The 72089-nt window shown below is 35.7% G+C and overlaps 1 protein-coding gene across 1 annotated transcript; it reads left to right on the top strand.

Annotated features, from left to right (window-relative positions):
- Positions 1-44578: 44578 nt before the first annotated feature.
- LOC134657469 (protogenin-like) lies at positions 44579-59726 on the top strand. Its single transcript, XM_063513037.1, has 15 exons — positions 44579-44938; positions 50375-50567; positions 51339-51442; positions 51521-51674; positions 51840-52044; positions 52249-52432; positions 52745-53193; positions 53378-53669; positions 54326-54441; positions 56387-56598; positions 57557-57711; positions 58003-58134; positions 58303-58457; positions 58593-59021; positions 59403-59726. Exons 1-15 carry the CDS (start codon positions 44830-44832, stop codon positions 59421-59423), a joined length of 2910 nt encoding a protein of 969 aa, XP_063369107.1. The 5' UTR covers positions 44579-44829; the 3' UTR covers positions 59424-59726.
- Positions 59727-72089: the final 12363 nt, after the last annotated feature.

Genomic DNA, 72089 nt, shown 5'->3' with positions numbered 1-72089 from the left:
GCATCAGCTCTATCTTGGATACTGCTCTTCTAAGTGCTCATCAAGACGTGTCAGATAACCAAAACAGCGTGTGCCTACGTTGCACTAAACCTGAGTTCCACTGGGTACAGCCAGGGTTCAGCATCAGCTCTATATTGGGTACTAATCTCCTAAGTCCTCATCAAGACGATTCGGATGACCAAAACAGCGTATGCCTACGTTGCACCAAACCTGAGTTCCAATAAGCACAGCCAGGGTTCAGCATCAGCTTTATCTTGGGTACTACTCTTCTAAGTGCTCATCGAGACGAGTCGGATGACCAAAACTGCGTGTGCCTACGTTGCAATAAACCTAAGTTCCACTAGGTACAGCCAAGGTTCAGCATCAGCTCTATCTTGGGTACTACTTTCCTAAGTAATCATCAAGACGAGTTGTATGACCAAAACAGCGTGTGCTGTGGTATAAAACCCGAGCTCCACTAGGTACTGTCAGGATTCAGCATCAGCTATCTTGGGTACTTAACTGGTCTACCCAGTCACACCTCGGACACACTGGCGATCAAATGTATGAAACAAACGCGTTCCTACACACACAGCCTTAGCTCGTGTAGGTGAACGCGTACCATGCTTGTGTGAGTGAGATAAGATATTGTAGGGTAACTATGAGGTAACCGAGAGCGGGTGGGCGGCGGTTAATTACGACGCTGCCGCGCTTCAATTGAAGGCACATTTCTCTAAAGCTATAGATATTAGGGCATGTGATATATCATTTTCAGATAAATTGAGGGTGAGGAATCTATTTTTAGAACAACAACAATGCACTTTCTAACAAAAAAAAAATGAATAAAGTAGAAAAGACTACAAAAGGATTATTTGTTTTTTTTTTTTTATAATTACCATTTAATTTAAAGTATAACAGAAATCTCAAAACAAAAAATATAATCGTAAAGCTACACTTATCTAGTTTACAAAATTATATAGTTTATTATATAAATCTGTTGAAACATGGATGATAAAAAATAATATTCAGTGTAGGTTAGGGTGATCTCAATGCATGATCGTCCGTGAAGTAGGGCTTAAAGTAGGAAGTAGGTACTGTTTTAAACACACGAATGGTAAATATATTATTGTTTTAGATCTGTTAGCGCCACTTGCATCATCCCACTAACCCGGGATTAAGCGGTTAAACCTGGAGTTACCATGGTTACCAGTACAATTCGACATTGTGTTAATGGTTTACCCGCTTAACTCCGAGTCAGTAGGATCGTACAAGTAGCGCGTAGTATTTTAAATGAAACAACGTCTTACGTCTTAATACGCTCTCGCGAGTTTAAAAAAATTTCCCCATTACAAAAAGTGCACAGCGCCGCTAAAGAAGTTTTCACTTCAATAAGATATGTTCGACCCCCCTTCACCTCAAAATCGTCTTACGTAATATAATAAATGAATGGCGCCAAAACTATTTCTCGAACTGAAAATACCCGATTTAAGTTTGCTAAAACAACATGACTGATCAGTTCATCAGCGTCACAAAACATACGAGTGAATTGACCTCCGCAGTGAATACACAGCAAGATTGATTATTCTAGTAGGTATTCACAGAAACTTAATTGCTAAATTGGGAATCAAACCAAGCGAAGCGAGGTGGGTCTGATTCCAAAATGTTAACCCACTTTTGTATTCATCGTTGTTAATGGCGTAAGCGCCATCGACATTATTGAAATTGAAAACACCACATTTTGTATAAGAATGTCCAATATTTATTTATTTATTTACTACTAACGCCATCTCTTAGAGAAATAAATAATTAACATTAGCACGAATGTTAATTCATAATTTTGCCAACAGATGGCGCTAGTAGTAATACAAAGTGTTATTACATTATTTTATTTTTTTAGGTTTATAATATGATATTTTTATGTTTGATAACACATCTAGACATGAATTTAACTTACTATGTTAAATCTCAAACCTAACAGTGCAGTAGTTTTTCCGTAAAGTGTACCACAAGAATGCATAGTTTGTCGAATAGTGATAGGGCTCGCTTCGCTCGCCCTAATTACCTATCATTTCTTCAGGAACCAATACGTAAGTCTGTAAGCATAGTTTTTAAATACTTGTTACGGTCATCTCCCACCAAAACCAAAAATACCTAATATATTTAATTTTACTTTGGTTTTAACCTATTATATTGTAAAAATAACAAGTGTTGTCCGGTTTCTTTGCATGCAAGAAAGTAGGTGGGTCGTTCTCGCATTTCGTGCAAATCGGTGTTTTAGGAAATTTACCAAAAATGTGTTGGCTTTTTCGAATATCTGTTAATGCAAGGTTGTAACATAGGGCCTAAAGTATATGTCTCTCCAATGAACAATTCTAAAAAGGTAGGTATTTTCTTTATATGTACAATTAACACCCAATTTTTTCATTCATCTCTACATGTAACGCGTAAAGGTATAACTTTGACCTACATTTTAACCTTAAGATACTAAAAATAGGAAACTCGTTGTTTGTTTAATAAATGACTAATTTAGTTATGTTTTAAATCGTATAATATTAGAAGCTAAAAGTTAATAATAAAAACTATACAGCCTTATAAGTGATGGTTCAAGTAATTTCTTCATTACCGACGCGAGAAATAGATTAGCTATATTTTGGTATATAGCAAGGGTATATAGCGCTTACCGCCGATGCAACACATTGTTCGTCAATCAGTTAGCCGCGTGCTCTCGTAGCGGACGCCCGTATGTCGCTGTTAGCGAAAATATATACGATCTCTCGTGTCGGGAAGGAGTGTGGTTCTCGTCAGTCTTCATCGCCATCGCGTGATTTATACAGTAAGTACCAAGTGTACATTATTATAATTATACGTAATGAAGTGTTTTAGTGTTGCCTTTCAGATGGTTTATTCTGCAAAATTAAGATCTGATGCCAACTGATGTAGGCGACAAAAACTTCCAAAACTTCATTCATATCGGTTTCATTCACTTCTTTTCCTTACAATTTTACTGGGGAAGGTAATGAACGACTTAAGAAGGTAATGATAATAATATTCGAGGCAGTGCATTTTATGGAAAGAGGCTTATTTATAATAAATATTACGTTGTTATAAACATTTAAAACTGTATGTGATAATAGGGGAGCCCAACCGGGGAGTTTTTGGATTTACTCGAGCGCAGTAGATTGACATAAACTTGCCGCTCTGTTACCTCTACTTGGGTCATGTGTTGAGTACTTCTGTGATACATAAGTTTTGAATGTGTGGGGTTCGTCTGATAAATATTAATCTTAAGAAAAAGTATATTATAAAAAATCTGACAAGCCTACTTGTCAGATTGTTATAATATACTCTTTCTAAGTATGTGGTTAACCTTACCTTAATATGCAAGAGATGATAATTATGTAACAGTTTAAAATAACGAACTGATCAAAGACTGATTAATACTTTGTGTAGTTCCTAAATAAAAAAAAATGTTTGTTATTTAATCTTATAATGCAAAAAGTTGTATAGAACTATGTCACACAATGGTCGGTTACTTACAACAAAATAATTATGGTTCTTAAGAGGTTTAGAACATTAACATTAAAAAAAGGGCTTTTGCACAATTTTAGACATTTATTTAGATATGGTTAATATTCATCCCCTTAAAACTATTTTCTAAAATATTGATATTCAGAGAGGAAATTTTTTCGTGTTTCGTAATGTTGTAATTCGGTTTTTCATGCATCGTCCCCTATCCTCTATACAATAAACCCTTCTTTGAAGACGTTTTATGACAACTTTTCATGATTACATTTGTTACATAGTTTTGTAAAACTATTTTGTCTATATATTAACTCACATTTATAGATGGGTCTATCGTGAATTTATTTTATTACCAGCAAAATGTCAAAACAGAGATTTGTGCAACTACACGACGAAAAGTGTATGAAAAAGTTTAGGGAAGACATCAGATTTTCAAACACATAATGTTAATTATTGTATTGTTTGTTTACCCCAAACTTTTTCATACACTTTTCGTCGGGTAGTTGCACAAATCTCTGTTTTGACATTTTGCTGGGACATCAGTTAGCCGCGACCACGACCAGTGAAACTTGAGTCGAAACGTCGGTAAATAAAGTTAATAAAATAAATCGCGATAGACCCGTCTATAAATGTGAGTTAATGTTTTTTTCTATGCTAATTTTTGAAAATTTGAAAACTATGTCTTATGGGATGTGGTGCGCAGATGATCAAACCGATTTGACAAACACTTGGGGTTGACAATCCCGACTTATAATGATAAGTAAATGGTCAATGTACCATCTAGCTTGAAACGGGATTGTAAACCCCAAGTGTATGTCAAGTCGGTTTGATCATCTACGCAGTGCTTAAGACACATGTTTTTAATATTGTTGATTTTAATTGGTGTTAATTTTCTTGAAATAAAGCTTTTTATGTCCGATTTCATAAGTTTTTTTCATTACCGTCCACTGATAAAATTACCATCTCGGCCGATTTCATTACCAGCGCGTAGTTCATTACCAGTAGCCTTATAAAATGAAAAGTAATAAGGTTACAAAGGTGCCTTTAGCAGAAAAGTGTTAATAAATGAATCCACACATTGATGAAACCCAAAAGTTTACCATTTAAAAGAAAAATTACAAATCGAGAGAATATCACCGATTTGCACGAAATGAGAGAACGACCCAGGTAGATATACGCAGTATATATGTCGGCGGCAGATCGTAAAATCGGGCATATCGAGATATTCCTAGGCATATCATGAAACGCCGCCATTTCATGATCTGAGTAAGATTAACCCAGGCGTATCACGATCTGCCTTATAAAAGAGGCGGCAGATCGGTCAGACCAATGTATTCGTTGATATTCCTAGCTACATACCGGGCGCATCGTAAAATAATTGCTGAGATATTCCTAGGCATATCATGAAACGCCGCCATTTCATGATCTGACTAATATTAACTCAGGCATATCACGATCTGTCTTATAAAAGATTCGGCAAATCGATGGGAGCAATGTATTCGTCGAATTCCTAGCTTCATTCATACCGATCGCATAGTAAAATAATTGCATTTTTTGCCACTGGTGGCGCTGCATTCTATATGGCGCTGTGTCCAAGCCAGTGTTGCCAGATCGTACCTTTTAATACAAGTTTACGTTCCTTTTGAGCCTTGAGGTTTGCTCGATATGGCTGGTGGTCGCTAGGCAGATCATGAAACGCCGGCATTTCATGATCTGCCTAGGAATATCACCCATTGAGGTTTGCACGATATGGCTGATGGTCGCGCTAGTCAGATCATGAAATGCCGGCGTTTCATGATCTGCCTAGGAATATCACCCCTTGAGGTTTGCACGATATGGCTGGTGGTCGCTAGGCAGATCATGAAATGCCGGCGTTTCATGATCTGCCTAGGAATATCACCCCTTGAGGTTTGCACGATATGGCTGGTCGTCGTTAGGCAGATCATGAAATGCCGGCGTTTCATGATCTGCCTAGGAATATCATCCATTGAGGTTTGCACGATATGGCTGATGGTCGCGCTAGGCAGATCATGAAATGCCGGCGTTTCATGATCTCTCTAGGAATATCACCCCTTGAGGTTTGCACGATATGGCTGGTCGTCGCTAGGCAGATCATGAAATGCCGGCATTTGCTGTTCTGCGAAGCAAATGAGAAGTGAAATAAATTAAGTGTCCACGAGATAAGAAGAGATTTGCTTCGAGGCAATTAGTTGCTTTTCGCTTCTGTATCATCTCTGTCGCATTCATTCTCATGATGACCTTTAATTAATGTGCTTTCAACAAAATTATAAGTGACAAACATTTAACAACACGATACATGAAACTAAAAAAAAATAATGTGGATCTGGTTTGCAGTCAACAGCTGACGTCAGTAATAATTTCGTGGTTTATTGTAGAGTTGGGCTATTTGCATCTCTTTCCTCAATATGACAGGTAAAAGTGATGCGGCCACGCAAAGCAAAATGAAATTACAAAGTGAGTTGTCGTTAATTTTAGCGACATAGACTTGTGTGAATTATGCCGTTATTTTATAGGCCTACTAGCGTTACGCGATTATTAAAGGGAAGTTGTCAAATCAATTAATCTCGTTAAAATGTAACCTTCTTTACCTATTCTGTTGGTGACCATCCTATTTTGTTACTCGATCTCTTATTTTTACTTATAACTAAGCTTCATCATTTATTTTCAAGCTCCTAAAATGTGGAACGAAGCATTTACGGTATTACACCGCGAGTCGATACGGCTTACTAAATAATTCCCTTTAGGCAAGATTTAAGCGGCCTATTGTAAAGGCATTATGGCATTGTTACCCATTCGTATTACAGTATGGCGACACGCGATCTATCGGTATAATACCTAAAACACGACATTATCCACCGGCAACCTGCCGCTACACGCGAGCGACGAAAATTATATATTTAGTTGTGCTGGAAGCAAATACAATACGTTTTTACGTACTAAATAAGTTCTACTACCTACGTTGATGCTATTACCCACACGAGAATTTGGAAGCTTTTAGCGATATTAAACTTCTACGTGAATTTGGATGCAGTGCTGTATTAGGACACCGCGTTTCAAAATTGTTAGGAAAAGTAGTTTACATGCAAATAAATATTAGAAAGTTGCTTAACCGGATTTCATGGGCAGTTTTTCGACAAAGTGACTTAGATATAATATTATTAAAATGCAAAATATAATACTGATGATGTCAAGCTATTAACTGTGTAATGTCTCCAATATTTTATATTATTTTATTTTAAAGGAAAATAAGAGTTCTTAGTTTTCATAAGAATATATAGACTAACATTACTTACCTATATTAAATTTAACTGGCGAAACGTGCAACTAAATACCACAACCAGAAATAATAACTTTTGTAATGTGTGATAAAAAGGTTACCCATTACCTGACCGGGACACCTTGTTAACCATCACTAAAACTGGGTTACAACAACTATTAGAAACAGTTCCCGGGCCGGCCGCACCTCCGCTGACCTCGGGGGGTGCGCCTGTAAACAACTCAGTCATTGTTTTGTTTACATTTACACGTCAGCAATTATTACAGACGCAGATTTTTTTTATCACATCGTAATAAATATTATGTTTCAAGTCAAAAAAGATGTCAAAGTAGACAGTGAAATAATTTAACATTATACAAACACTTTCCTGAAAAATATTACAATTATAAATGTGACGCCGTGTTATTGTTGCTTATAAGTATATGTATATTCAATTGTGATCATAGTGCCTACAGCACAAGCTTGGTTGAACTTACTAATGTACGACTTAGATGAATTTTATTTGTGTAAGAATGTCTTATCGTATTTACCTGTTATATAAAGCTCCTAAATAAAAACGAATATGAGCGAGTGGACTCATGCGAGGCAATATACATAAGTACTTATATTCTTACATCTCACAAGCAAAACTTAAAGTACTCTTATATTCCTCGGTTCAATCTGTTATTTCATAGTGCGAGATCAAATCAACTCGCGAGTGAAGCGTGACTAGCACTCGTAAAGTGCTATTTCTCTCTGAACCTTTCTTACCACCGATCGGATCCTATAAGAAGTACGAAATATTACACGATCCTCTGTCGAAAGTGCCAATATGATATAGTGGACCCTTTTATCGCAGTTTCGAGTTCTGGAGCTTCGATGGATACGAGGGGTAGATAAGAGGCTCTACGTACTCATATTATTACAAAGGGTGCGTGAAATTTTGCAGATATGTGCACGCAATGGCCAGGGATGAGCCGATAATAATAAGGCTCCTATTGTTGTCCTGCGAACCCGGGATCCGTCGAGTCTGGAGTTTTTTAATAAATTCCGATTAGGCTGGGGATGAGATCGCAAACGCCCCACATATTGGAACTGCTTACGTCAGTACTGGGATTACGTTTATGAAAACTTACAGTACTTACCTAGGTACGAATTAAAATATCGTATAGAATAAAACTCGCAAATATGCAACGTATTCGGTTTGTAATTAATTCATCGAACCATATAATCGTATTAGTCTCCAATTAAACACAAATTAACATAACGAGCAAAAGGGATTCATTACCTCAAAAATAAAATCCCCGTTACTAACTGTGTTTGTATCATATTCCCTGGAGACTGCCTGGGGTTTCACAGTTGCCCCCGAAATGCACCAATTAGTGGTAAAGTAAAAATGTGCAGCAGCGGAACTGTTGCCCGGGGGTATTGGGTCCCACGTGGCCCCTAATGGTGTTTCTTTGCTTAGAGGGTCGTTGGTTTCACTTGCATATGGAACGCTTGTTAAATCAATAAGTGCATGGTATCAGATCAAGACAATTTTGGGGCACCTCTGTAGTCGGTCTCTTTCAGTTACGAATATAACGGGTTTAGCATATCAATGGTGTTTTGTCAATGATTGACTTGGTTGTCGAGTTAAGTAGAAAAATAGGAGCGTTGTCAATGGTGATTGACTTTTAAATATTTTGTTTATTCTATTATACTTTTGTCATTAGTTACCTATCTACTTAAATGTTATTCTATGAGGATTACTGTCTTATTTTCAATCAATTTATAGTAGTATTTATGAAAAGATAATTATTGTTTCATGATGCACTTGATACTGAGTAGTTGCCTGTTAACAACATTTAGTCAGGGTAATGTGTTTCGAAATTAATTTTGTATTTTACTTTTTAGTTACCTAGACGTTACGTACTTAATGTAAATAAGTTTCGTATCTATCATTAATCTTTTAAATTTATTGGCTAGAAGTTGGTAAAGAATTTTACCGGAGCGTGCGAGGGCGGCAGACATATTTATAGCTCCCAGTGATAAAAGAAATGTAATTGACTAGTTTTTTACATTTTTGGAAAGTTCTCTTAACTCAATGGGCTTTTTAACCTAGTTAGGTAAGTCAGAAAACTGTCGGCAGAAAATAACTGTAAGTCTGTCACTTGTTTCTTTTAATATCACTAGAGTTAGACCAAGACAAGTCTGCAACGATTTTGATAGCACACACAGTGCAAGTGTTACCTATTTTAAACGTCAAACTTCTATGAAATTATGACGTAAAAATAACACTTGCACTGCGTGTGCTATCAAAATCGTTGCAGACTTGTCTTGGTCTAACTCTAACTTAAAATCTCAATAAGCGCCAAATCATTTAAAAGAAGTCCGTATTTCAGATTAATTAAAATGCAAGCGGCCGCTGTCTCGGTCTGTAGCTATCGTACCTAGTGACTTTTCTTATTAGTCGTTTTCTTTTGCAGTAGATAACAAGGAGGGAAACTTCATAATACTTGACTGAACAAAAAGGGGAGCACTCCGCAGTAAAGTAAGAAAAATATTCGGCCAAAGTAATGAGAAAATTTCGAAATGGGTCCGTTATCTTAGCATCATTTTTACGGAGAAATAGAAAAAATACAGGAAATGTTATTAGAAATCGCGTTTCAACGTTTCCGTAAGCCACACGTGTTAATGTAGCTTGATCCCGAACGTAAACAGGGAAGGTTATTTGAGCGCTGGATTTGTGGCTATTTGACGTGAACTATTCCGACGACGCGAACGCGTGTCCGAGCATCAACGCTGAATGAAACTGTCGATCGTGTCGCCTCACGTCGTATGGGAGAGCTTTTTACTACACTCCTGGGAAATTCGCTGATTCTCACCATAAAGGCACGGATAGGACATTTTCACACAATGTACAAAATGATGCTGTCACGTTATTCTTCGTTTGGTTGTGATCAGCCTCTGATATAAACGGTACCGTGTCAACTTCGATGTCGTTAAGTGCACAACAAAATGACTTTATGTGCCGCATACAGATTGCCGACTTGTCGTTCAGCGGACAGCTGCTCTATTAATGCTCGAGTTTTATCGATCTTGTTTCTGATTCAATTTGAATTTTAATTCAAAGCGATTATTGTGGTCTCGAATGTTGTCGTTACATGCTGACGGAATGGCAGTAGGATACATTTTGACGTCGTTAATGATTGTAAGAATATCAAGTTGACTAGTTTCTTGGAGTACTGGATTTTAATTGCAAGCTTTAATTAGCAATGTAAGATCATGTTACAAACCAATCAAGGAATCCTGATGCTAAGCGTTTTAAAAATTTCATAATTGAGTAGGTAGTCATAATCCTAGATGTAATTGATTATTATCTAGACATGCGCAGTGTGCACGCTTATGTATCATTTATCATTTACGTAAAAGTTGTGTAAATTGTAACGATTGGTCATAATTAAATTAAATATGCAATGTCGAAAAAGTAGGTAAAATATCCATGTTGTTTATATATTTTTAACTTTCGTGTATCACGACGGGAACGACGTCATTTTATTCATTTCCTGGCCCCAATTCAATCTGACCAGTGCGCCGCATGTGGTACATTGGGTAACAGAATAAAATTATACCTCGCATGGATGTCCGGGAGCTTATACATTGGAGGGAGTTGACGCGGGTTCTGGAATATAAGGTTAGTTTTATTAAAATAAAATAATTATTTTTATTAACGCCAATAAAATCCTCCTAAATTAAAACAGATTTTTAGATCGTAACTTTATTAATCATTTAATCACATTTTGATGGCGACTTCAGCAGCGTTGGTGTTGCATTGTTACTGCTGTCTGTAGCATTGACGCGGTCGATATCATCATATCACTGCTGTCAGTATCTTTGATAAAACGAAACGACAAATTGAACGGTCGAATGGCGACAGTAGTACGGTAAATATTCAGACTACACCAGCATTACTGCTGCAGTATTGAAGCGAGGCATTTTACTGCCGACTGCATTGCTGCCGCAATTGTCAAGATTCCTTGTTTGCGATTAATGTTTTTCTGCGCTCTATTGAATTGTAATGCAATTTTTCAAGGAAATTCACAGTAACATCGCCTGCATCAACCCTGTAACCGTAACATTGCAACAAAAATACTCCTGGAGTCGTCATTCGAATGTTACCTTTAATAGTTTAAATAAGTAGGTACCTACCTCAATTTGGTGCAATGAAAATTCGTTTATTTTTCAATTGAAAAATAATTGCATTTATCTACCTAGTTATTAGTGGGAAAATTTACCTTTAGTGAAGTAACTATTTATTGTTCTTTTTTTTCGCAGAAAGTTTAGTGTCAATCCGTCGTCAACGAACAATTCATAGTAGTTGATCTTATTTCTACGACGAGGAATAAAAACGTTAGAAGCAAGGCTAACTTCTGTCGCCATACATGCCTAAAAAAATTGCAAAAAGTTTAACTATCTGTGACTTACATCGCTTTAACTGCGACCACACCTTAGGCCATCCCAACCCGAACGACCAAATTTATGTACAAATGTATTGTCCGCTTACGGTATTATGAAATACTATTGTCTGTTTTATTTATGAAATGTGTATTTTATTCGTTTGACTTTTGAGTTTTTTGAGATACCACCATGCAAGAATTCCCATTCAATTCTGTATTGTTAATTTTGAATGACAAATGTTATTTAGGAGTTTACTTTATCATGAAAAGATAAAATGTGTCACGCATGGTTTTATTTCAATATTTTAGTTAGTAAGTTTTTATATAAATAAGTACCTGTAATGTAATTTAACTCAAAACGTAACTTCAGTTTCATCGGACATAATCGGACCACGCCCATGCTTTAAAGTATATAAAAGTCAAACTAACCAATTTACCTTTTTTACGTAATCAAATCACATAGGTAGTAACCTAAGTAAATTGGTAAAATTTTACACGTTTTGAATGTTCTACTGAAATAAAATATACAAGTAGCTGCAACATTTAGATAGTCGGTTAAACAACTTTGTTAGGTAGTAGAAAAGGGCGCGAATTTCTAAATTTTCTATGGCGCAATAACCCTTGCGCACCTACATTTTTATAATTTGCTTTTTCTACTGACGGAAATGGCTTGACAAACTATAAAATTAAACAAAACAAATGAATCCGTAGTTTAATAATTAATTCGTCGGTGATGTGGCAGGGTCCCGCGCACCGTGGCGCCCCGCGGCGGCGACACGCGCAACTCCGTGTTCATTATAACTCACTTAAGAATAACTTAATCATCGTAATTTTATGTATACTTAAAATAATTAAATTGTAGTAAAATAAAATGTGATGGCCAGATGGTGAATATTAAAATATTAAATATGATTATGTTCAGTAAGAGGGTTTCTTAGTACCTACCTAATTGTCAAATTGTAATTAATTACCATTTGATGCCGGTTACTACGCGTCAGGGGGTATTTATCAAAAGATATTGAACTTTTTAGTAATATAGTAAATAAAATCCTATAAAGTAAATAACTGAGGTCCATAATTATTTTAACAAGAAACCCTTGATTGAAGTTCTACCCTGTAGATCAATAAAAAAAAATCACTGTCTATGGAAATTTCCAGCACGTAAGTCGCCCCATTTTCACTACTCCTCATGAAACATTCATTTTTGGCACGTATTTTCTGATACGATATAGAATTCGTGCTGGTGCAGTCAGAATTGTGCCTAAAGAGTCTCTTATAGGATCAATCACTAAAGAAAAACACATCCAAGTAGTTGCATTGTGTTGTTTTCTTCTCAAAAATTGTGTAGGTACCTAATCTTCGTTATTTTTCGAGAAACCCCGTTAACAAAACTTACGCTACACCAGCACATCCAAGTTAACCAAACTGGTAAATGGCTATAAACTGGAACTAGTTTCCTTCCTTGCCTCGTTACCGTCCGTGTGTAAGGCACACCTCACGGAACAAATACACCTCTATGACGGGGCACGGTGCACGGGCCACGGGCCAGGCATCTCATTCGAGTACATAAGTACATGTTAGGGTTGGTCTACAACATGTTTATGGGTATAAAAAAAAACTTATTATTTAAGATGTTCATACGGAGGTTAGGTTATCTTTTAGAAAAAGTCATGTGAGTAACACACGTTTCATAGAGAAATCGAATTATGGATAGGTAAGGTATTTTCAAATAAAGTAAGTAGGTACCTACACTTGTTTACAGAGACTTCCCGCATTCGGGAGGCAACTTACACGCCAAATTCACGCTAGCAAAATGCAACTGGGATGAAATAGCATTTTACTAGCGCGATAAACTCCACGAATTTGACTCCTAACACAGCCCTGCACTATCCATAGAAAATAGACGACCTACCTGAATAGACAAGTCGTCTATTTCCGCAGCCCAACGCTAAAATTTTCCAAAGCAAACTGCAAGGTTATTACGAAAGGTGCTCGACTCGGGTATGAATTCAACTAGGAAAGCAATTTCCGCTTTATGGCGTGCTATGAGCCCGGAGTGTGCCCACGATTTGAGTGATCCGGAAGTGACGGGGCTATTAAGTATCGATATCTCGATTGGCAGGGAGTTACGTATTGATAACCGATTTGGTATGCAGCGGATAAACGGGGATTCTATAGAGCTTCTGATATAACAGGAGTGAGAAGACTCGGTATAATTAAATGAAGTATATTTATTGGGTCATTAACTCGTTATTGAATTTGGTAATAATTTCTTCAATAAAACTAACATTAAAACTTTAATTTATTACTATAAACTGACTCTAGTCGTAATTTTATATAGGTACATAATACCTTGCAAAGAAAATGTGAACATACTTACTTGTAGCCTCTCAGCTTCTGCCTCTCTACCTAGAATACTTACCATATTATTTGTACGCCATGTACTATGGTAAATTAAGTATTGGAAACAATATCATGTAACATCAATATATGTATACACATTTTACACAAATAAACAATTAATTCCTTTAATAATTCACTGATTCGAAGTTTTAATCCATACGGCGTCCTTTGCAATATTGTTACCACTCAGTCTACAAACCAACAATAATATGAACACAATATTTGTTTTCATAAACTTAATTTTTTCACTAACTTCGTCTTTTATAAAAAATAATATACTTACTTATAAAGATAAATGTATAATTGTATCAATTGCACTGATAACATACTCCGTTTTAACATTGAAAGCAGAAACCCCTACTCAAAACAAAAAAATGCTAGCAGCAATCTTGAATAACCCACCGTTCATAATTTTTTATTACACAAATTCCTTAACGCAAATTCTCAATATCCCTCCTACTATGTTACCACGTCTTTCGCTCTTCTAATTTTATTTTCCGTTATTTTCGGTTACCTCACTCAGAACACCATTCAATTTCAATCTAATCCTGCAGCCGGTAACGGCCTGGTACTCACGTAGATGACGTAACTGTTCTGCTACATCCCTGTAGGGAGGAATGACGTAAGTCCTCCTCATTTTACTGCTCGCCTGTCGAACGTCATTTCGTAAATTTGCACCGAAATGTGGAGCTTAACGTGGAGCCTGCGATCAAATTTTGAAAGCAATTTATACAATGTCGTTTTAAATTGCAGGAAATTTAGGGAATCAGCAGTGTAATTGGATTAATTTTATAAAGATGTTCAGAAATTGCACCTGTTCCATTGATTTAAATATGTATAGGTATCATTTTTTTCATTTAAAAAATAGACGACCATTCTACATATTATGTAGTCACATAAAGCCATAAAGAGAGTTTTTGGCTGCAAAACAACATTCATGAATTAACTCTTTTGTAATTAGCTAACATTATTTTTGAAAATAGATAGCTTGGTGTAATAAAATATTGCTATTCCTCAATGTAATATGTGTTCAATTTTATAAAGCTGTTTAATTAATCGCCGCGCCGCAGTATCTCTTTACACTTCATAAAACCCATAACGGCTAGTCACGTTTGGTGACAAACATGACACCGACTTTATTCGTTTTCATATAACTTCCCCCTCTTAATATTTACCAGGTGTCGTTACACCCCCTTTATTACTTCAGTCTGCAATAATCCTCGTAGACGTCTCGCTGTACGCGGATTATACGGGTTGTTTAAACATGGCTTGTATGTACAGTACACAGTATCGCTCGTTTATAAAAAATATAGAATATCAAACTGGTTTGTTTACAAGAGACTTGAGTTGTGAGCATAACGAATAGAAAAATAAGAATGTTTCTACACAGCTCTCAGTTAATTAATAAGAATGGCCGACTTGGGTTAGTAAACATTTAAACTTGTCTGCTTTTGTGTAACATGAGGGAATTGCTCATATCATTTGAATAGAGTTTAAGTATATTAAAATAATTGTAATAATTGATAACCTTCGACCCTATATCTTTATTATCCTTCTATTAATAATATGGACCCTTGTGCTGCATAGTGGTTTGAATAAGTTTTTATGAATAAACATTCTTGTTACACCTAAGATATAAATTATACATTTTACTAGAATCATGTAAAGAAAGAAACCAAATTCTCAACGCTCAATATTACTATATACGAGTGATAGACCTACATTGCATTGGGCAAGAAAAAGAAATGCTCTCACTTAACCCACATATTTCCTTTGTCAGCAAAAAGTTGGGCAATATTCGCCTCAATGCGACCTTTCGAAGAAGGGGGGGCCACGCAAAGCTTTCATAAAACATATCACACAACAGCAGGTCAACTTTTATGGTCGCTGATGTCAAATCAATTAATAAAAGCAGCCAACGAGAAACTGTGTCAGTGACTACGACGATAGACATAACAACAAATGTTGTCAGCTAAGTAAATGTAGATAAAAAATATTAACCATGTACTATACTAGTTATCTACAGAGAAAAAAACGGGAATAAGTACGCAATTTTGTTACAGTGCCAACCACTTAAATAGCCTCACCTATATATTGTGAGTATTATAATTATACGTGATTATTTTTATCAATATATCTTAAATTTGAATTGTACGCCCTGACGTTTATCGAACGACACATTAACAAGTCCGAATTTGTCTGCGCGCGAAACGTTGTGGACGCAAGAGCTAATACGGGCCGTCCACATGAATAGCCTCAGTGTAACATAATCGTCCAAACCGTGCATTTAAGTTTCGCTTTCAAATTTATTTTATTATGATTAGATAATACAGATGGCATTCTATTAAGTACCTGCAGTAACGCGATAAACACAGTGTTTTTGTGACTATGGGACGTGGAAAAAACTTACAAGTTTAGAAATTGAAAAGGTTAATTTTTATTTAACTCTAAAATTATCCCATCGTGAGATAGCTCAAAAAATAGGTCGCAGCCCTAAAGTTATTAATAATTATGTTAAAAATAAGGAAAATTACGGCCACCAGTATAAAGGACGCACAAAATTTGCCACTACGGATCGTGAACGTCGACTTATTTTACGCACTGCTTCAAATTCCACCAAGACTGCCAGGCAAATAGCTAGTGAAATAAATACTAGAGCACCTCTCTCTACAGTTCGACGGATTATTAGAACATCATCCCACCTCAAACGAAAAAAACTCATGAGAAAACCTCCTTTGCGCGAACAACATGTGGCGGGTCGACTGTCTTTGGCTAAAAAGTACATGTGCTGGAAAACCGAGTGGCGAAATGTGATTTTTAGTGATGAGAAAAAGTTTAATCTAGATGGTCCAGATGGATTTAAATATTATTTTCATGACCTAAGGAAAGAACCGAAAGTACTATCACGTCATCATTCAACTCTCGGATCGGTGATGGTTTGGGGAGCAATTTCTTACTATGGTACTGTTGATTTAATTGTGGTAGACGGAAGACTAAATTCTGAAAAGTATTTAAATTTATTAAAAGAAACAAAAAGTAAGATCAGAAAAGTAATAGGTAGAAAAAAAGTGTTTTTTTAGCATGATAATGCTCCCATACACAAGTCAGCCATAGTTACAAAGTGGTTTGAAGAAAACCAGATTGAAGTTCTAGATTGGCCATCCTTGTCCCCTGATCTGAACATCATGGAAAATGCCTGGGGTTGGCTTTCTCGGCAAGTATATTACAACGGAAGACAGTTTAGTAATAAAGAAGAACTCATTCAAGCTATTTACACTGTTTGGGATTCTGTGGACGTTAATTACATACATTCTTTATATGAATCACTACCTAAACGTATTTTCGAATTAATAAGGTCTAATGGAAGGTATACGAAATATTAAACGAGAGTTTTAATAACTAAACAGTATCTTTTAGCATGTGAGGCTATTCAAGTGGAAGGGTCAATTTATTTGTTTGACGTTATTTCTTAAAACTTTGATTAGATAACAATAAATATTGTATTTACTATTACAAGGCTTCTTGTTTTATTTCATATTTAATGTTTAATATATATCTCCTTTTTATATTACTATGAGAAATATTAATTTTGTTGAGTGAGGCTATTCAAGTGGCTGGCACTGTACACTTTTCAATTGATAAACTTTTCATTTTTTCTTAAGGGGCCCACTGATTAACAGTCCGCCGGACGATATCGGCCTGTCAGTTCTTCGGAGCTGTCAAATTTTTGTTCTAACTGACAGGCCGATGTCGTCCGGCGGACTGTTAATCAGTGGGCCCCTTTAGTTAACTAATAGTAACTCTTGAGTCTTTCTCTCTCTAATATTTAAATTGCAAGTTCATAAAACAAAAGTCATGAAATATTACATCCAGCAAAGGACCAATAAAATTTGAAAGGTGATCTGTACAACAGGCAAGAATGAAATAAATATCCTACTGTAGATGCGTGTTTGCGGTGCTTCGGCCCTCCGTTTGACAAATAGTGGAGATTACTTTCATTATTCGCGGCGCGCGTATTACCTGATATTGCTACGTCTAACAATGAGCTGGAGGAAAATAAAATATAACTCCGTTGCGGGAATCCAACTGATCCCAGGAACGCGATAGGTGAAAGCCTTTGCAAATTAATGGAAAGGTCAGATTTATAAATAGTAGGTCGTTTATTGTTTTCTCAAATATAAATGTTTGATTTTAGAACATATATTTTGAAGTATTTTATAAATTAAACATTTTAAGGGACAAAGAAATTTTGACGGTAGAGAGAAAAAAAATTATGTTGTTAATTAACCTTAATTTAAAGGTTCTGTTTGGATTCAGAATGCAACAGCAGTAACACTGGTGCAAGTGGTGCAGACAGAATCCGAACGGCACCTTTATAAAATGTCATTCAATAGAACTAGCTAACTATGTAAACAAACCGCCATACTAAAATTGACACTAAATGTCAATTTGCTAGTAACTTTTGTTTACATTGTTAGCAAGTTCTATTGAATTACACTTTAGTTATAAAATTTTCTTCTATACAGAAGATATTCAATAAATAATCAAGGCATTCCTTGATCCCTTATAATGATTATGCGCAATTAGCACATTCGCAACTACTGCGCATAATTTCCACTATTTATGTTTTTTTTTGTATTTTCATTACTGTTGTGGTTTGGGCATAATTATTGGGCTACTTCTCACCAAACCAATGTCGTATTTTACAAAACTTCCGCGTACTAGATAGGGTATTTACGAGGAAAACAATAAAATAACAACGGTTGAAGATATAAAATTAGCAATAAATAGAGCCATACGTCTGGCCCCACACCTGTGCGCCGGTCAGGGGTGACCAGCCATAACTCACTCGAATAGGGCCCCCGGGCTAATGTTGGCCAGACAAACACTAATACGGCTGGAAATAAAATTCTTGTTTGCTATTTCATTTATAGCAGTAGCCGAGACGATGCGTTTATCAGCAGACGTCATTTAAGAGACAGACAATGAAAAATCGGCTCTGGTTGTATTTCCAAGAGTTATATCAGGTTGGGAGTGATATGTGTCACTAACCTTGGTTTTCATTTTATTATGTTTTGCTTTGTTGGCCAAAATATCTCTTTGTTTTTATTCTTTTATTTTTTATTTTTCAAGCTGACAAATTTAGGTAAGTACACGTACAAAATATTTATGCGCATTTTTATCTTAAGCTTTATATTTGTAAGTACGAGTAGGATCGCCGGAACTATCGTCATTCATTCATCTTCCTCGCGTTGTCCCGGCATTTTGCCACGGCTCATGGGAGCCTGGGGTCCGCTTGGCAACTAATCCCAGTAATTGGCGTGGGCACTAGTTTTTACGAAAGCGACTGCCATCTGACCTTCCAACCCAGAGGGTAAACTAGACCCGTATTGGGATTAGTCCGGTTTCCTCACGATGTTTTCCTTCACCGAAAAGCGACTGGTAAATATCAAATGATATTTCGTACATAAGTTCCGAAAAACTCATTGGTACGAGCCAGGGTTCGAACCCGCGACCTCCGGATTGCAAGTCGCACGCTCTTACCGTTAGGCCACCGCATCGCCGGAACTATCGTATTGCAACTTTATTATAAAACATTGCTCAGCCCCATAAAATAAGTATCTCCACATCATGTGCATATCTCGTTTAGCAAAACAGCGTTCCCTAACAAGGGATTTTCGCAAAACCAATTTTGAAAGGGTTGGGCGTAAATCCGTGGGTAAGTTTCAGGGCGAAAGTGTGGCGGGTAATGAGAAATGATAAGCTCTCTACACTAGTTCGCTATTAACGGGGAGTTGACGTCCCTACTAAGGGAAAAACTGCATTGTTATAAGACTAGGTATAAAAGTCAGATATTGTTTCGATATAAAAACTTAAATCAGCACTAATAATTTTATAATATGTAAATATATTTATGTCAGAAAACTACTAAGAGTGCAATATATTGATTGTACCTACCGAAACACACGCTAAATGTACGTTAGGTTATTATATTTAAGTAGTATACTCTAAACATGATTCTAAAATCTACTAAACATACAGTGCCAACCACTTAAATAGCCTCACCTATATATTGTGAGTATTATAATTATACGTGATTATTTTTATCAATATATCTTAAATTTGAATTGTACGCCCTGACGTTTATCGAACGACACATTAACAAGTCCGAATTTGTCTGCGCGCGAAACGTTGTGGACGCAAGAGCTAATACGGGCCGTCCACATGAATAGCCTCAGTGTAACATAATCGTCCAAACCGTGCATTTAAGTTTCGCTTTCAAATTTATTTTATTATGATTAGATAATACAGATGGCATTCTATTAAGTACCTGCAGTAACGCGATAAACACAGTGTTTTTGTGACTATGGGACGTGGAAAAAACTTACAAGTTTAGAAATTGAAAAGGTTAATTTTTATTTAACTCTAAAATTATCCCATCGTGAGATAGCTCAAAAAATAGGTCGCAGCCCTAAAGTTATTAATAATTATGTTAAAAATAAGGAAAATTACGGCCACCAGTATAAAGGACGCACAAAATTTGCCACTACGGATCGTGAACGTCGACTTATTTTACGCACTGCTTCAAATTCCACCAAGACTGCCAGGCAAATAGCTAGTGAAATAAATACTAGAGCACCTCTCTCTACAGTTCGACGGATTATTAGAACATCATCCCACCTCAAACGAAAAAAACCCATGAGAAAACCTCCTTTGCGCGAACAACATGTGGCGGGTCGACTGTCTTTGGCTAAAAAGTACATGTGCTGGAAAACCGAGTGGCGAAATGTGATTTTTAGTGATGAGAAAAAGTTTAATCTAGATGGTCCAGATGGATTTAAATATTATTTTCATGACCTAAGGAAAGAACCGAAAGTACTATCACGTCATCATTCAACTCTCGGATCGGTGATGGTTTGGGGAGCAATTTCTTACTATGGTACTGTTGATTTAATTGTGGTAGACGGAAGACTAAATTCTGAAAAGTATTTAAATTTATTAAAAGAAACAAAAAGTAAGATCAGAAAAGTAATAGGTAGAAAAAAAGTGTTTTTTTAGCATGATAATGCTCCCATACACAAGTCAGCCATAGTTACAAAGTGGTTTGAAGAAAACCAGATTGAAGTTCTAGATTGGCCATCCTTGTCCCCTGATCTGAACATCATGGAAAATGCCTGGGGTTGGCTTTCTCGGCAAGTATATTACAACGGAAGACAGTTTAGTAATAAAGAAGAACTCATTCAAGCTATTTACACTGTTTGGGATTCTGTGGACGTTAATTACATACATTCTTTATATGAATCACTACCTAAACGTATTTTCGAATTAATAAGGTCTAATGGAAGGTATACGAAATATTAAACGAGAGTTTTAATAACTAAACAGTATCTTTTAGCATGTGAGGCTATTCAAGTGGAAGGGTCAATTTATTTGTTTGACGTTATTTCTTAAAACTTTGATTAGATAACAATAAATATTGTATTTACTATTACAAGGCTTCTTGTTTTATTTCATATTTAATGTTTAATATATATCTCCTTTTTATATTACCATGAGAAATATTAATTTTGTTGAGTGAGGCTATTCAAGTGGCTGGCACTGTATAAATCCATCCACGGTATGATTTTATGTTGTTCTATTTTACAGTAAGAAAAATTACCATATAACTTAGACATGAATACTATACTAGAGCCTCAATCAGTAGAGTAAGCGATTCGAACACATACCTACCCCAACAATAAAACCAACAGGCTATAAACCTCAATTTAATACTTACATTAAAATTATTATCCGAATGTAATAAAAGCGCCATTAAATCGCACTTTCAACACCTCAGGCTACCGGCACCGTAGGCGATAGCTGATATTTATGAGCTCAGATAAAGGACGAAAACTTGTTCATCGGTTCCCCATTATCCTTAATAAGTATGGATTAGTAGGGAGAGGCATCGCAGACCACGTCGTAAATTAGCTGAAAAAGGCCTTTGTCATGGTACTTTATTATCTAGCTTTATGAAACAAGCCTCGTGTTATCGAGTGTGTTTTACGACTAATATAAATATTACCTTATAGACTGGCTGATCAAAGGAACGAGAAAGCCTGTATGTACTTACTTGAAATCATCGTAAATTTCGTATTTTATCATGTCAGATAAATATAAGTAAACTTATTCAGCAGAGAGTAATTCTTCTAAGTAGAAAAACGTACATTTTAACACTTTTTATTCGACATTCATTATTTAAGCTAACTACCTACACATAATTATACAGAATACTTTTTATTACGTAATTAGGAAAATAACTTTAAATATTTCTCATGCCCTGCAAGTGGCTCATTGTTTATCTATGACTTCATCCCACCCAGCCACTCACCCACTTGGGTAGAAAGTGATACATTTTGTCAAGATTTGGGCACTCATGATTATAATTTAAGATTTACATAAAAAATCTCATGATTAAATCATCCCTGAATAATTATAATTTCCATTCTGACATTTAACTGTAATCACATAAATATCGTGCTTTTTGCCTCATTTATTCAGTGAAAATTACCTCAAAATACTATAAGTTTATACTTTGTCATGTTTTATAAATTACACATGTACCTACCCATTTTAGTTTCTTCGTCTTTGAAATGAAAAGTAGAGTGTTGTTGTTGTTGAAACTTGACTTAAGTGAATTAATTCATTTTATCCCTTGGTTAACAATCTACTACATAATTTCCATTAATGTAAAGATTCCGACTGAATTACTCAACAAAATGTACCTACATCGGAAACTATATTTGTATTATATGGTACAATTCAATCAAGATACAATTTTCTCCGCACAACGTGTGCGAGGACGCGGAAAATATCTAAGAACTTGGTAATTTGATCGAGGCATAATCTAATTATTTCCGCGCCGGGTCACGGGACATCGTTGAAGAGATCTCTTCAATATTTAGTCCCTTCAGTGACATATTCATTTGATTTATTTCATATTGATTTTCATACTCGCAGAACGTAAAGCAGAATCTATTGTTTACAAAACTTCAGATTCATGTATTTAGAATTTCATAAATTAGGCTATGTATAAGACGTACTTATTCTTTTTGTAGGCATGTGAACACTAATAGGTAATCAGGTAAGCTCATTTAAATATATCGAAGCAAATTTCCCAAGCTGAGCATTAATATTTCACTAAATGCTGACTACCAATTAAATAACGATCGAGCAAGTAACTAAAAGCAAGACAAATTGTAGGGATTTACGTAGTTGTCCATGATTTATTGGACCCGCATGTTTCGGAAACCGCTACCAAAGCAATACGTCAGACGCATCCTCCAGGGAAACCGCGTATCTACCCGTCACCTGCAGGTATTTGTCAAAACTCTCTAAACACATTTACAATACACCCACAGATAAATAAATTTTCCTAAAACCGACCTTACCGTTTTCTACATAAGATAGAGTATTATATCATTGAATGTGTGTTTTGATAGCTTTACCAATATTGTATCGACTCCGCACGCCTGTCATATGTGGTCGCATACGGATGTCGGAAGCTGTGTGATGTACTGTGTAAGTTTTTGCACGAATATTTATTGCAGAACTTACGTTTTCTTGTTAACTTCAAAACCAATATAGGCTATATAGGTAATTACTACGAAGTATGTTTTGTAACGGACAAACCTCACAAATGTGTCTATGTAGAATGAGCGTCCTCCATTAAATTTCAAGCTAGGAGCATGACTATCTCTAAATCGAATGCACCTTAAATCGCAATTGGATCACGTAGTCAGTTCATTTCCGTGAATTCTTATGGCGTTTCGTAGTACTTCGGCGGGACTACCTGCGCGGGGTGTCTGCGTAATTTATGACCCCAGATAACAAGGGCTCACAGTGGCCTTATCGACTTCCCCTCTTTTTACTCGGCTCTCCAGTGCCTTTTTTACTAGCAAATCGACTATTACAACGGGAGCGTTATCAACCGTAGACGATCTAAACTGAGAGCTAAGTTTCAGCGCCATTTTGAAAGCACTTGAATTCAAATGAAGCCTTCTTTCAGTTACCGTAAAGCATTTGAATTGTATTTTAAAGTATACAAAAACTATAAATTATTCAGTACTTATGCTTCAAATAAACGATATTTCTATTTCTATTTCATTCAAGAATGTAAAACCTATTATGTAAGTATCGGAGATTTTAGTCTTTGATTTGAATTGTAAAAATATTGTTATCTTTATTCTGACTTAGGTAGGTATCAATTTAAGAGTTTTTAATGTTTCGGTTCTTGATAAAAAAAAGTAAGGGTTGCCATAAACTAGCTTTCACGTCGTATGAAATTTACGAGGGATATTACGATTCTCTCGATATTGACCTCGATTCGTCAAAGAGGAAGTCGCACATCTTTGGCTCATTCGTTGCACCTGACTGAAAATTTTATAGCATATTCTTTCATAGCCGCACGAGGTGACTAAGTAAGTAGTATGTGAAAGCCTTGATTTTTTTCCGGCTGTTTACATATACAATCTACCTAATACCTTTAAACGATTCTTATATATTTATTTATATATATATTTCGGGGATCTCGGAAACGGCTCTAACTATTTCGATGTTTGCAATATGGGGGTTTTCGGGGGCGAAAAATCGATCTAGCTAGGTCTTATCTCTGGGAAAAACGCGCATTTTCGACTTTTTATATGTTTTCCGAGTAAAGCTCGGTCACCCAGATATTTGTTATAATATGCGATAATGAAGCCTACTTTGTCAGGATCGTTAGTCGTTAAACTAAACATAAACATACCATATGTAATTGGAAAAAAAAAACAATGGGTACGTGTAAATATCTGTGAATCTATAACCAAGCAAGCCTGTAAAATTGGAGATGCATTTAGTGTGCATTTATTAATTATTATAATAAAAAAAGCACAAAAACAATTTACTTAAATACAACAGTAAGTATATTATTATGTCGTGTGTCTGTTTGTGTATTAGGTATCTGTTTTAACATCGCTCAGTTCTCAATTACAAAAAAAATACAATGTAAAAAAATTAATTCATAACATTGTTTTTATTTTCCCCGACAGATAAAGTGTGTGGAAACCCGAGGCGCCAATCAGAGCGCCTGAAGAATGGTCGCTATTTCCTGAAGCGGCTCTCGCTTCCTTTCTAGCGTTTTTATATTATAGCCCCATTGGTTCGCCTTTAACTGCTCTAGTTACTTTTTAATTCAAAAATTAGAGTGTGATTGTACATAATTAAGGAAATTTATGTCACTATAATAATCAGTTAAATACGTATATATCTTAGTTTTTATATTTTTATTGTCGTAAATAATGTTGACAATCGATAAAAAAACTACGAAACATTTTTAATTTGCGGAGATATAGGCCATTTTGTTTTGAATTCTTATAGATAGGTACTAATTTTTTGTGATTTTTATTTGTGTTTTGTTTTACCTAACAAAAAAAATGTATTAGATAATTATCGTGAATACACACCATATTATGCAAAAAATGTTATTTCATCAAAACTCATTTGAAAATATCAAGTTACATTTGAAATAAATCCTAGAACGCTTTATTTATTATTCGTGCCCTTAAGCTAACAATTAATCAAACGGTAGATTAAATACATCCATTATCAATACGACAACATCCATAACATTCAATTTCGCGAGACAGGTCTATCGTATATTTTACAATATATTAATTTAGAAGGATCGCGTTTAAAACCTGAGATGAGATTTGAGCCCTTAGGTTATAATTTAGATGCTACCATAAAACGGCAGCTGCTTGGCTTAGGGGAAGTCCGGGCATAGTGAACACCTTTACCTTTGACTTGACATAACAGAAAAATTTAACGAGGAAGAAATGAAAAAAGTATCAATAATAAGTCTTTATTTAATAATCTTTTAATTTAAAACAGCACTAGCCTCCAATGTTTAATAGTTGCTGCAATTTTGAACGAAACGTAAAAAAAGATATTTTATTCGCTTTGCCCAGGGTGCCGGGCAAAGTGAAACAGGCCCCCGGGCAAAGCAAATATTACTCATAAAATCTTAGTGAACTTAATAACTAAGTGAATATTAATCAACATAAGATCATTTCAATAATATTAATTAGAAAAAGCTGTCACAAGTAACTTTTGATATATTTTCACTGATTTCATAAGCATAAGTCTTCACGGCATTTCTGAAGACATTTTAACACAGCGAATCCACGTTCTGATAGCCATATATCTATACATTTCCATAACATCTGTTAGCCAGGAGTCATTATCGATCTTTTTTTGATATTTATATACCATCTGTAACAAAATATTATCATTAAAAAAAATTACCTAATAAATTCAAAGTGAACACGCTATCCGCTTTGCCCGATCCACTTTGCCCATTCAGTCAGTTAAAGAAATTAAGAATTAAAAAAAATAACCTTTGGATTGTTTTAAAAGAAATGCGTTGTAAAAGGAAGATACTTTAATAAGCAATAGAAGCATCTTGAATTAAAATTCGAGATAATTACTATGACAAAATAACATACAATGTACTTACCTTTCAAAATCGAATATTTTGCACTAAAAACACATTTTGACTCCTCACCGACGATGCTCACAGCGACCGCTCCCTGTGACGCTTGCCGCTCATAGAGCGAAGGATCTTGAACATTATATAGGCGCGTGGTGCGACAAAGTCGACTAGTTTAGGATTGGGAGCCCGAATTCGCTTTGCCTGGGGTGTTCGCTTTACCCGGACTTCCCCTATGTTAAGATCTGCAAAGTGATTACCGGGAAAAGATGTTTGATAAACTGGCCACTTATCAATTGGCCAGGGGCCTGATTGCCGGGGGGACGGGCAAAAACGAAACTTATATTGGCTGAATAAAATCGTCTGGATATAGCGACATTGTTCTTCCAAATTAGCATCGGTGTGTGAAGCAATAATGGAGTGGAATTTAACACCGTCTGCTGCTTATCACCGGTCTGGTTTAGGGAGGAGGTATTTAAAATATAAGTAATTTTATGTTCTGTTTCGATAGTATATACTCGTAGTTAATTAAAACATTTCACCGAACAAGATTATTTATTTTATTACTGAGCTCGTGTTTAGTAGTATTGGGACATTAGTGTACCTACAAAATATCTACCACTTATATGTTACATATTACATGGACTGCTAAAATAATAATCATTACTTTTTCTGCTAAAGTACTGGTTAAGTTCTTGTTAGGTACTTAAAAAAAGTGGAATTATGTTTTTAATTTACATTGTAATGTCATTAGGGATAGAGTACTATGCACTAGCTATAAAAAATAAAACCGTCCCAGAGCACATTTCCGTACATATATTCGCTATACACGACTCTCATACCTTACCTACTACGTAGCTCGTAGGATAATTAGTCAGGATTGCTGCCGTATTCGAACTTCAAGATATTCACAAGAGACGACACGTACTAGATCCATTCTAGATACGTTATAGTTTAGATTTTAACTAGTTCTCTTTTGCAGCGCAATTCGGGCAACCAATGTCACTTTTACGATAGATCGTGTTAGATATCTATTAGATGTGAATTAGATCTTTAAGTAATATCTTGTAGAAAACGTTCTCCGACGAAGTATCTCCAGAATCGCGGAAATGTCAAATTTGACAGGTTAGATCTTAAACATATCGTTATTGTATCTTGGCGATGTCTAATAGATACCTATTACAAAATCCGAATCGGGCCCATAGTGACTTTTTGATAACGCAGCTGAGGGCCTACCGCGAACCACGTTCGACGTATTGCCTCCCTGTCACACTTACGTGCAAATTTACAAGAGCGACAGAGAGGCAATACGTCGAACGTGGTTCGCGGTAGGCCCTCTGACTCTGAGACGTGTTGTTTTGTTCGCTTTCATTTCGGTATAATTCAATTATTTTTTTACTAAGCTTAGCGGTTGAGTCTGTTCGGAAAGAGAAGAGTCGTGGAATGTATTGGGCCCCAGACATTCCACGACTCTTCTCTTTCAGCACAGACTATAATAGATTTAATACAGTTACAGTTATTCCAAATAAACATGCCGAAATTAAATAATGTAAATCAGCATTCAATCTTCATTACAATGTTAATCTCACAATAATACATAATTGTGTTTACCGGAATCGTTATTCAAAAACCAATTTGGTTTGGAGGCTATTTCAGTGGGAAATAAATCGGATAACCGATTTATTACAGGGCATTTGCGATTTATGACCCACGCTTGTATTGAATTTCGGTTATGAGCGTTTCCCTGGATGATGTAGCGGCTCGGATATTCATTTTCTTCGAGGAAAAACAATACGGAAAACGTTGAACCGTCATTTATTATCATTATTTACTTTGAAAGGCCCTTAATGGGCTGGTTTATCTTAAAAAAATAAGTAGGTAATATATATCTTATCTAAAAAATACCTTTGATTGTTAAATATTTTGTAATAATTTTATACTAACGATTTATACTTTAATTTACTTTTTTGGTTTATGCAACAATTTTGTTTCTTTTGGTATATTATTTGTATTATGTTTTATTTCAGTGTAAGTTAATTAATATTATAATATTTAAAAATACAAGTCATTTAGAACGAATGAAAACAATGCGTGTTTTCAGTCAGATAAATAATCTCTTTGCTTGTATATTTAAACATTTTATAGATTTAAAGAAATTTTTACCAGTACTAACACCACTACATACATAACACAATACACACAAACACATAATACATAATGTTAATACATGTACAGAAACAAATAAAGACAATTGGATAGACGTAACAACAGGCGGTCTTATCGCTTAAGAGACTTCTTCCAGACGTCCTTTGGGTTCCGGAGACAGTAAAATTAGAACATGCACACATATAAAAGTCGAGCTGAATATTACTAAACAACACAAAACATTAATATGAATACACGTACATAAATAAGTATAGTATTCAACTACTTAGTGAGAAATAATTTAGATATCTACATAAACCACTTGGCTTATGTATCTCAATTATTTCTCCCTAGGTGCTTAAATAGATTACGAAAACTTTTTTCTTTAAAATACTAATCTCTGAGATCGACAAATTAAGGGCTTAATTATAATCTATATATATAAATGCAAGTGTCCTGACTGACTGACTGACTGACTGATTCATCAACGCAGAGCCGAAACTACAAAAGATAGAAAGTTGAAATTTGCACACTAGGTTGCATTTATAAAGTGTACAAGAGATAAGAAGCGATTTTGAAAAATTCAACCCCTAAGGGGGTTAAAAAGGGGATGAAAGGTTGTATGGGGAACAAGTTTTATTTTAAGCTAAGAATTTGAAACTTTGTAAAAATGTATTATATTAAAAAACAAGAAAACTAATTTCAGCGTTTTTGAAAATTCATCCCCCAAGGTGGTGAAAAAGGGGTTAAAATTTTGTATGGTGATCAAATATTTTTGTGAGTGTGGGACTTGAAACTTTGCATGTGGGGATATTATTATAAGACAGGAAAAGTAATTTCAGCGTTTTTGAAAATTCATCCCCTAACAGGGTTAAAAAGGGGTTGAAAGTTTGAATCCATTACAAATGCTTTGAAACTTCTTAGAAAGGCATAATAGCCGATTACAAAAAAAAAGTAATAGCAACGTTTTTGGAAATTCAACCCCTAAGGGGGTTAAAAATGGGATGAAAGTTCGTCTTGGGGTGCAAATTTTATTTTGATCTAGGAACTTGAAACTTTGCAGAAAGGTATTAAATTAAAATACAAGAAAACTAATTTCATCGTTTTTGAAAATTCATCCCCCAAGGTGGTGAAAAAGGGGTTGAAAGTTTGTATGGAGATCAAATATTTTTGTGAGTGTGGGGCTTGAAACTTTGTATATGGGGATATTATTATAAGACAGGAAAAGTAATTTCAGCGTTTTTGAAAATTCATCCCCTAACAGGGTTAAAAAGGGGTTGAAAGTTTGAATCCATTACAAATGCTTTGAAACTTCTTAGAAAGGCATAATAGCCGATTACAAAAAAAAGTAATTGCAACGTTTTTGGAAATTCAACCCCTAAGGGGGTTAAAAATGGGATGAAAGTTCGTCTTGGGGTGCAAATTTTATTTTGATCTAGGAACTTGAAACTTTGCAAAAGGGTGTTAAATTAAAATACAAGAAAACTAATTTCAGCGTTTTTGAAAATTCATCCCCTAAGGTGGTGAAAAAGGGGTTGAAAGTTTGTATGGATATCAAATATTTTTTCGAGCGCGGGACTTGAATCTTTGCATTTGGCGATATTATTAGAAGACAGGAAAAGTAATTTCAGCGTTTTGTAAAATTCATCCCCTAACAGGGTTAAAAAAGGGTTGAAAATTCGTATAGGGTTCAAATTTTATTTTAAGCTAAGAACTTGAAACTTCGTAAAAAGATATATTTTTAATATGCAAGAAAACTAATTTCAGCGTTTTTGAAAATTCATCTCCTAAGGTGGTGAAAAAGGGGTTGAAAGTTTGTATGGATATCAAATATTTTTTCGAGCGCGGGACTTGAATCTTTGCATTTGGGGATATTATTAGAAGACAAGAAAAGTAATTTCAGCGTTTTGTAAAATTCATCCCCTAATAGGGTTAAAAAGGGGTTGAAAGTTCGTATAGGGTTCAAATTTTATTTTAAGCTAGGAACTTGAAACTTTGTAAAAAGTTATTAAATTAAAATACAAGAAAATTAATTTCAGCGTTTTTGAAAATTCATCCCCCAAGGTGGTGAAAAAGGGGTTAAAATTTTGTATGGTGATCAAATATTTTTGTGAGTGTGGGACTTGAAACTTTGCATGTGGGGATATTATTATAAGACAGGAAAAGTAATTTCAGCGTTTTTGAAAATTCATCCCCTAACAGGGTTAAAAAGGGGTTGAAAGTTTGAATCCATTACAAATGCTTTGAAACTTCTTAGAAAGGCATAATAGCCGATTACAAAAAAAAAAGTAATAGCAACGTTTTTGGAAATTCAACCCCTAAGGGGGTTAAAAATGGGATGAAAGTTCGTCTTGGGGTGCAAATTTTATTTTGATCTAGGAACTTGAAACTTTGCAGAAAGGTATTAAATTAAAATACAAGAAAACTAATTTCATCGTTTTTGAAAATTCATCCCCCAAGGTGGTGAAAAAGGGGTTGAAAGTTTGTATGGATATCAAATATTTTTTCGAGCGCGGGACTTGAATCTTTGCATTTGGCGATATTATTAGAAGACAGGAAAAGTAATTTCAGCGTTTTGTAAAATTCATCCCCTAACAGGGTTAAAAAAGGGTTGAAAATTCGTATAGGGTTCAAATTTTATTTTAAGCTAAGAACTTGAAACTTCGTAAAAAGATATATTTTTAATATGCAAGAAAACTAATTTCAGCGTTTTTGAAAATTCATCTCCTAAGGTGGTGAAAAAGGGGTTGAAAGTTTGTATGGATATCAAATATTTTTTCGAGCGCGGGACTTGAATCTTTGCATTTGGGGATATTATTAGAAGACAAGAAAAGTAATTTCAGCGTTTTGTAAAATTCATCCCCTAATAGGGTTAAAAAGGGGTTGAAAGTTCGTATAGGGTTCAAATTTTATTTTAAGCTAGGAACTTGAAACTTTGTAAAAAGTTATTAAATTAAAATACAAGAAAATTAATTTCAGCGTTTTTGAAAATTCATCCCCTAAAGTGGTGCAAAAGGGGTTGAAAATTTGTATGGATATCAAATATTTTTTCGAGCGCGGGACTTGAGTCTTTGTATTTGGGGATATTATTAGAAGACAGGAAAAGTAAGTTCAGCGTTTTGTAAAATTCATCCCCTAACAGGGTTAAAAAGGGGTTGAAAGTTTGTACGGGTATCAAATTTTATTTTAAGCTAGGAACTTGAAACTTCGTAAAAAGGTATTAAATTAAAATACAAGAAAACTAATTTCAGCATTTTTGAAAATTCATCCTGTAAGGTGGTGAAAAAGGGGTTGAAAGTTTGTATTGATATCAAACATTTTTTCGAGCGCGGGACTTGAGTCTTTGTATTTGAGGATATTATTAGAAGACAGGAAAAATAATTTCAGCGTTTTGTAAAATTCATCCCCTAACAGGGTTAAAAAGGGGTTGAAAATTTATACGGGTATCAAATTTTATTTTAAGCTAGGAACTTGAAACTTCGTAAAAAGGTATTAAATTAAAATACAAGAAAACTAATTTCAGCGTTTTTGAAAATTCATCCTGTAAGGTGGTGAAAAAGGGGTTGAAAGTTTGTATTGATATCAAACATTTTGTCGAGCGCGGGACTTGAATCTTTGGATTTGGGGATATTATTAGAAGACAGGAAAAGTAGTTTTAGCGTTTTGTAAAATTCATCCCCTTACAGGGTTAAAAAGGGGTTGAAAATTTGTACGGGTTTCAAATCTTATTTTAAGCTATGAACTTGAAACTTCGTAAAAAGGTATTAAATTAAAACTGAAAAAAACTAATTTCAGCGTTTTTGAAAATTCATATCTGAAGGTGGTGAAAAAGTGGTTGAAAGTTTGTATGGAGATCAGATATTTTTGTGAATGCGGGGCTTGAATTTTTGTACAGAGGCATTTATTAGAATACAAGAAAAGTAATTTCAGCGTTTTTAAAAGTACATCCCTTAAAAGGGTTAAAAAGGGGTTGAAAGTTTTTATGGGGTTCACATTTTATTTTAAGCTAGGAACTCGAGACTTCTTAAAAAGGTATTTTATTAAAAGAGAAGAAAACTTATTTCAGCGTTTTTCAAAATTCATCTCTCAAAGTGGTGAAAAAGGGTAAAAAATTTGTATGGAGATCAAACATTTTTGTGAGTGCGGGGCTTGAATCTTTGTAAAATGGCATTTTATTAAAATACGAGAAAAGTAAATTCAGCGTTTTTAAAATTCATCTCTTAAAGGGTCGAAAGGGGGTTGAAAGTTTGTAAAGTTGCAAACAAACTTGAAACTTCGTAAACAGGTATTTCATCAAAAGAGAAGAAAACTAATTTCAGAGTTTTTGATAATTCATCCCCATGGTGGTGAAAAAGGGGTTGAAGATTTGTATGGAGGTCAAACATTCATTTGAGTGCGGGACTTGAATCGTTGTAAACTTTGTATATGGGCATATTATTAAAATACAAGAAAAGTAATTTCAGCGTTTTTAAAAATTCATCCCCTATAATGGTTAAAAAGGTGTTGAAAGTTTGTATAGGGTTCAAATTTTATTTAAAGCTAGGAACTTCAAACTTCGTAAATAGGTAGTTAAGTAGTAGGTTTTATTAAATAGAGGACATGAAAATCTTCTGGTTGAGAGGGATTATATCGAGAACAATTTTATTCAGTTAGGGGCTTGAAGCTTCGTAGGTTGTGAAAGACAAGTATCATGCGTTGTAATATTAATAATTAACAAATGATTAACCGTCCTACTGCGATCTTTTGTTGCATAATGTTCTAAGCTAATGTAGAATATATAACCACCAATATACAAATCCACGCGTACGAAGTCGCGGGCAACAGCTAGTATATGTATATATCTATGAAAAGTTCCGGGAATTAGCTGCGGGGCCTGCTGAAGTGTCAGACATTAATCATTCAGCGTTCTCGCGAAAAAGGCATTTCATAAAAATATATTAAAAGTTTCCTCCTCGTCATACTTACATTCGCTCGCCTTGTATGTTAATTCGTGACCATAAAAATTTGATATTTCTCGCTTTACGTCAGCGCGCCAATTTTGAGGATGTTTAATAATAAAACCTTTTTGTATTCTTATCTAACATGACTATACAGTATGTATCAAAACGAAAGGCTAAGAAAGAGACCTGTTAATGTTTAGGTCATACTGAGCAACTTTTACTATGGGACCAACCCCGAAAACGCGGAAAAAAAATTGGATGTTTTGTCATACATTTTGCTGGTCTGATGTTGAAATTTACTATGGGAGAGGCAATTTTTTTTCCGCGATTTCGGGGTTGGTCCCATAGTAAAAGTTGCTCAGTATGACCTAAACATTAATGGGTCTCTTTCTTTGCCTTTCGTTCTGATACATACTTTATAAAATACTAGTTCTTACCCCCGACTTCATTCGTGTAAAATTTAGATTGTCTGCGTATGGAATGTTAAGTAGTGGATACAAACCTACGGCGTTATTAATAAACGTCTGCTAAGTTAATCAGCTGTTGATCGTCGTTTGTCCCTCTCTATGGCATAACGACAGATAGGGACAAACGACGATCATCAACTGATTAAGTTAGCAGCTGTTTATGAATAACGCCACTGTAGATCTAGCTTTGACGGTTGTTTATAAGACGGGCATAACCACGGCATAACGATAAACAAATCTCAATCAATGATTTAGGTTCGTAACAGGGAATGGTCACAATTTGAACAGCGGGAAAATAAAAACAAATCCAATTGAATACGAATTTCACAATCCAGTAGATAAAAAGAATCTTTACACCATATTATGCCTACTACTCAAAGAGTCACATCACATATTCTCCCGCGTGCCTAATTATGAACCCGTTAACAATGTTGCAATTCAATTTTGTGTTGGCAAACTAGGCAACCTTAACTTCACCGTTGGTGCCCAACTTCGCCTAAGTAAAATAATAAGATGACAAGTTTACCAATAAATAGAGATGTGTACCTAAAAACATTTTAAATTAAAAATTACTACCCTAACTTCGCCATCCATCCCCAACTTCGCTTAGTATTTATTTAGGTTAGGTTTGTAAAAATTATACTGATCAATAAGTTATAAACTTTCAGTTCATATTCACCGTCACATCATAAAACAATGAAAGTGGAAATACATGTACTTCATTTACCATAAAATAAAGTACAGATTATGCACAACGCTTCGCATTAGAGCTGACCTCTTGGGATAACGTAGTACTCTCTGAAGCCCTTGGGAGTGTTGCGGTAACACTGCGCTGCTAGAACCAAAGGGTGTAATTTATTAATCCAGTCATGTCAGTTACGACCTTTAATGAAAATAGAGTACAATGGCCTCGAAGTATCCAGTTAGTAGTCCCGGGATAATACGACCTATTAGCAGAGCTCTTACTCCGCAGTCAATTCTTTAGCGGTCGTTCGGGAAAGTTCGCTAATGAGACTGTGTTTACTTTCGGACGAATGTGACAAACTGCATTAAACAGTAGGGATTATTGATGCTGAGACACAAATTGTTTAATACTTTTGAAGTAAAGTTGATTTGGCGAGCAATATACAGCAATATAGAGCAATAACAGCTGTTTCTTTTTTTTGACCCAGCTCCTATTCTTAATTAAAATATTTTGGTGTCTTTTAGATTCACTTCCCTCGCAACAGCTTAAAGAAAGTTATCTAAGACTTCTCTTTATATCAATCTGCTGATGCCAATAAGGGATTTATATTTGTAATTTCTTATTTACATCAATCTGCTGATGCCAATAATTTGTAATTTATTATTTAAACGAAAATGGTAAGATATCGAATTTGAACCGTTGTGAGACATACTAACATTGAATAATTTTACGGTTTAAAACAAGTGAGTCTAAACCGTAAAATTATTCAATGGTAAGATATCGTTAGTGATAAATAATACTGTATAATACATTTTTCTATCTTGACAATAAATATATTGACTTGTTTGCGTTCTGACTAATATTCTACGTGATACTTGCGGGAAAGATTTATCGCGTGGCATTAATCCCGCATACCTACATATGTTGGACATCAGGAACACTCAGGAAGAATCAACTCAGCTCACATATTTCCGCGATTTTTCCACGTCTCATTTGTTACTTGGCCCCAACTTTTGTACTACGTGACAAAAATACCGATGCACCGCTGTTCGATTGCAACATCGTGAATGATATTTTTATTGATAGTTAATAACAATAATAAGAGAATCATCAAAAAAGGAACAGAGACAGTAATTAATTTAATGTTTTGCTCTACGTTCTTAGCTAATGCCCGATTTGCATAGATGCTCGATTGACGATACTTAGATTTTACTGGTTCTTTATAAATGCTTCTGAAAATACGCGTTTTACTTACGAAGCAGCAAAAGAATTCTGTCATTTAAACGACCCCATTTGACCCCCCCGCCCCCCTAAAACCATCAAAAACTTATGCTTCGAATGACCCCGTTTCCTCCTACGTCATGCTACCATCATCCGATATCCAGAACCCCCCCCCCCCAATTTGAAATAACGTAATTTATGAATAGCCCCTTTGGTAATGCGAGCCATTCAGGTTTATTTTATTTTACTGCTATGGATATTTTTACTCGGTTACAATCACAGTCGCAGCACGTGACCGTTTTGTTCGGGATGTGGCCGTACGTTGCCGGCGAGTTACGATATGTCCCGGACCGTTCCATTGTCCCTAGTCGAATCATTACCTCTGCTATGTGATAAGAATCTATGATTCAGTAAAATGTTTCAATTTGAACCAAATACAATTGGTTTGGATTTGCATTGTTTTTATTATATTACAAAATATAAACAAACCTGCACTATTCGTTTACAAATATACTGTTATTTCATAAATCATTAAACAACAAAACGTAAATATGGACCATAAGTAGGTACGTAAAATTAAAAATAATATAGTATACATAAGAGAAACTACATGCAATAATGCATAATATTATTTGGGTTATGTAGCATAATTTCGAAAATCAAAAATCCTAAGTACGAAATACCTATAGACAGAACATCGATAATCAAATTGTCTAATGTACGAAATTACTAAAGATGCATGTCTTACGGTTAGTTAACCTATGTTTTAAATGTCTAAAGTACAATACTGCTAGTGCACGACAAATACTAACGACCTTTTTTCCTACGTCCAGTTGACCTAAGTTTAAAATGTATAAATTGCGGAATTTCTAACGACATGTGTCCTACGTTTAGTTGACCTCAGTTTAAAAAGTCTAACGTACGAAACTGATAATTTTATTTAATATCACGACTTTTGGTCCATGAAGTGTAAAAAGTGACGTCACTTTTGACTCTGACATATCCGATCCATATCGTTTCTATATCTAATATTTGACGTACCCTAAAGTTCGAATAAGGCTGTAAATGAATAGGTAGGTTAGGTTCGTTAGGTAGCTTCAGATGCCCGAAAGGCAAACCGCCCAGAAAAAAGAGCTAGCATAGCGCGCGTAGTAGTAGGTAAGTACCTAATGCCATTAGGCATACGCAGCTATTTTGAACACTAGACATATTGACTTTCGAAGTAGGTATTGTCATTAGGCATTTTGTACAAAGGAATTTTGATTTTCGGAAACGAGATCGTTCGGTTAAAAGTGTACCTATTTAATAAAAGTTATTTATCAAGAACTTTATCAGCTACTATAATTATAATTTTATAATACACCCGTGAACCCGCAATATTGGTACATGTTCACCAAAACGATATGTAAGATGTTTCACATATACAATGATCTACAAATAACATAAAACAAGCAACAACGATTGTACTCCGGGAGTGCCGATAGAAGTGAAAACTCACCTCACTATGTTACCGACGCCCGGTAACACGATACATAAGTTTAGCGGAGGTATTCTATTTATTTATTATATATTATCATTCTCAAATAAGATCACGCTTTGTTATTGACATGTTTATTTACATACTACCATGACAACGTCAAATTATTTGAACATAGGTAGAGTCTTGAAAAGGAGTCCGCAACATAAATGTCAAATAACATTGAGTTTTTCTTTATTGATTTAAATGCCATTTAAATTATGAGTGGCCACCTTACGGGGCTTACGGTCACGTGATCGCCTTACGCCCCTTACGGTCACGTGATCGCATTACGCTGCTCGAGTTTATAATTTTTTCCCCACCTCAAAAAGTGCCCAGCGCCGCTAAAGAAGTTTTCACTTAAAAAAACTTTGTATTTTACCCCTAGTGGCAACCAAAGCGCCAATCGCTACTATAAGCCAATTTAAATAGCAAATTGACAATGCCCATATTTTTTACACGTATTTCAAGAACAGAAAAATAAAATACAACAATTTAAGTGTAAGCATTTAGGTGAGCAACATATGGCACATGAAAATTCTCAAATGTAGTTGTCGTTATTGAAAATTAATACGACAAGCAACCTCATCTTATTCTTTTTTGCCCAGTGTTACAATATATAGTGTTATAATATATTACAAATTAAGTGTAAAAGAGTTAACGTTTTTTACCTCGGAGACCGTTGGCGGCGTGTGCAAGGAAAATTAAAATAAAGCTCTAAACTAGAGAACAAGTTTCACTGCGTCTGCGAACGCGGCTGTCGTAAAAAGCGCAGCCGACACGGCGACGTATTGCCAGACGGTTTTATTCCAACTGAATTTGAAAAAAGAACTACTAAAGAAAAAAATATCGCTTTTTTTTTCACCAAAACCAAGGCGGCCAGTTACAAAGTGAGGGTTACTTCCCATCAGTTTAAAGTTCTTTAACCATAAAGTTGTGAAGGTTGTAACAGCCTGCCTTACTCAGTGTAAAGTTTCTCTATAGTTTTGCAGTTAATAACATTGGCGTTTTTATTTATTTCGCTTACGTTTTATATACCTACCTACGTGGCTTTTAAGAGCTCATCAACGTGAACACTAGCACCATTGCTAAATAATCGTGATTATTTAAATGTAACGACAGGTATTTGAAAAAGGGGGCCCCTTAATTTTAGATGAAGGTGCTGAGCTTCTGGTGGAAATTTTATACGTGTGCCTACCTATATCATAATGAGTAGGTAATTCAGTTAATGTAAAATGAATACTGTGACCCTAGTGACAAAGGGACAGCTTAGGTGTAGAAGGGCATAAGTGTTACGTGGAACTTACACCCTTTTACACCTGCGCTGCCCGAGACTTGTATATCCCTTATTCACTAGGGCCACAGAATTTATTTTATAGCAGCATTCAATTGAATGAAGGAATTGAATAAGTATAGGTATTATAGACCATATTTAATAAAAAGTGTTGCGTTTATAACTTCTCAAGTACCTAATATTTACGTCATCGTGGCTTAAATATCGAAAATTAGTGTTCGCTCACAGTTGGTGCTCGAAAAGCCCGTATTAAAACTTTGGCGGACCCACGCAACTCGCCGCTCGGCTCGATGCGTTATTAAATGGCGGGCAAGCAAAAAGGCTGACATGAAATGTTTAACACCCATCATTAACGCCTTTAAATATACCGATGAGAATGTACAAGATTTAATAATGTATGGAATATTAATTTGAAGGTCTATTCTTGAGTCTGCAAAATAAGGTGTATAGAGATATTAAAAATATTGGTTAAATGGTTACCTATCGCTAATTATAGTTGGTCAAAACAATTTGTCAGTCAGTATGAACCAGGAAAACTATACTAATCCTTTTCTTTTGGATGCTAGTGCTAGTGTAAGCCAAAAATAATATGTTTCTCTATGTCTATGTTTGAAATGACACAGTCCTTTGACAAACTATAGTCAGCGCTACCGCATGATTGATGTTACGTTTCTTTGGATAAATTGATTGAATACATTTTAATGTGGCAAATGTAGATTCAAAATATTGAAGTGGTTGTCGATAATGCAGCTCCGAGCTATGCAAATAGACAGATGTCTAAGGTCAAGCCTAAGGGATAAGTATGCTGTCATTGCAGAATTTAATGGAGTCGAACCACAACAATGCGCAAGTTATTGCGCATTTATTATTTATGTTTTTATTTACAAAAGTCGTCTATTTAAGCAGTTTTTATAAGCTGTCTATTTTTTGAACCAACATATATCATTAAAGAATAAATGAAATTTTGTTCAAAATCAAGGTTTAAAATACCTAAAATTTGCCTTTATAATGAGATTACAATTACTCGTCCGTTAAGTTCATAAATCCGTATTTTTGCAATTGCATTATTACGTTAGCTATTAGCAAGTTGCAAATTATCTTCACGGCGCTAGGCCATGCGTGGGCGCAGGCGCCAGCCTCAGCGGCACAAACGACTAACCACACATCAAAAGTATGTTTGATTTATAAACCTTGGGTACCTATATTGCGCGCCAAGCGAGCAATTCGTAAAGTAATTATGACCTCAAACGGTATTGTAAAATGAAATTGATGCAATTACTGAGCGCCTACATCGCGAGGAACTTTAATTGGAAACCATTTCTTAGAACATTTGGTTGTTATTCTATACCTGCCTGCGGCTTTTATACAAGTTACTGCGGAGGCGTTCTTGTTGAAGCGTCAGATGTCACATATGTACGCAAATTTTAATAATAGTTCGTAGTATTTTACATTTCTATTTATTTGTATAATTATATTATACCAACAAATCATGCTTGCTTTATCTTTCTTAGGTATGTTTAAATTTTAAGGTTGTCGTACACATACAGTGTAAAAAAATAAAATCCTGAAATAAAATTTTAGAAAAAAAGTCGTTTAAGCATATTATGTTTTCAGTTACTAACATTGTCGGTAATTTAATCAACTAGCCTATTTTATACTGACCATAACAATTATCTGCAATGAAAAAATTAGGGAAAATGACAATAAACATAATATAAACAACCGGCCAAGTGCGTGTCGGAACACGCATAATGATTACAAATATCCATACAAGCTTATCAAGGGCATATCGTCGTGGCAGTTACGTTGTTTTAATAAAATAATAACTTTTTGAACAAAATCTCATTGATGGCTCTACCAATCATGTACGAAATATTTTTTGTGGTACAAGTTATATTATTCTCCGATCTTTTAAAATATATTTTGTACGCCTGATTCAAAAGTTAAGAGGGGGGTCAAAACAACCCCTTTAGGCCAAAGCCCTTCAGAGCAATTACATAATTCCAAAAGTAGGTATTCACTAAACCATAAATCGCACATGCGTGGCGTTTCGGTTACGGAACTCTAAAAAGACACAACATAATATGCCAGAAAGTGTTCGCCTTTTATGTCAGTAGAGCTTCTGAGTTGGCTTCACAATCGAGCTTAATACATCGCTGTCCACGTTTGAACTGAAGCGTACATCCATCGAGTCGATTCAGCAACAAAAATAGAGCCGCACAAAGCTAACTGGTTTCAGTTTCGGTTTTTACTAAGGCTATAAAGTGATAACCTTATAGGTATGTATTTTCCTATAACTATGTAAAAATACATTTGGGTTTTGCACTTTGATGTTGTTTAGGTACAAACCTACTGATATATATTACTCACACTTTGCATTATTTTTTACCTCCATAGACACATAATTAAATACCCACGCTTTTAAAATTAGCAGAAAGTTCCACAACGAACAATAGCCAAGAATTGCAAACGGCTAGAACACAAGCCAAATTCGGTATCGATGAAAAATTTTAGTATCTGTCGATCTCTACCGCGTAATAGGTGGTAGCGGGAGCCATTAATCACGACAGTCGGGTTAAGCGGAGGAAATGCCCGTAAATAGCTGAATGCAAAACACGGCAGTTGTCTGCTCATCAATCAATAGGCGACGCGAGGGCTTAGATACCGGTAGCGAGCGAGCGAGACGCTGGACCACAGAACATTATTAAAGAGGTTAGAATGGCTATCGCGCGCAGTTAGTATCGGAACCGGTGTCGCCGCTCGTTCCTCTCCACATTTACTAACACTCGCTCAACGGTAGTAAAATCTTGTGTGCCTGGTGAATGGATACGCCTCTAGACAGATTTGATGTCTGGCTTCTTAATCTGAAGGTTAAGTGGCGCAAAAAGGCATGTTTACTTCGTTTTCGGTCAGCGCGGGCGAGTAGCATGCGAGCGTTTGCTCAAAACCGGCGGCAACACGTACCCTGCTCGCATCGCCATTCTAACTTGTTCTGTGCGCTGGACCACGTTTTGAAAGAAACCGATTATAAAACTGATTATCAACAACTTTTAGAATCATCATTAAATTATGAACAAAGTTATTAATTTAAAGTGTTCCTAAGTGTTAAATATGTTGTTGTTGCAGTCAATTAACATTTGGCCACGTTTCCCGGTTGAGTTTTTATGCACCCATTATATATAGGTAGGGGTGTAAGAGTTTAAAAAAAATATTTGAAACTTTTATTGCCGACAGGATTTCCCCCCAATGTCTTGCCTTTTAGCTATCGTAGAGTTGATATAATTATTATGTTAAGTTAATATACAGGTATTTATCCTCGAAAAATATAAACGGAATTAAAGTTAATAAAGCTTATTAAAATATCCATTCAATAAGTGCATAATTAATTGAATTCTATTTTTACACATTTTATTTCTTGTCGAGCGACAGCTACGTTGTACAATGAATTTCAATTTGTTTTAGCGGTAAGGGAATACAACACTTGATGCGTTCCATGAAAACCATATTTGGAATTTCTACGTATATATATGAGTGTTCTATTAAAGTGGCGTGTTATAACAGATGACATACTGTCCACACTGCGGATAAACGCCGACTGACACGACCACCAATCAGTTCCCGGAAACACAATCCTGGGAAACAATACTGACGAAGCCATTTTCACAAATACAGAATGCAGCAAAAATATACAGTATTCCAATATCATAGGCTGGTCACGTTTAAATGAATGCGTTTCAAAAAGCTAAAATCGAACAAGGTTAGAAAACTGTTTCTGCTTACTCAGTTACTATTTACTTATGCAAAGTTTGGTTCATTTTATAGACCCAACAGCGTAGCACGGGTTATAAAATATTAAGCTGAACTAGTTTCACATGACCTCCCTCACCGCTCTTATTAGATACATGGATAGGATCTCAATAAGGTACTCTTTGTGTCTCGTAAGCTCCATGTATATTGGGCAAGTTTTCTCAATTGCTAGTATAGGCACGTAGCGCATAGACGACATCCGTGTGGCTACTACTTTTTCCACACTGATTACATATGCACAGAATTTCCTCAACACTACAATTCGAACAAAATGTAAGCTATTTGTGTAACGATTTGACATCTACATTGTCGCACAATCATTTTAGTCAGACACAGGATGAATTCTGCATCATTTCGGATGTCGTTTATTGCTTTAGACTGCAATGTTTACTGTTCTTTAAAGAATATTTTACTTCAATATTCCCATCATTTAACAATGTTGAAATCTTGAATATACCACTTCTTCGAAGTTATGATTGCCGACACTAATTCTATTATTTACATACTAATGTAGAATTAAGGCTACGTAATATTCATACTACGGGTTCTGATCGGTGACCAGTCTGGCAATTAACAGATACGGTTAATTAAAGAGAAACGCTGCAGCGAGGACCGCTCCATTAGCCTTGTCATTCCCTTTATTTCGATACGACTTGACGCCATTATCTTTTAATCTCGACGGGCTGACTTTGAGTCCTTTCAAAATGTAAATCGAATGTCCCAATATCTCCGTCACATTCGAAGATTTTATGTCTTAAAGTAATTTGCCTCACTACGGACCAATCAACGGATTTTGATAAGATTGTGTAAATTAAGCGGAGGAATGCTGTCGACCTGTTAGTTTTGAAGTTTCACCTTAATTCCGGAGGTTTGTTACATTAGCATATTTAGCATCATAATTTGAGGCTGAGTTATAGCGTGTGACACATTTACACCGTTTTAGAGCTTTTTGCATTTCAATTACATTTTATTGTGTGCACTTAAATCCTTTCATTATGATATTTACCTTGTACGATTCTTGTCTATTACATTGTATCATATGTTAATTTTGAAGATAAAAGCCCGATTTCATTTTGAGTATTAATTTATAGAAGCTTAAAGGTCAACCATTTTAACAGAGGTCTGTTTTATAATGATTTTTATTTACAATACAAAACTTTTTATTGTTGATTGTTTTTAACGGCTTTCAAAATGAAGTAGATCCGACTTTATTGACGAAGCGAACACTAAGCGGGAGCAAAGCGTCTCTGTTTTAGATTTTTCTTGTTAGTTATCGATTGTCGAATCAGCTTTAGGTTTTTTTTTTAATGGCGGAACCTAAAGATTTGGAGCTTAGTTTAAGGTATATAGCAAACCTGATTATACCGATTGTTCCGGATCGTTACTTTTATGCAGTTCATTATAACTATGATTAAGAAGGATAGTGGACGACCGCTTCTGCAAAGTTGCCCCAATAAAGCAAACAATGTATGTACAATTCTTAAAAAAAAAGAATACTTGTAAACACATTTGTAAACGAATAATGTTATATAGATACACAAGGTCTACAAATGATACGCTCATAAGATCACCTCGCAAATTTAGAACCAAATCATACGTCCTGTTATTCGTTTCCCCTCATGCGCTATTGTGCAAGCTGCGAATGACCTCTTCAGCATAAAGCATAACTGCTAGGGATGCGCGTGCGCCGGGAGGGGTGACCGGTTTGAAATTAGAACGTTTTTTATTCGTTATTCGGCCTTTGTCGGCGCCCGCCCGGTGCGCATGCGCTGACTCGACAAATGCGTCGAATAAGCCGTATATTATTTCATTTCCTTTTTCTGATTCTCTATTGAATTTAAGGGTAACTTTTTTGGTGCAGTTTTCTATTCACATTGAATAGACATTTTGACATAGCGTTTAGAATTAATTTGTGGTATACAAAACACTCCGCTCATTATCATATTCGATCTGATCCTCTTGTAAGATATGAATATAACTTTTTTTTATTTAGACTGAAACACACTGATGCTGAAATGAAAACCTATTACCTATTATTTCTTAAATAAATCAAGATTCCATAAATTTCATTACCCCCTAAAAAAATATTCATACTGACACAAATTTGAAAATGTCTACATATTTTTAATTTACCTACCTCCTCCAGTCAAGTTTATAAGTAAGGAAATTATAAAGAATTCTCATGATTTCCTATCTCATCTATCTATAAGGTCGTCCTTATCTCAGTAGCATCAGAGAGGTCAATATCGATTCTGTAAACCATCTCCCAAGCATTAATGAATTTAGTTTTCCTTCTGATGAGTGGAATTAGTTCATGAAAGCTGGCGCCTTTGTATCCCCCCATTTAGGAGAGAGTAAACAGAGATGGGATGGCCGAACTAGGGAGGGAGGCCGATAGTACGGCGCAAGACTTGTAACTGGCTGGTCGCGTCAACGACTGTTCGCCGCGTTCGAACGCGATGCCGCGTCTGTTTACCGAACTTTTTGAATTTGAAATTGGAATCCTATTGGAATAAAAAGTAACGATTAATATAGTACCTAGCGGATGATAATAGTGTTACCAGTGTAATAATAAACATGTAAATTTAATCGATGGTATGAAAATAAAGTGTAATTCAGTGGCAGTATGGTGGATGTTGGTGCTAATGAGTGCGATAACACTATAAATGGAAGAAACCAATTCGTGTTCTTTGTACTCGTGCATTTGCTTTTGATCGGACTAAACGGAACCAATGGTAAATAAAGTTTTATTTGAATTTTGATTTATTATTTCGGTGACGCTAAGAAATATGGGTTTACATTAAAAGTTTGCTTAGGTCGAGCTCGAGAAACAAGGAGTTGGTAGTTTATGGAGTAAAGTTTCAAGAAACCGCTTCGTTTATGTTAGAGCCGACGGAGTCGGTGCCGTTTTTATTGGAACCTTAAAATGGAGTTTAAAAACAATAGGTACAGTCTGTTCGGAAAGTGAAGAGTCGTGGAATGTAATGTAGTATGGGGACATTTTACGACTCTTCTCTTTCCGCACAGACTCTACATATCGAGTAATAGGGGATATATGTATCCCCTATTACTCGATATGTAGGGGGGATGTATGTATGTATATGTACTTTTTTTAAATAATTTCGTTCAAAAATGATACCATTGATACCTACTGGTGTGGTAGTAGGTACGGTACTGGGCGTTTTATTTTTGTTGTCCCAAACACTTTTTTACAAATTTGGGATTTTTTATGTTATTTCTACTCAGAATCACGAGCTCTTTCTATCCTAATAGGAGAAAAAAAGTGTCCTAAGGTTTTTTTTTCCATTCCGTCACCATTTTTCATAGACTTTGTATGGCGGTCGCGTAATGGAAAGATCTAAAAATGTATGGAAGTTTTGGGACACTTTTTTTCTCCTATTAGGATAGAAAGAGCTTGTGAATCTGAGTAGAAATAACATAAAAAATCCCAAATTTGAAAAAAAAAGGGTTTGGGACAACAAAAAGAAAAACGCCCTACTATCATACAATATCTATGAAAGGTGAATATTAAGTTTAATAGTATATACTAGGTACCTACTTATTTTCTTATTATTCGTTTTCTTAATCCTGAGTTGTAACTGTCTTGTTTAATTAAAAAAGACAGTGTTATTATGTACCTATTAAAATTCAAAATTACAAACCTAAGCTGTGATCATACCTACAAGTGGACATAGATCCATAATTCCATATTGTACACCTCCGTTTAGGTTGTTTCCATTAGACAGTTACCACATTCGGTTCGTAATTAAAGTACCATGGAACCAATTAACAAAATGTAGTTTCGTAGTGTGCGTTAACAACACAATGGTGCTTTTTTTATTATTTAACGTTCGTTTTAATTAGTGTTAACGCTTGCGTTAAATTGGTAAAAATTAAACGGCTACTGTTGTCGAAATCCGAATTAAAAGCATTGCAAATGCATTGGTTAAATACCTACATACCTATACTATATGTAGGTATATTAGGTATGCACATTGATAACATTAATTGTAGGTAGGAAATCAGTTTTTATTGGAGGTAATCAAATTTTTAGCGAAAGATGAAAAGTAACCTCAAAACAACATCAAAAATGAAAATTCAAAAGCTTCTTCGATATGAACTTTTTAGTTGAACGCACCTAGCGTTGCTTTTAGCATGAATTCATGTATAGTAAACCCTTACATACCATTTTGTTGCTTTGGACTATGACACAATATTCTGTCATTCACTTAGGGCTTAGGCGATTGTTCTTCTTATTTGTATTATTTCTTTACTTATTTGAATAACACCATTCACTAAGTACCTTATTTGTAAATTTTTAGTGTTCCGTTACTACACAACTTTTTTGTGATGCAAAACAAATTAATATTGAAATTGCTTACGTGCTTACATTAGTTTCATGACTGTTAGTCGGATGGTTTTTTAATGGTAATATAGATAGGCCTATAACCCCGCGATGTCGATTAAACTGTTAAAAAAATGCTATTGAAATGTAGGTAATATAGAAATATAGGTTATATACGATACTAAATAATAAGCAATTATTGAAGTCATTCACAACGGAGTGGAATCCAAAACACCGGATCACTGATTATCACTATGGTATTTCGCCTATTTCTTACGGTATACATTATGCATAATTATTTACTTACTTCGCTTGCACATAGATGACTCTATTATTACATACCTTGGCAGGAAATCCAGATAAGGAAATATGGGATGGGTATCCCATACCGGTATATTACATGGGTATGTAATATACCGGTATGATAGGTATCAGAAGCGACCGCAATGTAATACTTTTTTGTCAAGTCAATAGCAGCAGGAACGCATAAATTAAGTAGGTAGGCTTGCCAATGATATTAAAAATCAATATCATTTAAATCAATTTAGCAAGCATTCAAGGTGCATTGACCCTCGCTCAACTTGTCAAACCGTCTTATCAAATATTGGTCAAGTAGGTAGAGACTTGGCTGTAAAAGGAAGGCCAAAATACCCGATGGCCATATATGTGCACCGGGGCGTCCACTTTAAGGTCAGGCTGTTACACTTTCGTAATAAGTAAAAATAATATTGCACTTAGAAATCAACTTCAAAACTCTGTTATTAACCTGGTTCAAAAAATCTTGAACTCAGCTGCTTTTATTTACACCGAATATTTATGACATACAGCCATTTGTTAGATAACCAACAGTTCAGTAGTTAAACATTTTTTTTTATATATCAATCTAATTTATATTATATTCAATGCACAATACCACATCAAAATGACAGACGTAAGACGACCATACAAACGTAGGTATTCCCTCTTTTCCCGCATGAATATTGACATCATGGAAAATATTTTTAAACAATAACCATAGCCCTTCGTTTGGCTTTTTTCGATTATTTTATTATAAAATTTAGGTGCGAAAAATAAATTATAATATAAGAGTGTTATGAGAAAAAATAAGCTTTAAAACTGTCATACGGAATTTGTTTTCGCACCTAACTTTTATAATAATAATTAATAAACCGATAACAAAATCAAAACAGGGGGCATAGCTATCGTTAATATACATCAAATTGCGTAAATATATTTTCTATCCAGAGATTTAATTGGAAATTGCTCAAGTATGAAATAGAGAAATATTAAGTAGTACTTAGTTGAAATAAATTAAAGTTTTTCAATTCCTATAACAATTTCTGAATGTAAGATAGGGAAAGAATATTTAACTACATAATATACTCTTAATTAGATTCCCTCAAAAAGGAAAATGAGCGGTACCTATTATATATACTATATAATACGTGAAAATATTTTAAAGCAATATTTTTAGTTTTGAATGCATTTGTTTAAAATCCGTAGGTAGAGTAAGAGTAGGCAGTCCGAAGTAAAGAGTGCCTGCAATATGTCGTTTTACATCCCAAAGTGAACTTTCCTGGTGCATTTTTAGTAATATAACATTAACACATGTTTCCCCAATAAGGAGTCGGCGTCATTTTAACAAATCGACCGTAGTCAAAGACACGTGTGGACATTCTTTACGAAGTTTTTTTTAATAATGTTTGTATGGGATTTATTAAGTGTTGTAAAGTAATTTGCCGCCATCTGCGACGAATAATGTTTGAAACCCATTAGTCGAAGTAATATGTCTTGCCATTGTGTGTCGAATTGTCGCATAAGTTATAAATTTAATAAAATTCTAAGTTTAGTCCAATAGACTATGTCATAGCGTCATAGTTAGACAACTGCTAAATTTTACGAGCACCAAGTATGCTTGGTTAAGTTTTGTTTTTAGTGTTCTTTACGAAACTCGTAAAATTGGTAAGTAACTTATAGAAAATCCAGTTCGATTTGTTTTCCCACAAGTAGGAAATAACCCTGCCAAACTACGTAGGTCCGAGTATATAGTTAATATATAACTTTGCCGTGATTACGTTATCAAACAAACGGAAGCAGACTAAGGGTGCCTTATTTATTTATATTTAAAGTATAAGAATTGAGAATTCTTGGACTACTGTGTGTATGTTATATATTCGTCACAAAAAAATAACATTTAATATTTAACATAGTGATAATATACTACCTAAGACTTAGTCTTGCCAGTGGCAAGTGTTGATGAAAACATGCAAGGTTTAGTCAATTAATTATTTATTTGTATCTAATAATTCATTATTATATTACATATGTATAAATAAGTAGGTAAGTGCATCTAGCTGCAATTTACAAAATCCCATATTTATGATCCTACATAAAACTTCACAATCAGGTGTAGGTACCCTCGTATATCTATCTAATACCTTTAAACGAGCAATTCTTGTATATTTATTTATTTATATGTATATATATTTCGGGGATCTCGGGAACGGCTCAAACGATTTAGATGAAATTTGCTATATGGGGGGTTTCGGGGACGAAAAATTCATACGTTTATCTCTGGGAAAACGCGAATTTTTGAGTATTTATATGTTTTCCGAGCAAAGCTCGGTCTCCCAGATATTAATACAAAAAGACAAACACGTCAAGATAGCAGCATTGTAAGGGTTATCAGTGACACTGACAAGTATTAATAAAGGAACTACCGCGCTTCGAGGGTCAGGAAAAATAAATCACAAGTTATTACAATACGCCTGGCATTATCTGTGCTTAATCTAAACGCAGCGTCAAAGCGGCCAAGTCGAGATAGGTACCTACGTAACCACAACACTTTTTAGTTTGTCTGTGGGAGGTTATCCAAGTATATTATGTGGCTAAGCGCGATTTACCTAAGTAAAATAAAAGTACCTAACAAAATACAGATACATATATTTTAAATATGCATTATAACAAGTACGTATAATCCTATTTAGGTAGGTTATTCTTTTTGCAATTAATACAAATGCAGGAATGTTTTGTTTTCGTTACTGTACATTTAACAACGATGGGATAGACCCGAGCAGGTATTTTTTACCAAATATGTATTGAATATACTATATTAACTTACTTAATCTTAACCTAACCACAATTCGTACTGGGCACATATATCATACTAAATGTTGCACACAACCATCGTGCACTTAAACAAGGAATGTTTCTCAGAATATCACTTATTGGAATCCACGTTGTCGAGTTTTAGTGACCTTTCGAACGAATGCCATAATGTTCGAACAATAGGGTCATCACCAAATACATGAACGTCATCCGAGAGATAACATCAACGAAAAGGAGGAGTTAGGTTTATGCGTAGGCTTTTTGTATTCAAACTTAACTATAACATGATGTTACCGTCGTAAAACTAAATCCGAACATGTTACCCAAATTTTGTCTTCTTTTTCTTTCGAATCTTGATCTTTTGATTTGGAATTTACTTAATATTATATTATATTGGTTTTGAGGCGTTTTCTACTTTACATACAATGTAAGATATTGAATGAGCTTATAAACTGAAATAGATATCATGCACTAAAGAACGACCAAGTCCATCGGTGGCCGAAGCGAGAATCGAACCCACGTCTTCAGCTTACGCGATTCCCGACTCGGCCACCGGTGGACTTGGTCACTTTTTATTTCAGTTTATAATTTATAATATAATAATGTGACTACTTAAAAAAATCAAAAAAATATATCACAAAAATAATTTTATTACCATATTGAACGATATAATATTTTTAATAAAAAAATCTTTAACCTCGTTATTATTTCTTCCTAGCTCAAAACCGTGCACCCCGCATCAAAGAGCACCCTTCGAACACGGTCTCGGGCCGCAGCGAGCCCGCTACGCTAAGATGCGTGGTGGAGGGAAGACCCAAACCTCTAGTCCAATGGTTCAAGGATGGCACCCCACTGCCGTCGGCTGAAGATGGTCATAGAGTGCTATTGGAAGACGGACTACTATTTCTGAGGTAGGTGTCTAAGGGCTCATTTAGACGGCGCGCGAACTTGCATGCGATTTTAGTTACATTGCGGACCATTGAGGTTACATCAATTCAGCCGACCGATCAAATGTCGCAATGTAATGAAACTCGCATGCGAGTTCTCGCACCGTCTAAATGGGCGCTAGACTATTAACTAGCATTGTATGCTAAAAGTCGTAGCCAGATTTTATGATTGATCATTGCATGTTGTGGCAATCATTTCATAAAAAAGTGAAACCTAAACCTAACCATATCTTGAAGTGATCAATTCTAAAATGACGTTTCGTGAAATGATCAAAATCTATAACCTGACCACGACGTATCGTATACATACATACAAAGTGACCCATTTTTCGTGGAAACTCTGTATGCTTCCAATGGCACGTTCAACATCATTTGACACAAACTTGTTTTATGTACATATTTGCAAGTCATTCTGTAATTGTATATGTCCTATTCAAACAAGCGACATAACCTAACTATAAGTATCGTAAATAGTCTCTTGTAAGTGGAAGGAACTTTGACGTTTTGTAAACTTTGTAAATTAATACGCATCTGTTTGTTTGGTTTGGGTCAATACAATTAGGGAATGTGCAAATAATTTACTTTTTGACAAAAACTCCCCTTATTACTAGTTCCCACCCTATACAAATACTTGTTCATTTTATTTATTTTAGACTTTGTTTATTTTTTATCGTATATCGTAGGTAGTATTTTTTACTCAACAAATTATACAGGTCAGATATATTTCCTTCTTAGAGTAAATCGAGGCAAGAAGGAAAGCGATGAGGGAGTGTATTGGTGCGTGGCACGGAACCTGGCAGGCGAGGCTGTCAGTCGCAATGCTTCTCTCAATGTTGCTGGTAATCTCTTGGGTTTGATATTGAATGAAGAACATTTTTTAATTAGGCAGGACTCTAAAAAGTAGGTATTTTTTCTAGTGATTCGTGACGACTTTCGAGTGGAACCTAGAGACGTGCACGTAGCAGCCGGCGAGCCAGCGGTGCTGGAATGTTCTCCCCCTAAAGGAGTTCCAGAGCCGTCTGTGCATTGGCTGAAAGATGGGAATTTATATGACGTGGAAGTCAACGGAAGGTATTAAATGCTACTTGATATGCGATTTTTATGTGGATTTGTGCAATTCTTTGAAAACATATGCATTAGTAAATTAATTAGGCTAACAATCTTATAACCATGACTCAGCAAGGTTTGTAAGTTCGTACGCTTAAGCAGGTAATTAATTTTTAATAATTGTTTTAGGGTGACAGTAACGGAAACTGGTAGTTTAAAAATATTAGAAACCCTGCCAACCGACAGCGGGCTGTACAGATGTGTGGCGTCCAACATAGCCGGCGAGAGGCAATCAAGACATGCAGCATTAATAGTTTTAAGGAGACCTCACTTCGTAGTTAAGCCTAGTAATATTACAGCTCTTATTGGGCAGACTGTCGAATTTACTTGCCAGGTAAAATACGTTTATTGTTATTTCAATAAATATCATGTAATACTATTTAAATATTCCATTTTACCGTCGACCCTATTTGCTTAGTTTTCATTTGAGGCTTTAGTATGAAATGTATCAAAAGGTTTATTTAATTTAGATATAACTAAGAGAACTTTATACTTCTATTTCACTTCAATGCAATCGTAATGTACTATTTTTTTCCAGAGCTTTGACTCGAATGTTAAAATATCATGGGTGAAGGAAGATGGCATCTTACCCGCTCATGCGACTGTAACGCGAGGGATGTTGCGTTTGGAACACGTGTCGGCAACAGACGTGGGCACTTACTCGTGCCGAGCCGACAGCCATGCCGGCTCCAGCATCGCTAGTGCCACGCTAACCGTTTACAGTAAGCATTGTGTTCCTCACTTAGCTGGGGTGTCGGAAATTATTATCAATTACCAAACTTTATTTTTTTACCAATATCTACCTATCTACACACTTCTATGTCAATTATTGATGTCGCAATTTACTTTGACGGGCTTGTGGTTGTAAAAGTTTTAGAAGATAATTTGAATGCAGCTTTATTTGCAACTATTTAGGACACCATTCACTTCCTTGATCAAACGCGTGTGCACTTATACGTCTCGACTCTGTCTATTTAAAATTTTATTGCATCATTAAATGTCTAGAGCTATTTTAATCTGGCCGTCTGTTTTAGCGCTACCCCACTTCACACAGATACCGTCCAATCTTACCGCATGGGAAGGCGATGTGGTGTCCATTCCTTGTGAGGCTAAAGGCTTGCCCACGCCAACGACGTTTTGGATATTAGAGGGAAACCAAGATTCTTTATTATTTCCTGAATGCATGAAAAGCAACTCGAGCTTGCTATACTTGGATGGAGCGAAAGCTGAACACAGTGGCAGAGTTATTTGCACAGCTGTCAATTCTGCTGGTAGCACTATGCAGGAAGCTTATCTTACTGTATTGAGAAAAGGACATAACGAATTAAAATCGAAAGAAGACGAAATTAAGGATAATTTTCAACGAGGCACTCATATGACGCAATATGAACTTGTGCAAGCGAGGAAATTTCTGCAACAGAATGTCTTGGTATTGAAAAGATTAGAAACGCTATCTTCTAGTTCACTTAAAGTCGTTTGGGACGTAAGTGTCAATAACTTTTATGAAGATTTCATTGCAGGGTAATCTCACAAACTCGTTTAATTGCTTGTTTACGGATTGTGAAACCAGTACGATTTAAACATTAATTATATAGCCTTGATTACTAAATAAGCACTTGAATTTCAAGCTAAGGCAGTGTGGAAACTGATTTCTCTTTATCTTTCAGGTTTTAACCGACTATAATGAGTATTTAGAGGGAGTTAAGATTTGGTATAACAGCACTTCCTTAAATTGGCGTAACGCTACTGATGATGAAGTCATAGTTTTAAACACGTCGTATCCACAGTCCATGATATGTTCAAATGGTACTCTAACAGACGTTGACAACAGCGGGTCGTCAAGCTACATCCTCTCGGGGCTCTTACCTTATACGCAGTATGATGTGTTCTTGTTGCCATTTTATAAGAATTTATTGGGAAAACCTTCGAACATAATGCCTGGATACACCGATCAAGATGGTAATTAATGTTTTAAAACTATATAACAAATGTTTAAGCACCTAAGGGCCACTTGCACCATTCACTAACCCGGGGTTAACCGCTTAAACCTGCAGTTACCATGATTCCAGTACAATTTTACTCTGGGTTAACGGTTTAGCCGCTTAACCCCGGGTTATTGGGATGGTGCAAGTGGGCCTAATTTGACATGAGATAGTACCAGAAAGTGACATGGTTAATAAAACACTACTTTTTTCAAATAGGTAGCAGCAATGTTACAGACGAACTGTTTATTGAAAAAAATAACAGATTGGCATGCCAACATGTCGAATTGCTAAATTTGACTTGTTCGATCGTGACATTGTCGATTATCATTAAAGCCACACCACTTTTTATTGCCTTTTCGAGTCAATCCTGTTTTTCCAACTTAAGTATTACCTAGTAGTTTGATTATAATATTTTAGAACTGTAAAATGTAATCGTTGTTTATTAACTTACTCTTTATTTTCAAAGTAAAATTATATTTGTTACCTACTATTATTTCCTATTACTTCGTTGTAACAGGGGTTATAATTATTAGGACAAACTTTCCAGTGATGACTTTAGCGCTGGTACAAAGATAAATCACTCTATGTTTCATTAGAGTTACGGTAATTTACCGGTAATTACCGTTTTAGTGCCGTCGGCTGCTCCTCAGGCGGTGACGGTGGGGGTCATAAACGCGACTTCGGCGTGGATTCGGTGGGAGCCACCACCTGCAGCAACGTGGAACGGAGAACTCACTGGCTACCTGGTAAACACAGTCTTTATTTCAATTATTTAACAGCTAGATAGCCGGTTAGACCAGTAATTTCTAATCAATTCGATAACAAACGGAAGCTTACAATTAGTGATTTTTTGGCTTCATGATTGGTTATTAATTTTTTCTACTCCCGTACTTTTATTTGTCATTTAAAAGGTCGTACACACACCTTTAAACCCCTATGTTATAGTTGTCAAGACAAGTCTTTAGTCTATTCCCCAAAAAAGTATTAGTGCATACACGTAGCATCTTTTTGGTACTTTTACGATACTTCGTGTAATCACCACTTAAAAATATTTTATGAAATACATTGTTGCCAACCTAATTTTAATTGTCATCTCTGACAGATGAGTACTAACTAGTAGAAACAATAAAATTGCTTCAGAAGTCAGAAACGCGCATGTGACACCCGTAATATAGCAAGATCCATAGACTACGAACACCGCTTAGCGTTGCTTGTTAGTCTCCATAGGCTACTGTGGCCAAAATCGAGAAAAAAATTGTCCAAAATTGTAATTTAACTAAGAGCAAGTACCAGGGCCTCATGAGTTACAAGGTGTCGCTGACCAACCGGCCGTGGGGCGCGGGGCGCGGTGGCCAGGTCGCGTATCTTAGCTGTATACTTTTGGTTTGTTTACCTACATATATGTCCTATATGATTCCACTGGTTTAAAGTGTTATGTTTGTTGAATGAAAAATATTTGTTAAATTTACAAAAAAATTTCAAAGTGTTTGGTCGTAGAAAAAGTATTGTATGCAACGTTGTTTAACTGAGTCAAAAAATACTCGTGGCGTCTTTAATAACAATTTTCGGCTTCGCCTCAAATTGTTACTCACGCCAATCGCCTTTTTTGACCCCTCTTAAACAACGGTTGCATAAAATACTATTATAAGTCGAAGTTTTAGGAAATATGTGCCCAATTACGACTCATTATGGTTAATGGATATTTTAAATTGTGTCTCACGTATTTAATAGTACCTATAAGCGCGGTTCTTTGAAGACTTAAGCGCTTATGACAAATATGGTAATTTCATTTAAATGCAAGCAAGATATGGTGAAATAACGACTTCTTTATGGTATTTGTAACCGAATACGGCATGTTCTAGGTACATAATTAAACAGCTAATCTACATTATAAATACTTAGTTGATGCAGGATGTACTTAAATACAATGTTGTAAGCGGTACAGTACCTGCGATGTACATATTGTGCACATAGTATTTCTCAAACACCCTAACCCGCTGATGCATGTATATACTGTCCAACCAACAGTATAATAATTAATCATCAAGCACCTTCACTTACTGACACCAATCGCTTGATCATTTTGATTAAGTAATTGCCAATAAATTAATTATAGTAAATAATCAATCTAAATTTATGACGGAGGTAAATCTGGCGGAAGTGCTATCGTTGACCTCTTATTGTGATTTTATAGATTTTGAGTGAGTTTGAGGGTTTTGGCATAGTTGAAATTTAGTAAAAATATATTTGTGCCAGCTAATGTCATACTTTTATTCAACATACTTTGCTACCAAGCAAGCTCTTAATTGGCCGATTGGAGCGAAGGTCTCCGTTTGGACAAAAATGCTTCCGTTTAGTCGGATGTTCTCCCATACAGGTTGCATTTTTCCCAGCCGACTCTCGTGAAATTTTGTGAGCATGTTTGATAAGTATGTAGAACTTTTTGTCGGATAATTATTTGGAAGTATTACAAAATGGTGCAACATACCTAAATATTTTAAATAATCATTTAAACATTAGAATTCCGGTGTTTACTTCTGTTTTCGGCTGTTTCTTCTAAAACCGAGCACGGCACTCAATGTTAAAACAACAAAAACGCCACCGCGACGCTAGCGAGAGACCAAAGGAGATTCAATCCTCTGAAGTAGATCTCAAAGGTGAATAGACATTATGATACCATTTTTTAAACAGATTGAAATCCGGGTTGGCGGGGCTGCTGGTGGTCGGGTGGTAGGTCAGATGTCGTTAGGCGCGCGCACGCGCGCGGCTGCGGCCAGCTCCTTGCGCGCAGGCGGGCGCTACAGTGCGCGCGCCGCTGCCGTCACACGCCGCGGCCATGGGCCTTTCAGCGCGCCCGCGCATCTGCACATGCTGCCCACACATATCCAGAGACAATACGTGCAGTAAGTACTACTACAAATATAAAGTTGCACTGGTTCTGAACCTCAACATTATGTTTAGGAATTGATACAATCATTGCGTAGGTACGCAGCCACGTGGAATCTGGACCTAGTTTTATTGTTACAAGATTACGAGTACCTACACGAAGTTCACTATAATCGTATACAGATAAAAAAGTCTTGAGCCAAGGAATATTATCAGTTTCAATATCTACAAATCGATACAATCATTGCGTAGGTACGCAGCCACGTGGAATCTGGACCTAGTTTTATTGTTACAAGATTACGAGTACCTACACGAAGTTCACTATAATCGTATACAGATAAAAAAGTCTTGAGCCAAGGAATATTATCAGTTTCAATATCTCTTCGAATGTTGATATAAAGAAATTCGATGATATTTATCTTCGTCCAAAAAATAAAATGCCTTGTATTATATGTAGATCTTGGGCCAAGAACTACTTTCTTGTATCGAATAGGTAATAAATTAAAAAAGTCAGTTTAGATTCAGTACGTCTTAACTTGACCCTAGTTATAAAAGAAACTAGTAAAATTCTTGTCACAAGACTTCCACTCTTAAATTTTGGGAATTTACATTCCTGAACCGTCTTTAAAAAATTGACACATCGACCTCAAGTAAGCTTAACAACAAAAAACATCAGTTTTACTTTTTATCTCGCCACGATGAGATTAATACGGTTACCCAGTTTGTTCTCAAGTGGTTTATCAAGTGGTAACATACGAAAGTTCACAGGAAGGGCCCTGTGAACTGATTTTACTATATTACGATGAGTCAAGAGCTTAAGTTTTACGCGTAGGTTAATCATAAACTGCACCACATCCTCGTTTTGCTTTTACGAGTACCATAAAAACTTGATAGTGATGCCGCGAATTGTTCGAAACGAATAGTTTATCCAATAATCTTACTAGTACATATTACATAGTACTTTATTACTTTCAGAACTGAACCGCCAAAAGATTCGAATATATCGACGATCTTTCACGAGACATGGATCATCGCACTCGGGTTGATTCTGTCTTCTGTTATTGTGATTGGTGTATTCAGCGTGTATTATATCAGGCGACGCAACGGAATACAAAGAAAGAAATCTGCTGGTAAGCTGATACTAGCAACTAATTTATACATCGACATACAAAGGCGCTGAAATTATTACCTTATCTCTTTTATTATTATTCACTTTATTTCATTAAAGTCGCTATAGAAATCATATATTGAGCGTTGCGACTTCATAGTTTCCCTTATTCTTAGATGTAGTTAATTGTGATAAGTCGAGTAATACTTACTCTTCCGTGTTATACCCGTATCGTGGGAGCGCTTTACTGATCCGACGCCGCTTAACTTGTTGATATCAACAGCAATAATTTAAATATTGAACCCAATTGTAGGTCAATCGATTGTCACGGCTCAACAGTGTCTATTGAATAAAGACACGATCTGGTTGCGGGACCGCGCGGTATTCGCTCCTTCAAACGACCCGACGTTAGAAGTTAGCAGTTGTCATCAAAGTCTCTTGCATAGTAAGTAATTAAGTATACTAAGATTGAAATTCTACCTAATACGGAACCTGTTGCTTAATGTTTTATAATGGAAACTGCACTAGAAAGATATTTATCATTTCCATTTAAAACAATGAGTGTGTCTTAGATTCCTTGCGACATTTAATCACGTTGGATTATCTATCACAGCGGGACAATCGAGCAACATACTCAACGTGGAGCCTGAATACTGTTTACCGCAGAACTCCATTCAGGGCTTAGACGCGTCGAGTGTGGACAGACTACGACGTGGGCCGCCCGAACCGTACGCGTCCAACGCTATTTACACCGAACTCAATTTCAAGGTATGCCCCGATAAGCATTGTGGGAACTCGCATGTTGACACTGATAATAAGATTACACACTCGATTTGTTACTATGCTAATCCAATACTTGGAATTAAAATTAACTACACTAACGATACATATCGTTTTCCACAGGACAATAACGACATCGGAGACCTGAGGAATTGCTCAGAAAGACGATCTCATAACAATAGCATTGTTAGGTCGTGCAACGGGAGCATTCAGTATTCCAACGGGGAGTGCTCTACTTGTTGCCATAGTACTTCTAGTAGATCAACGAAAGATTACAGAGAGCCTAGGCATGATGTACATAATGATGTAAATGTATTGGAGGATGATTGTGCGTCTTGTAATACTAATCGGTCTGGATCAAGAAGCAGACAGGACAAAAGTAAAGTGTGCCCGGCTACCGATTTAGAATACGACTACCCGCAGTGGCACTGGTTAGGGAGGGAGAACAGTTTCAAAATCCCCATTCAGACAGGCAGACATTCGAATGTGGCGCGCTCGGAGCAAGGCTGTCAAATAAACCTGTGTGACATACTGCCGCCGCCGCCATATGAGGTAAATTGAACATATTTACGACAACCCTTGGTGACAGTAAAGCAACTTAACGATCAAAAGCCGATTACAGTTATTCACTTACTAGGTACTTATATTTTGTAGCATTTTGTATACACTTTCTTGTGATAATCTCATTGTTCGCTTTCATGTCAAGATGTTTGTAGTGATTTATTTCCTCAATCTAACTGACAAAAATCGTTAATCCTAATGAATTGTTCTTAAGTAAGTAATATGTATGCGACTCTTTGGTGGGTATCTAGATAAATTATAAACAGGCGGTAGAGAGATTACAAACTAACGTAACCTACGTTAGATTGTAAAGTACCGCTTTCAAAATGTTACGGTACCATTTATATAATATATTTTTCTTTTCTTTTGCAGAGTCCAGAAAACAACAAATAAAGTTAATGGAAGCGAAGAATAAATCATTATTTGACGTGGGTGATATTTAAGTCAATATTTATTTTTTAAATGACTAGGTCGAGATTTTTAAAATCAATTTCCGTTAAAAATTTGAGCAATAAAAATACATGACGTATCCATTTGTACAAAAAAATAAACTGAAATCTTTATAATCTTTTTCAATGCAAGTTTACTTGTAGAATTTATAAAAATACGAATTTTGTAATCGTTAAGTAGGTTTTTAGCCTGTTAATATATCTAGCTTTATTGCATAACTCAAATTCCCATTAAATACACGATAATTTTAAAGGTAAAATTAGAATGGTCACTGCAGCGGTGTTGCTGTTGCACCATTTTTGCATTTGATTTGACGATCTGATCGCGACAACAACGCAATTTAATCAGTATTAAGTATTAAAATCGCCCGCGTCTACGTTGCAATACCACACACGATGCAGTCGCTACTCGAATGTCACCTTAAAACTTAGACAAGAATTAACAATAAGTAGGTAAGTTACTACTATTGTTTTTGAGTTATACAAAAAGGCGCCAAATAGTGGTGTAGAACAATAAAATTATAGTGTTTGTACCTTTTAACCTAATAAAAATAATAAATGCCTACTTGTACTGCTAATTCCTACCTACGTTCTAGTCAACAGTTAAGACTAGCCTTACCGTATATACAATTGTAAAAAACAGTTTCCAAATAGGTACTGTACTTTTCTAAAGAACTTTTTTATATCCTAGCCTAAACACACTCGAGGTTGTTTCATAAATATCTGTAAAGTAGATGTAGCTACGCATTTCACTGCCATATTAGGTTCATTTAGTAATAGAATTTGTAGTTTAAAAATATTTGACTGTGATATTTATGTATAAAATCGTGTTTTAGTGTAATATGTAATCAAAGTGTACGTAACTTTAGAACTTTCCAATAATTCAAAATTTTAACCAGTATTAGAATACAGTGCACCTAAAAAAGCTGTTAATATTTAAGACTCATTTTGAACTGTAATCTCAATATTTTTAAATCCCGTTGTGTTTAGAGCAGACACTCAAAATATAGCAAATTTATGAATACACTTTGTAGTTTTATTACTATTTATACTATATATACCTCCTTGCAGTGTACTAAATAACCAAAAGAAACTCATTTCTTATTAAAGTCTTCCAAGGAACCTAAGCTATAAAAATATATTTTTTAGTCTATTTTTATAAGGTTCGCGTGTCTGAGTTTACAATATCAGCGATATAAAATGATGTAAAGTGCGACGTAAATAATAACTACTTAGTAATGAACAGGGATCGGATATTCGGATTGATATTTACCTAAACTTTGGCGGCGTGAACGGTATGGAGACGGACTCAACTTTATTTTCGTAATAAATTTCCCGGGATTTCCCGGGATTTGTTAACTATGTAACAAGGCAATCTAAACTCATATTTGAACATTTTAATACGCTTATTTATTATGTATTTAATGTAATTTACTATGGAGAAATATTAAATTCAATGTACCTGAGATTTATTCAACTAGCGAAATATCATTATCATAACTTAGTTTAGCGGAACTTGTCGTGAGTACTAGTACTTTTAAAACTACGAGTACTTTAGAAATTGTTTTCCTTCGACGTTTCAAGGACGACATTATGCCCGTGGTCTCAAATTTTTTCCCTTCCGCTATCTCTGCTACCGCCATTGTCTTACGCATAGCAGGTAAAAAAAGACGGGCAATACAAAGAAAATTCGTCACCACGTGTACTTTATTTAGGTATGTACTTGGGCTTTATCTTAGAGATTAAGTGGGGTATTGAGAGTAAATCATAGTGTCACGAATACCATCAAGATTTAACTAGACGTGAACCTTATGTACAACTGACAAAATTGTACCTTTTGCTTGAAAACGTCACATATATGTGTTATACAAAAAAAAATTGTTTTATTATTCTCTTATATTACAGAACCCTTGAATCTACTATAATAAGTAGTAAATAGTTATGTAAGATATGTATAGAGAAATGCTTACATTATTTTGCCAATTCACGCTGCGGCTACACTACATACACTGTTCTTGTTAGATCTATATAACAACATATTTCCTTACAAAAATTGTCAAAAATAGCCATAAACTAAACATGTAGGTAAATTTGTACCATCTTATGTCATTTCGTGCGATCCCGGAGTCCCGGAGCATATTTATTAAACTTATAATAAAAAAGAAGCCGACTCCATATTTTCCCAACAATTTCCGGAATTTTGCCAAGTTTAGGTAAATATCGATACGAATATCCGATCCCTGGTAATGAAGCACGTCGTTACCGAGCCGTAGCTTACAGCTCTTACCATAGTCGTAAACCTTGTAAGGCCGCACAACCCGCTCGTGGCTCTATACTGTTAAACGGTTAGTTTTATTTATAATTATGGTCATGGTTATGTCTTATTTAATCCAAAACCGGTTCAAATACACAAATTGCTATCACTTCTTAGGATGCGGAAAGGTAGCCGGATCGGACCGGTCTGCAGAGATAGCGAAATGTGTCATATATTAATATTATCTAATCATAAATAAGAAATAACGCTACGCTAATATAATAAGCTAGGAATTTAATAAGTAAGTACTTAAGTATAATAAACTCCTAGAATTACGAGTACAACTAAAATTTACCGGTATACATATGCGGCAAATTTATAATACCTATATATTTATTTTTTATGATTTTTGCAATATTTTATTTAATCTTACGTTTAAAAAAAGATCTTCAAAATCTGCAGCTTATTCTTACAATTTTCAAAAGGCTTCGAGTTAAAAGCATTTGGCAATAAATCGTGAAGTCCAATTTATTTCTGTCTTGCTTAGGTACGTATCGGCCACATTTATAGATGCCTTTTTGGAACAAGCTTCCCTTTATCGGACGGTTTTAGAAACGGAACAAAAGGCCATTCGATTCAAATTACACAGCACCTTAAACGGCCTTCTAGAAATCCTTATAACAGTTACAAATCTTCTAATTATTATTACTTAGTTTAAGAACTGAATGGTAGGTGCCTAGAGATTTTTTATTTACTAATTTTATTTACCAATATATTTTGATGTTTTGGTTGATTTTTAATTGATTTTTATGTACCTATAAAACTATTACATATATTCCGCAAAAATATTTAGCTAGCGTTATCCTCGACCTATCTAACTTTATAGTTACGAATATTCGTATTCGTTAGATATTATTATTTACAATATTTTTGTAATTTTTGACAAACTTTTCAAATAGACTTTATTATTATTATTAAAACTATCTTTAAGGTGTAAAGTTGAACTGTGGTGTATATTGCATACAATAATTAAATATCATTCTTGGCGAAGCTCCAAATTACTAAGAACCGTTGGCGCTTCAACACTTTCATTTAATATGTGAAATTCATAATATCGTTTTAAAACGCTCGCAGACAGTTATAAATGACAACAGAGTAAACTGACAAATCCTGCGGGTGACGACCCTGATGGCTTTTGTGGACGATTCAATTTAAAGCTAGAATAGTTTTAGGTTTTTTTGCATAAAAAACATACCAGATTTATTGTCCCTATCATTCAGAGTTGTCAACTGTGAAAAAACACGTGGTTTATATTTGATTATTTTTCAGACAATAAATATTAGCCCTCGATACTTTGTATACACGTACCTACCAATAGGTATCTACCAATAAATGTGGCTTTGTCAATAAATACGTATAAGTACCTAACCTACCTAACTGCCGTTTAAACGTATCCGAATAAAAAAAATTATAAAGTTGGCCAATAAAAAATACCTAGAGCAGTAAAGTTTATACGTGTCACCATCTACAAGTTTTATGTCGGCGAAGTATTATTTTCTGCCTTCTTGCATTTCACATAAAACGTACGTTCATGTCACGTTTAGTGGACACAAGGATGTAAGCGCACGTAAGTTATAGTTCCGACACTTTACATAGCAACCATCAAAGAAGTTAGTGACCAGCCGAGGAGGAGACTTGGCTTTATGTTGCAGTAATCAAAATTAATGCGCTTGTAAAAATAGCCCGCAAGTACAAGTAAGGAACAAACAATTTCCGAGGCGTTTTTCTACGCTTAAATTTAAAAACATTTTTTAAATATTCATCATCATCACTATTCGACAAACTATGCATTCTTGTGGTACACTTTACGGAAAAACTATCGCTCTTATAGGTTTGAAATTTAACATAGTAATTTTAATCCATGTCTAGATGTGTTATCAAACATAAAAATATCATTTTATAAACCTAAAAAAATAAAAAATAAAGCAATAACACTTTGTATTACTACTAGCGCCATCTGTTAGAATAATCATGAATTAAAATTCGTGTTAATGTACAGTCACCAGCAAAAATATATGACTGTGGGCAGCCGTGCAAAAATATCTGATGCTCCATTGGAGGCATAAGTATATGACGACACTACCTCGGTAAAAATATGTGATGCTTTGTGGCCGGCAAAAACATCGTTAGTCTGTATCCGCATAAATATCGGATCGGGTGGCTTAAAAATATTTGACGACTCATAAAAATCAAAATCATGTGATTACTCTCATCTGGCATAAATATCTCTCCACTGTGAATGCAAATACATCGGATGGACGACGGACCGCGTATATATCTGACACGAAATTATGAAATATGTCATCAATCGGCAAAAACGAACCATACCTGGATAGCATAGAGCCTTAAATTGTATAAAGTGATTTGACAATTCACGAAAAGAGTGCAGACTTGTCATTGCATATGTCTGTCTCACGTATTTCATTTGAAATTTTAAAATGTATTAACAAACTTCAGTGATTTAGGGCTGATACAGACGGACTACAACCCGACTGCAACTTGTATGGAAACTGCACGCCGACTGCACGCCAATTGCAACGTCGGCGTGCAGTTAAACAAAATGACCCAGAACCCTGGCAGTACCTAGTGGAACTCAGGTTTGGTGCAACATAGGCACACGCTGTTTTAGTAATTCGACACGTCTTGATGAGCACTTGGGAGAGCAGTACGATAGAGCTGATGCTGAACCCTGGCTGTACCTAGCGGAACTCAGGTTTGGTGCAAAATAGACACACAGTGGGTTGGACATCAGACTTGTCATGATGATCACTTGGTAGAGCAGTACCCAAGATAGCTGATGCTGAACCCTGGCAGTACCTAGTGGAGCTCGGGTTTAATACAACATATGCACACGCTGTTTTGGTCATCCGACTCGTCTTGATGAGCACTTAGGGAGTAGTATCCAAGATAGAGCTGATGCTGAACCCTGGCTGTACCTAGTGGAACTCAGGTTTGGTGCAACATAGGCACACGCTGTTTTAGTCATCCGACACGTCTTGATGGACATTTGGGAGAGCAGTACCCAAGATAGAGCTGATGCTAAACCCTGGCTATACCTAATAGAACTCAGGTTTGGTACAACATAGATACACGCTGTTTTGGACATCCGACTCGTCAGAATGAGCACTTGGGAGAGCAGTACCCAAAATAGAGCTGATGCTAAACCCTGGCAGTACCTATTGGAACTCAGGTTTGGTGCAACATAGGCAAACGCTGTTTTGGTGATCCGACTCGTTTTTTGAGCACTTGGGAGATATCCAAAATAGAGCTGTAGCTGAACCCTGGCAGGTATTTAGTGGAAATCAGGTTTGTTGCAATATAGGCACACGATGTTTTGGTCATCTCACTTGTCTTGATGAGCACTTAGGAGAGTATAGTACTCAAGATAGAGCTGATGCTGAACCCTGGCAGTACCTAGTGGAGCTCGGGTTTGGTGCAACATAGACACACGCTATTTTGGACATCCGACTCGCCATGATGATCACTTGGTAGAGTAGTACCCAAGGTAGCTGATGCTGAAATCTGGCAGTACCTAGTGGAGTGGAGCTCGCGTTTTATACAATATAGGCACACTCTGTTTTGGTCATCCGACTCGTCTTTTTGAGCACTTAGGAGATACTCACGATAGAGCTGTAGCTGACCCCGGCAGTATTTAGTGGAACTCACGTTTGTTGCAACATAGGCACACGCTGTTTTGGTCATCTCACTCGTCTTGATGAGCACTTAAGAGAGCAAATTATACGTAAGTTTATGTGCGGAGCAGCATGATTACCGCCAGTAGGTGTCCAGACGGAATAGTTTTACGTTCAATTGTGTGGTGTGGACGCATAAATAAATTCAAGGACATTGGCTCGCTGACCCAACATTATGTAGGAAAGCCAGGTGGCTTCCTTACAAAAAGTACTGGGCGACCGTGTAGGATGATAGCGCTTATGAAATTGTATATTTACGTGTGGATGATATTGGAAATTTGATTTTGTCGTCTAGACACGTTTTTAATGGACAAAGTAAAAGTTGTAACAGACAGGCGTACCGGACAGCGACCGGGGTCCAATTAGTAGGTATATTTCTTTCTTGCTCTCACTTATCGCAGCGTCCTTAACGGACTTATTACGTACCCACTCGATCGAACATGGAACAAGCCTCGGACTGGATCAAAGTCGCGGTCTGGTACGTTTAGGTAGAAAACCTCCGCGAGCCCTTACAAAGCTCTGCTTTTTGCTAGTAAATAATACTTTTTACTACCATGAATCATCAACTTACAGTTTCCATATTAAGTTATGCCTCCTGAGTCATCATTTCTTCCGAACAAGCGTCTGCGTTTTATTAACACTGGGTCATGCGGGTTTTACATTAAGTTTTAATATTTATGTAACATGTAATGTTTTAGAACACGTATCTATTTTGTTTTACACACATGACATTCTCTGTTATTTTACAGCCGGCTCGTACGTTTGGACGTAATAAAATTGCCATTATTTTTATATTTCGTCGACTCGTAACCCATATAAAAGTACCATGAAGAAATTAATTGTGAGATGCATACTTGATCATGCGGGTCTCAAAACCTATTCGAGTCGCACTATAAAACTACTTTAAATACTTATTTTAAATTTAAAGGATAACAGTTTTATTTAAACAAAACCAATTTATGATGTTATCAGTACAAAATAAGAACACATAGTTTATTATTTCCTAGATTCATCTTAATTAAATTCAAGTTAGGACTTTCAGTATTATGTATATAATAATAATTTTGTTTAAATTGAAATTAACAATAAATTGGTATGAATTTAATTTAATTTAAATTTATTTTTAAATATTTAACCGTTTACTTACTCACAAAACGGATTTTCACTAGCTTCTATAGCCTTTGGTCAGAAGCCTAGCTTTTGTTTTGTTAGAATTGTTTTATCACTTGATAAATTACCTTACATATCTAATTTGAGTGGATTTTAATTTAACATTAGGTATATTTGGTAAGAAATGTTTTAATTTCAACAGTTATCATATTTTAAATGACCATTGGTTTCTCAACTTAGATTTGGCTGAAATTGCTTGTCGATAGTTGGCGTCCTTGTGATCAAACAAGGACCACTATTGCATTTACATAACACTTAAAAACAAATTGCTTTTAACAACATTTGCATAACATACTCAAGGATTAAATCATTGTTAACTCGAGAAGCTTTCTCATACCTAGCACTGTTTGTTTATCGGACACCTTGTCTGCCGGTGTTAGACTGTTACCAATGCTTTCCTTGTTCCTTAGTCATAACCAGTATAATATTGACACCAATTAGCAATAAATACTATTACGAGTTTAGCTAATAGTAGAACATAGGATAAACATTGTTAAGACCTAGACCTACATAAGTATACGACTAATCTAACGTTTTGTGTATCAAATGTTAAAACATAAAATGAAAACATAATGAAATTATCTGTATCAACTTGACAAAACTGAGGAGTTTCTTCATATTTTTTGGAGATTTTAACATAACTTGCGTTATGTTATACGAATTGGCAGCATTTGCAGACTGAAAAAAAAATTGTAATGTACTTTCTTAAAACACAGTTTAAGTAATAACGCGGTGTAGCCGCCGTGCAGGTCAGGAGCTCGACGACTCAAATAAAAAGCTTCAATTCTTATAGTGAACTGATATAATTCTCCAAAGTACTGGTTTACAAAGGGTTCTTGCCAAAACGGTTAAATGTAGAAGTGGTGTAGTTGTATGAAAGGCTGATGAGAGAGTGATTTGCAATATTTGATCAGTACAAAAGGTGGTTTAAATTTAGGTGCCTCTAATTGGCCGCGATACAAAGTATGTGGAGCGCTCCTATTGGTGCTTAAGAAAAAGCTTCCGAATACTAGCCGAGCCCGACGGCCGCGTTTAGCTACTGCATTAGGAATATAGGTATTGAGATTTTATACAAATATAAAGGTTGCGTTCGCAACAAGGTATGAGTAAAGTTGATGTATTATTGTTAAATCTGTACAATCTTCATTATTCTGATAGCGCCAGTCTGAAAGCACGATGCAGTTTATTATAAAATTTTGGTCATAGAATAAAAGCTTGACATTACAAAAGAAATTGCCTAACCAGAGTAATATGCGCGACCTTTTGCTACCGTTGTTAGCGAGGCAACCAGCATCATAAATATTTCAGCTTCAGCTAATCTGTTAGTATAATTTATGTAAATAGTTATCGGCTTCTGGGCTATTTCCGTGGGGAAAACATTTATCATAAGACGGTGATCAGAATAAGCCGAGTCTGCAAATTATGCGACATCTCGTTGCGTTCAGCAGATACCTTTATACATTTCATTTGAATACATTTGGACAATAAGATTACATGTTGTTGTATTGTTATTTAAATTTGTATGACACACACGATACAATGATACAAATAACGTTCATAACGTAAAACGTTCATATTTTCGTCTTAAATTCTATAGACAATTTAAATGTAACAATATTTAAACAAAAATTTCCAGGCTAGCATGTGAAGAGCCCATCAACGTGCACACTTACTATGAACCACCTTTTGAATACATCAAACTAGTTTCTATGTTGCTGGATTCGTCAATCTATAAACTCAAAACAAAAACGGCGGCCGTTTTAACTTTGGACGCATAGATTGACGAATCCAGCAACATAGAAACTAGTTTGATGTATTCAAAAGGTACTTTAATATAAGATACAGTACGTAGCAGCCCTCTTTTTTAAATATATTTCGTTATATTTAAATAATCACGATTATTTAGCAGTGGCGCTAGTATGCACGTTGATGGGCTCTTAAGGCGAAACATGCACAATTGCACAGTGAAATGATAAGCTGGATGTTAATACAATCAATATTTTATAGCACATAACCGCTCCGAACATAAACCCTCCCTAAGTCTAGAATTCCGCTGACAAATTTATAACCGGAGATCTGAATTCCCCTTCCCGCACTAATCCATTAGGGCAACATGAAAAGTTAATATAAATGCCAATAAAAACTGGACAGGTAACCTTCCTGCCCTAGGGTGGAAGCCTTGGACTTTTATTTGCTCCTTTGAGATTATTTTTACGCTGCGTATATTTTTTCAGTAATGTCAATAAGTACATTGATACAAAGTTCAAAGCTATGGCTAGGTAGGCGGTTGGTCAGTCAGTCGGTCAGAAAAGGGGCAAAACGTGAAAATCATGTTGACTACTTATACAACTTTGTTCAGAATATTTCGTTTAGTGTTTGAAAATAAATATAATTATGTATCCTGAAAAAAGTGGCTCTTACACATAAAAAAATATGTATGTATGTAATTATCTTTAGGGTTCCGTACCTCAGTGTCGACGTTGCCCCTGGGTAGTTTATCTTTTCATTAGAGGATCGGTGATCATTGTGATCAAACTATTTGGCGGCTCGAGTCCGACTCGCACTTAACCGGTTATTTTTAAAATGAAATTGGAAATGGAAAAGTACCTACCATTTCGAAAAAGTAGCATAGGGTAAAATGGCATACCGTAACTCATTGCCGGTTGCCAATAAATTAGGTACCTACCTACAATCAATTTAAAAACAGCTTTTATTATTTTCTCTAAAAGCTTATATTATGCAATGTGATAAATGGCGACAAATAACACATGATATAAATACATTTCGACAGAAATAAAGCTCAGCCGCCTCGCCTGTACACTGTTTTCTATTTCCAACAACATTAAAACTATATTAATGACCGCTTTGATATCAAAACTAATCAACGATCTGTTAACGATCTTACTAACATTTCTCTTTCAGCCAGCCCATTAGGATCTTCAATATTGTGTGAACAAATTGTGAAAAAGTAAAAGTGCTATGATTATTTTTAATCTTGACATTTTTCTTGGAATTTATCATCATCTTCCTCGCGTTGTCCCGGCATTTTGCCACAGCTCATGGGAGCCTGGAGTCCGCTTGGCAACTAATCCCAGTAATTGGCGTGGGCCCTAGTTTTTACGAAAGCGACTTCCAACCCAGAGGGTAAACTAGGCCCGTATTGGGATTAGTCCGGTTTCCTCACGATGTTTTCCTTCACCGAAAAGTGACTGGTAAATATCAAATGATATTTCGTACATATGTTCCGAAAAACTCATTGGTACGAGCCGGGGTTCGAACCCGCGACCTCCGGATTGCAAGTCGCACGCTCTTACCGCTAGGCCACCAGCGCGCTTTTTCTTGGAATTTATCGATTCGTTTTAAATGCCGGATACCAAACGATTTTTGATGAGTGACGGTCGTGACTAAAGTACAGGTAATTTATGCGACGAGCTCGTAGCCCGAATTTAATTGTTCTTGTTCTTGAAATCCAGGCGGAAGCGATTTACATAAATGCCGCTCGCTATCTCGTCTTCGTACAATGCTAACCTATCTACAAATAAAGCATAACGTAAACAATCCAGGGATATGATCTAGTATTTGAAACCAGAGCGCATAATTGTAATTAGGTACTCTGGAACTCTATTCGAAATTTAAAATGTACCGTAAAATGGGGTGAGTAGGTTTCGCGGGGAGAGGTGGGTTATGAATGGGGAGAGAAGGTTTGAGAGGTGGGTGAGAAGGGATTTTAAGGCTACTGCTACAAAAATAATGTATTCCAATTTAAAATGGAGCTATAGTAATACGCATAATAAAAAAAAATCGATCCCACCAAAAACATTTTCATGTAAAATGTTGCCAAGACGAAACCATAAGGCTCGCACTGATAAAAAGTTATCAGATATCTTGTAAAGCCAAGCTTCTAACTCTACAGGCCCTACCTTCACAGACTCTACACCTTAGTCAAAATATGTGGCTTGGCCGTTTCGTGACATGGGCGTAAGGTGAAAAATTTATTCACTATTCATTATTTTTTATTATAAAATAGTTCTTGTAATGAAACGGCCAAGCCACATATTTTGACTAAGGTGTAGAGTCTGTGAAGGTAGGGCCTGTAGAGTTAGAAGCTTGGCTCTACAAGATATCTGATAACTTTTTATCAGTGCGAGCCTTATGGTCTTGGCAACATTTTACATGAAAATGTTTTTGGTGGGATTTCACATCTTTTTGTAAGTTGCTTATGACAATCTTCCGATTTCAAGGGTTGCGGGTGATTTACTATTAAAAATCCTGAAATACGTACTTGGGGGGTATCTTTTATATAAAATCTGCTTTTTACTGATTCCCCATACAAACTTCAACCCCCTTTTTCCCCTAACGCCTTTTTCCACCCCTTTTCACCCTTACGGGGTGATTTTGGGGTTGAAACTATTTTATATCCTTCCCCATAACAATAACTATCTACATACCAAATTTCAACTAAATCGGTTCCGCGGTTATCGATTTCCCATACCAAATTCCACCCCCCTTTGCACCCCCTTAGGGGCTAATAATTTCAAGTTTTTGAATTATTTTGTTGTTTGTGGACTAATAATATCTCACATACCAAATTTCAGCTTCCTAGGACTTCGGGAAGTACCTTAGAGGTTTTGATGATCAACAGTGAGTGAATGAGTCAGTGACGAAATCGGGGTTTTTTAGACATTAATAAAATCCAAAGTATTAGAGCTATGCAATTGAAATTTTTTATGCTTAATAAGTCCACTACTGACATCATATCCCGATTGTTTTGTTTATCTGGTATAATCCAAACCCAAGTTAAGAGGGTTCAAGAAAACGACGAAGCGCTTCGAGAAAAGGTAGCCCTTGCGCTTCGCTTTGCTCGTCTTGGCGGGGGCACTACCGTGCCCCCAGATCCAACATTCTTCCAAAATCACCTTCGTATGAAAAGCCCTCTCAACCCAAATACGAGGCACTACGGGGTGAGGTGGGTTTTCCTCTTTATCGTCAAAGTAATGAAATGGAACTACACAAAATAAGATAAAAACTAAAATACAAACGTCCGGAAAACTTATTATATACACCATTCAGTTTGCATATGTAAAAATAAAATGTTATCGAGGTTTGAATGTCAGTTTTGCGCCTACTCACCCCATTTTACGGTATGATAATATATTATTGATGTGCTTATTTAGTGAGTGAGAAATGCACTACGAGCCGTGTCACGTTTAGGTCATATCAATATTTAGAATAGAATAGAATAGAATAGAAATAATTTTATTCGTGAGCACAAACACAAAATAGAAACAGATATAACAGAGATATAACAAGAGATGACAAGAGATATAACAGAGAATAAAAGGATAAAGTGCCACGAAATGGTCTCATCTCAGCATGTTGCTGGCGACTTCCAGCGCTGATCTTCCGATGAGACCATCCGGTGAAACAATCACGA

This window comes from Cydia amplana, chromosome 2 (genome assembly GCF_948474715.1).
Source record: "Cydia amplana chromosome 2, ilCydAmpl1.1, whole genome shotgun sequence".
In the NCBI taxonomy this organism is placed as follows: domain Eukaryota; kingdom Metazoa; phylum Arthropoda; class Insecta; order Lepidoptera; family Tortricidae; genus Cydia; species Cydia amplana.
The sequence above is the reverse complement of the archived record's forward strand: the minus strand, read 5'-3'. Positions and strand labels throughout refer to the sequence as shown.

What these genes read in the sequence shown, in the direction of transcription:
- LOC134657469 (XM_063513037.1), top strand. Translation starts at nt 44,830, where the DNA reads ATGGTGGATGTTGGTGCTAATGAGTGCGATAACACTATAAATGGAAGA. An exon ending in ACAAAGAAAGAAATCTGCTG is followed by an intron (nt 57,712 to 58,002) that starts GTAAGCTGATAC and finishes ACCCAATTGTAG; the next exon opens with GTCAATCGATTGTCACGGCT. An exon ending in TGCCGCCGCCGCCATATGAG is followed by an intron (nt 59,022 to 59,402) that starts GTAAATTGAACA and finishes TTTCTTTTGCAG; the next exon opens with AGTCCAGAAAACAACAAATA.